Source organism: Micromys minutus (genome assembly GCF_963924665.1).
Source record: "Micromys minutus genome assembly, chromosome: X".
In the NCBI taxonomy this organism is placed as follows: domain Eukaryota; kingdom Metazoa; phylum Chordata; class Mammalia; order Rodentia; family Muridae; genus Micromys; species Micromys minutus.
The window spans coordinates 112,603,079-112,670,123 of NC_137970.1; the positions used below are offsets into that span (position 1 = coordinate 112,603,079).

The 67,045-nt window shown below is 39.0% G+C and overlaps 1 protein-coding gene across 1 annotated transcript; it reads left to right on the plus strand.

Annotated features, from left to right (window-relative positions):
* Positions 1-18,730: 18,730 nt before the first annotated feature.
* Positions 18,731-60,520, plus strand: LOC308415213 (transmembrane 9 superfamily member 2-like; the record flags this gene model as incomplete). Its single annotated transcript, XM_080910232.1, has 13 exons — positions 18,731-18,925; positions 24,075-24,142; positions 27,014-27,107; positions 28,635-28,762; positions 29,130-29,259; positions 33,270-33,397; positions 34,612-34,723; positions 43,172-43,251; positions 55,108-55,216; positions 56,087-56,219; positions 58,206-58,325; positions 58,526-58,583; positions 60,469-60,520. The coding sequence occupies 13 exons, from the start codon at positions 18,731-18,733 to the stop codon at positions 60,518-60,520; spliced, it is 1,407 nt and encodes a 468-aa protein (XP_080766358.1).
* Positions 60,521-67,045: the final 6,525 nt, after the last annotated feature.

Here is a 67,045-nt window from a genome sequence, read left to right on the forward strand (position 1 = left end):
ATATATATATATATATATATATATATATATATATATATATATATCATGGCTTCCACTTTATTTAGTGTTTTATAGGATTCCAGAGTGTGAGAACCAGTGAGCTTCTTCCTTGTGTCTTCTCTTGGGCTCTTTTTACTTCTCCTTGTTTCTTTTGATGGATCTTAATGTGTTAGTTTTTACTTTACCTTATTATATTTTATTATTAACCTTTAGAGTCTGATTTGCATTCTAATGAGAAGCAGAAGGGGTGGATCCAGATGAGAGAGGAGGGGGAGGAACTGGGAGTAATATAGGGAAAGAAAACCATAATCTGAATATTTTATGAGAAAATATCTATTTTCAATAAAAGGGAAAAAAGTAAACTAAGAAAGTAAAAACTACAAGTAGTATCTACTAAACTTCTTTCTTTCCTTCTCTTCATTTCTCTCTCCTTCTCTCTCTCTCTCTCTCTCTCTCTCTCTCTCTCTCTCTCTCTCTCTCTCTCTCTCTCTCTCTCAACAAGGTCTGAAGGGCCAAGCTGGCCTAGAAATCACAAAGATCCAGCTTTCTCTGTTTCTAGAGTGCTGGAGTTAGAGGCATATACCAGGCTCTACTAAATTCCCTGCTGTTCATTCTGGGAAAGTGTCTAACAGGTCAAGTGTGTAATACATAAAATATTTTTCATAGAATTTTTTTAGTGATCATAAAGAAAAAATACAATGTAAGTGACTATATATACAGCTAGGTATGGTGACTCACAGCTGTAATCCCAACACTTAAAAAGTGGATGATAATGAAGGGTGGTGATTCTCTAATTTCTTTCTCAGCCTGTTTATCCTTTGAGTAGAGGAAGGCTACTGATTTGTTTGAGTTAATTTTATATCCAGCCACTTTGCTGAAGTTGCTTATCAGCTGTAGAAGTTCTCTGGTGGAATTTGTGGGGTCACTTAAGTACACTATCATGTCATCTGCAAATAGTTATGTTTTTACTTCTTTGCGATTTGTATCCCTTTGAACTCCCTTTGTTGTCTAATTGCTCTGGCTAGGAATTATTGTACTATATTGAATAGGTAGGGAGAAAGTGGGCAGCCTTATCTAGTCTGATTTTAGTGGGATTGCTTCAAGTTTCTCTCCATTTAGTTTGATGTTAGTTACTGGTTTGCTATATACACTTTTTACTATGTTTAGGTATGGGCCTTGAATTCCTGATCTTTCTAAGACTTGTATCATGAAAGGGTGTTGAATTTTATCAAATGTTTTCTCAGCATCTAATGAGATGATCATGTGCTTTTATTCTTTGAGTTTGTTTATATAGTGGATTATGTTGATAGATTTCTATATATTGAACTATCTCTGCATCCCTGGAATGAAGCCTACTCGATCATGGAGAATGATTGTTTTGATGTGTTCTTGGATTTGATTTACAAGAATTGTATTGAGTATTTTTGCATCAATATTCATGAGGGAAATTGGTCTGAAGTTCTCTTTTTTTGTAGGATCTTTCTGTGTTTTAGGTATAAGCATAATTGTGGCCTTGAATAATGAAATGGGTAGTGTTCCTTCTGTTTCTGTTCTGGGGAATAGTTTGGAGAGTATTGGTATTAGATCTTCTATGAAAGTCTGATAGAATTCTGCACTAAACCCATCTGGACCTGGGCCTTTTCTGGTTGGGAGGCAATTGATGACTGCTTCTATTACTTTAGGGGTTATGGGACTGTTTTGATGGTTTATCTTATCCTGATTTAACTTTGGTATCTGATCTTTGTCTGTAAAATGGTCCATTTCCTCCAGATTTTCCAGTTTTGTTGAGTATAGGCTTCTGTAGTAGGATCTGATTATTTTTTTTTAATTTCCTCAGTTTCTATTGTTACTTCTTCCCTTTTCTTTCTGATTTTGTTAATTTGGATACTTTCTCTGTGCCCTCTAGTTAGTATGGTTAAGAGTTTACCAATCTTGCTGATTTTCTCAAAGAACAAGCTCTTGGTTTTGTTGATTCTTTGTATGGTTCTTTTTGTTTCTATTTGGTCTATTTTTGCCCTAAGTTTGATTATTTCTTGCCATCTACTCCTCTTGGGTGTATCTGCTTCCTTTTGTTCTAAAGCTTTTAGCTGTGCTGTCAAGTTGCTGATGCATGCTCTCTCCAGTTTCTTTTTGGAGGCACTCACAGGTATGAGTTTTTCTCAGCACTACTTTTATTGTATCCCATAAGTTTGGGCATATTGTGCCTTCATTTTCATTAAATTCCAGAAAGTCTTTAATTTCATCCTTTATTTCTTCCTTGACCAGGTTATCATTGAGTAGAGCATTGTTTAGCTTCCATGTGTATGTGGGCTTTCTGTTGTTTTTGTTGTTATTGAAGAAACGTCAGAGTCTATGGTGATCTGGTAGAATGCGTGGGATTATTCCAATCTTCTTGTATCAGTTGGAGCCACTTTTGTGACTGATTATATGGTCAATTTTGGAGAAGAGACCTCGGTGTAACCCTAACTAAGCAAGTGAAAGATCTACAGTGTACTCACATATATAAAATAAATAAATCTTTAAAAAAAGAATTGACACATGGGACCTCATAAAATTGGAAAGTTTCTGTAACACAAGGGACACTGTCAAAAAGACAAAACAGCAGCCAACAGATTGGGAAAAGAACTTTACTAACCCTACTTCCAATAGAGGGCTAATATCCAATATATACAAAGATCTCAAGAAGTTACACTTCAGAGAATCAAATATCCCTATTAAAAATGGGGTACAGAGCTAAACAAAGAGTTCTCAACTAAGGAATAACAAATGGCTGAGAAACACCTAAAGAAATGTTCAACATCCTTAGTTATCAGGGAAATGTAAAACCAAACAACCCTGAGATTCTACCTCACACCAGTCAGAATGGCTAAATTCAAAAATTCAGGTTACATCAGATGCTGGTGAGGATGTGGAGAAAGAACACTCTCCCATTGTTAGTGTAATTGTAAGCTGGTACAACCACTCTAGAAATCAGTCTGGCAGATCCTCAGAAACTTGGACTTATTGCTACCTGAGCACCCAGCTATACCACTCCTGGGCATATACCCTAAAGGTGCTTCAACATATATCAAGGACACATGCTCCACTATGTTCACAGCAGCCTTATTTATAATAGCCAAAAGCTGGAAAGAACCCAGATGTTCTTCATCAGAGGAATGGATACAGAAAATGTGTCATTTATACAATGGAGTACTACTTAGCTCTTAAGAACAATGACTACATGAAATTCTTAAGCCAATAAAGGAACTAAAAATATCATCCTGTGTGGGATAATCCAGTTACAAAAGAACACTCATGGTATATACTCACTGATAAGTGGATTTCATAGAAGCTTTATTTATAATAGCCAGAATCTAGAAAGAAGCCGGATGTCCTTCACCAGAGGAATAGATACAGAAAGTATGGTACATATACACTATGGAGTACTACTCAGCTATTAGAAACAATGTCTTTATAAAATTCCTAAACAAATGGATGGAACTAGAAACTATCATCCTGAGTGAGGTAACCCAGTCACAAAAGAACACACATGTTATGTACTCACTGATAAGTGGGAACTAGCTCAAGAGCTCAGAATACCCAAGATACAATCCACAGACCTTATAAAGCTCAAAAAGAATGAAGACCAAAATGGGGATGTCTCAGTCCTTCTCAGAAGGTAGAACAAAACACTTACAGGAGCAAATACGGGAACAAAGATTGGAGCAGGGACAGAAGAAAAAGTCATTCAGAGAGTGCCTCACCTGGGCATCCACCCCATATGCAGCCACCAAACCCAGACACTATTGCTGATGTTAAGAAGTGCTTGCTGACAGGAACCCAATACTGATGTCTCATGAGAGTCTCTGCCAGAACCTTACTAATATAGATGAGGATGCTTGCAGCTAACCATTGGACATGGCACAGGGCCCCCAATTGAGGAGCTAGAGAAAGGACAGAAGGAGCAAAAGGGGTTAGCAACCCCATAGGAAAAACAACAATATCAACCAACCAAAGTCCCCATAGCTCCCAGGGACTAAAACACCAACCAAAGAGTACACATGGAGGGACCCATGACTCCAGCTGCATATGTAGCAGAAGACGTCATTGTCTGGCATCAATGGGACGAGAAGCCCTTGGTCCTGTGAAGGCTCATTTCCTCAGTGTAGGGGAATGCCAGGTTGATGAGTTGGGAGTGTGTGGGTGGGAGGGGGAGCATCTTCAGGGAAACAAGGAGATGAGGCAGGGGTTGGGAGAGGGGAGAAAGGTGATAATATTTGACATTAAATTATTTATTAATAATTTATATATAATTAATAATAAAATATTTAATTTAAAAAGATTAAAAAAAGAAGTGGATGATCAGGCTGGAGAGATGGCTCAGTGTTTAAGAGCACTTCTAGAGGTCCTGAGTTCAGTTCCCAGCAACCACATGGTGGCCCACAACCATCTGTAATAATGTCCAATGCCCTCTTCTGATGTGCATAAAGACGGCTGCAGTGTGCTCATAAAATAAATAAACAAATCTTTAAAAAAAAAAAAAAAGAAATGGATGATCGGAAATGCAAGGCCATCCTTGGTTACACAGTAAGTTCAAGGCCAGCCTGAGGGACATGAGGACCTGTTTCAAAAAAGAAAAAAAGGGAGAAATAGTCATGTAAGGTAAGATACTTTTAAAAATTATGTATTTATTTACTATGTGCATTTATGTGTGCCTGCACGAGTTTATGTATACCGAATGCATGCAGGTGCCAACTGAGTTGCCCTGGAACTGAAAGTACAAGCAGTTTTGAGGGCCTGATATGTATTCTGGGAACTGAACTCATGTCCTCTGCAAGAGGAATAAGTGCTCCTGAGCACAACATCATCTCTTTTAGCCCATGATATTATGCTACTTTAATATCATATCTTAATCAATTAAGTAGTCCATTCTATGTCATGGTATTCCAAAAAAATAGCACAAGTGTATATACCACTGTGTATATATGTTTGTGTACAAATAAAAAAATCAGGAAAAACACACCAACCACATAACAAAGCTTATTTATGGAAGATGGGAGAGAAACTCAGCTTAACGGTAGTTATCAAAGGGAATTTTAGTCTTCTCAGTAATCATTTTGCTTTCTTTTGTTTTGAGACAGGGTTTCTTTATGCAGCCCTTGCTGTTGTGGAGTTGGGGCAATGCAGACCAGTGGTTAAAGGTGTGCACCAATGTCTATGATTTTTAAAGGGGTTATATAGTATTCTTGCACTTCTGTAACTTAAGAAGTAAGCAAATAAAATGAGCTATCTACATCAAGTAGCTCATTTTATCACCTCTCACTTAGCTCTAAACCCACATCTGGCTTTTATCTGATAATCCCCTCCAATAGCTAGCTTTCTCTTCCACTCTTCCTTCCTCCCTCTCTTTTTAAAGGAAGAAGAAGAATGCTTGTGCCTCTCTCTCTCTCTCTCTCTCTCTCTCTCTCTCTCTCTCTCTCTCTCTCTCTCTGTCTGTCTCTGTCTCTCTGTCTGTCTCTGTCTCTCTCTCTCTCTCTCTCTCTCTCTCTCTCTCTCTCTCTCTCTCTCTCTCTCTCTCTCTCTCTCCTCTTTCTTTCTTTTTGATAGAGTCTCATCCATCTCAATCTGGCCTTGAACTCCCTATGTAGCCGGGCAATCTCCCGCTCCTCTGTTCTGCACCTAGTGCTGGGATTGCTTGTGTGCTCCAGTGACCCAGAACCCAGAGGATTCTTTCTTTTTATTCATGATACCCATGTTACCAAACAAAAAAAAATTTTTTCTACTATTTGCTGCAGCCTTTGAGCCTCTGTCTGGTCCACTTTCTCCTTGTAACACTCTTCCCTAATAGCCAAATTCTCCTTTTATTAAGACATCACGTTCTTCAGGTTTTCAACACAGATCTCTTTCTGCTCCTTCACCAAATCGGCAGCACCAAATCTGAAAGTGCTGTCACTGAAATTTTCAAAGATGGGTCTTATATGATCTTCTTGTACTGCACTGTCTCTTCTCTCATTCCCAAACCATGAACTCCAACACAGAATCAACATTCTAGAGCCATGCATGTATCTGTAACTTTACTCTGCCCACTTGTGCTTCTCAGGGTATACCATGTTTAAATCCACACTTTCGATCTGAAACCAGTTCCTCCTTCCGTAAAATACCACACGAGCTGAAAAGCCTTAGTTGTTTGTTTGCTTGAAGACAGGGCCTTATACATCAAGTGCTGACGTGAAACATACTGTAGAGAGAAGGCTGGCCTTGAGCTCCTAATCTTCTTGCCTCTAACCCCCAGTGTTGGGATTGCAAACATGCTGCAACTTTACCTAGCTCAAACTCTCCTTTACGTTCTCTGTATAGCTAATTGCATTTACCTTTCTTCATATATCACATTTATTTACTTTTATATATGTATGTAGATGTACATATGCTATGTTGCATGGGTGGAGGTCAGAAAACAACTTCAAGGAATTAGTTTTCTTTTCCTTCCATGTAGAGGGGTCAAACTCAAGCTATCAGGCTTAACAGAAAGATCCACTACCCATAAGCTATCTTCCAACCCCATTGGTTTGTTTGTTTATTTGTTTGAAAGAGTTTGGTGTGTTTGGGGGCTTTGAGACAGGGTTTTTCTGTGTAGCCCTGGCTGTCCTGGAACTTGCTCTGTAGACCAGGCTGTCCTGAAATTTACAGAGATCTGCCTGTCTCTGCCTCTCAAGTGCTGGGTTTAAGGGTGTGAGTCACCATGCCTGGACAGAGAGGGTTTCTTTAGGTGGCTAGCCACAAGTTCCTGATCTCCTGCCTCTCAAGATCTAGGATTAAAGGTGTATGCCACTGTTCACGATGCTGTTTGGACACCTCTTTCTCTGTCCTTCCTCTCCTTTTTCTCCTTTCTCTCTTCCCTCTCCTTTCCTCTCCTCTCCTCCTCCCCACATCTCCTCTTCCCTCCTCTCCCCTCCCATCCCATCCCCCCCCCTTTTTCTGATTTTTGGGAGCATGGTTTCTATATGTACACCTGGTTATCTGTGGAACTTTCTCCCTAGACTCAGCTGGCCTCACTCACTCAGATATCTTCCTGCCTCTGTTTCCCCAAGTGCTGGAATTAAAGACATGCACCATCACTGCCCAGCTTGGCAGCCCCTTTCTTTGATTTTAATTAATTACATTTTATTTTAATTTCCTAATTTTATCTCACCAATTTACCAAGGGAAGCATTCATCACTATTCCTTACCCTTAGCCTCTCCATAACAGACCTGGAGCTCCTTTTTATACATCTCTTCTCTCTTCTTTCCCCTTTCTTTTTTCTCCCTAATCATTTATTCCTTTTGAAACAATGTCTCCTTCAGCCTAGTCTGGCCTCAGACTTGATACATAGCTGAGGATGACTGTGCTCACTAATTTTGTGTTCACTTGAGGAAAGCTAGAGTCACCTGAGAGGCGCATTGAGAAAATACCTCCATAAGATTGCTCTGTAGGCAAGCCTGTAGGGCATTTCTTAATTAGTGACTGATGGTGGAGGGCCCAGCCCATTGTGGTTGTCCTGGGATCTATGAGAAAGCAGGCTGAATAAGCCAGGGAAAGCAATCTAGTATAAAGCACCCCTCCATGGCCTCTTCATCAGCTCCTGCCTGCAGGTTCCTGCTCTGTTCAAGTTCCTGTCCTGACTTCCTTCAGAGATGATCAACAGAGTGGAAGTGCAAGCTGAATGAACCTTTCCCACTCTATCTTAACTGTTGGTTATAGCAATAGTATCCTAAACTAAGACAGTGTGATTGAACTTTGGACCCTCCTGATTCCTTAAAAAATACCTCACATTCCAGGAGACGTCCTCACACAGGTATATATATATATATATATATATATATATATATATGGAAAATACCAATGCACACAAAATAAAAGTAAATTCATTTTAAAAAGCTGGGTGGTGGGGGCACATGCCCTTTATCCTTGCACAGGTGGTGGGTGTGTAGGGTGTACAAACACAGACAGATCTCTGAGTGAGTTCAAGGTCAGCCTGGTCTGCAGAGTGATTTCCTGGACATTGAAACACATGATCATCTCTCTAGATTCTGAGAAAGCATTTGACAAAATTCAACACCCCTTTATGCTAAAAGTCTTGGACAGGTCAGGAATTCAAGGTTCATACCTAAACATAGTAAAAGCAATATACAGCAAATCAGTAGCAAACATCAAAATAACTGATAAGAAATTTGAAGCAATCCCACTAAAATCAGGGATAGACAAGGCTGTCCTCTCTCTCCCTACCTACTCAATATAGTACTGGAAGCAATAGCCAGAGCAATCAGACAGCAAAAAGAGGTCAAAGGGATACAAATTAGAAAGGAAGAAGTCAAAATATCACTATTTGCTTCAGTGACCCCACAAATTCCATGAGACCTTCTACAGATAATAAATAACTTCAGCAAAGTGGCTGGGTAAAAAATTAACTCAACCAAATCAGTAGCCTTCCTCTACTCAAAAAACAAACAGGCTGAGAAAGAAATTAGAGAACTGACACCCTTCACAATAGTCACAAAACATGTAAAATACCTTGGTGTGACCCTAACCAAGCAGTGAAGGATTTGTATGACAATAACTTCAAGTCTCTGAAAAAAGAAATTGAAGAAGACCTCATTGTAAAAATGGCCATCTTACCAAAAGAACAGAAAGTGGGGAAGAGCTTAGAACACTGGAACAGGAGAAAATTTCCAACTAGAACACCAATGGCTTATACTCTAAGATCAAGAATAGACAAATGGGACCTCATGAAATTGCATAGCTTCTGTAAGGCAAAGGACACTGTCAATAGGACAAAACAGCAACCAACAAATTGGGAAAAATATCTTTACCAATTCTACATCTATAGAGGGCTAATATCCAATATATAAAAAGAAAACAAGAAGTTAGACTCTAGAGAATCAAATAATCTTATTAAAGATGAGGTACAGAACTAAATAAAGAAATCTCAACTGACTGAGAAGTACCTAAATGCTCAACATCCCTAGTCATCAGGAAAATGCAAATCAAAACAACCCTAAAATTCCACTCCACACCAGTCAGAATGATTAAGATCAAAAACTCAGGTGACAGCAGATGCTGACAAGGATTTGGAGAAAGAAGCTGGAAAGAACCCAGATGTTCTTCCACAAAGAAATGAATACAGAAATTGTGGTACATTTACACAATGGAGTACTACTCAGCTATTAGAAACAATGAGTTCATGAAATTCCTAGGCAAATGGATGGAACTAGAAAATTTCAACCTGAGTGTGGTAACCCAGTCACAAAAGAACACTCATGGTATGTACTCAGTTATAAGTGGATACTAAAAAGCTCAGAATACCCAAGAAACAAGTCACAGACCTTAAGAAACTCAAAGAGAAGGAAGGCCAGAAAGTGGATGCCTCAGTCTTTCTTAAAAGGGAGAACAAAACGTTCATGGGAGAAAATAAAGGGACAAATAGAGGATCAGGGATTGCACAAAAGATCATTCAGAGACTGCCTCACCTGGTGATATGCCCCATGTGCACCCAATAAACCCAAGCCCTACTGCTGATACCAAGTTGTGCTTACTGGCAAGAGCTTGATATGACTGCCTCCTTAGAGGGTCTTCCAGGGCCATATTGATACAGAGGAGGATTCTTGCAGCTAACCATCAGACTGACCATGAGGACCCCAAAGAAGGAGCTAGAGAAAGGACTGAAGGAACTGAAAGGATCTGCAACCTAATCGGAAGAACAAAATTATCAACTAACCAAAGCCACCACAGCTCCCTGGGATTAAAACACCAACCAGTGAGTTCACATGGCAAAACCCATGGCCCCAGGTACATATGCAGCAGAGGATAACATTCTCTGGCATCAATGGAAGGAGAGGCCTTTGGTCTAGTGAAGGCTCATTTTCCCAGTGTAGGGGAATGCAAAGGCACTGAGGTGGGAGAGGGTGGTTGGGAAAGGGAGCACCTTCATAGAGCCATTGGGAGGAGGAGGGAAGATGGGATAGAGGGAAAGAGATATCATCTGAAATGTAAATGCAGAGTATATCCAATAAAAAAATTAAAAAGAAAGAAAGGAGAAATACAGTGCCATGTCCTGTAATCCCAACATTCTACAAGACCAAATCGCAAAGGTGGTAGGCTTTACCTTCATTTTGCTAAAATTACTGAAGAGAGCCACCATACCTGGTTCTATTTGCAAGATAGCTTTTGGTATGCAAACAAGACACAAATTGATAAAGCCAAAATTGTGTTCACAAATGACATATACTGCAAGGGTTCATGATTTGCCAAAGAATGTTATCCCTGACTCAAATAGTACGTAAACTCAAAGAGTGTTTTATTCTGCAGAAGTCTACCATGCTGAGGTCTACTATCTACAAAGCTGGAAAGACCCTGAAGCAGGCCCACAGGTCCAATTTAAAGCATATTAGGGGAAATGTAAACAAGGGTAGGTGACCTTTACCTTTATCTGTTGCCTCTATCTCTAGGGACATTCCAGAACCATTGCTGGGGCGTGGGGGTGGGGGATGCTGGAAACTGTTGCTGGAGAAGAGTGCAAACTGAACTGTCAATTTGAGCCCTGTAATGGAATCAGCCTAGCCTCCTGTTTCATACTGCATTTTACCCATCGTTATTTTTTTAAATACTCATGTTACTGTGTTTGTGTGTGTGTGTGTGTTTGTGTGTGTGTGTAGTGGCAAACCCACAGAGTCCACAAGAGTATATTGGTTTCCCTGGATCTGGAGTTACAAGCAGCTGCGAGCTACTCTGTAGGGATGCTGGGGTCTGAACACTGGTGAACCATTCTTCCAGGTCCTTATCTACAAAGTATTTATTTAACCCAAGTTTTCGAAGTGTTTCTCTGTGCTTTATTTTTATTGGTTCATTGTTTTAATTGTTTTAACTCTAAAACTTTGCTCTTTCTCTATTTTGAGTTAATTTGTATGTATACTATGAGATGTGCATTTTTTAGAAGTGTAATCTTGTATTATCTTTGCACTGGTAGATTACCTCAGTACACACCCAGAAACACACACACACACACACACACACACACACACACACACCCCAATGAATTAACTGAAAATATAAGAATGTATTTTTGGTGGCTGGAGAGTGGTTAAGAGTCCATACTGCACTCAGAAAAAAAAACTGAGCTTGGTTTTAGCACTCATGTCCGGAAGCTCTCAACTGCCTGAATCTCCAGCTCTAAGGATTTCAATACCTTTTCTGGCCTACACACACACATACATGCACACCATGCACACACATACATATACATATACACACACAACCTTTGAAAAAAGAATATCAACCAGATGTGATGGCATATAAACCTTTAATTCCAGCATTTGGAAGGCAGATGAAGGAGGATCTCTGAGTTTTTGGTTTGTCTAGTCTATAGAACTAGTGCCAGACAGCTGGACTACATGGAGAAACACTTTCTCAAACAAACAGAAAGAAATCAAGAAAGCAAGGAAGAGAGGAAGAAAGGAAGAAAGAAAGAAAGTTAGTTAGTTTTATTGGGGGGTGTTTTGGCAATAGTACTGGTTCTTACTTCTATTGTTTGCTGATTGTGTGCATATTTTTGTGTGTGTCTGTGAGAATGTTGCTGAAAGACCGAAGCATTTGTTTGACTTGATATATTTAATAAAGAAGATCAATCCGGATAGCTGCCATACAATCACTGAGGGCCAGAATTTAACAACAACAAAAAGAAATACAAAGAAAAATCCACTCCCTCTGCTTGAGATGGGTCGCTCACATTTGTCCTCTTGATTTTGGCACCTGATTTGTGGACTTTCAGACTCAGATTAAGACATATTATCAGCTTCCCAATTCGAAAGTCTTTGGGCTCTGATGGGATTCTTTCACTAGCTTTACTAGCTCAAACGATTGTGTAGAGCAGACAGTCTCCTAGGCTTTTACAATTGAGTAAACCAATTTTCTACAGTAAATCTCCCTCTCCGTCCATCTAACCATCTGTCTATCTATCTCCCCATTTATCTGTTTTGTTTCTCTGGAAAACACACAATGTTCTCTATCATTATAATAAAAATTCTATTTCAAGTATGTTTAATAGTCTTTATTCAATATAGACAGGCATTTTAAACAAATTATTATACCACTAAAAAATCTTTGGAGCTGTTTCACTCACTTCATGCTAATCATTTTTCTATGATTTTTTAAACCAATTGTTGATCTTTGTTTTGTTTGTTTGTTTTTCCTTTGGAGCCAGTGTCAAGACCATGGTGATAAAAACCACAAAACCCCTCGTTTTCGTGAATCCAAGAATGAAGTGATAAGCAGAAGGTGTCAGGGTCTCAGGAGCCCTTCTTAGGGCAGAGCTCTGCTTGCCTGACTTCCTTCTACTAAGAGCCAATGAATAATGATTATAGAATAACCCAGTGCTTTTCGGACCAAAGGCTGTTAGGTAGGCAGCTGCTAGCAGGCACCTAGGTACATCCTGGATTTATGGTCACACACAGGTGAGTTACACACAGGTCCAAAACCAGACACAAAGGGGCAGGCTAAATTTATATAGAATCATACAAAAGTGACACACTGCCAAAAAGTTATATAACATAACTTTATTATTTACTTTGGGGTCCGAGGACATCTGGTTCCAAGATACCTGACTCATGTTGAATATCCTTATTGGTGGCATGGTGTCTGAATATAATCTGGCCCTTCATACAATTGGTGCTTTATAATTGCAGGCCCAGGTCTTTGTTTAGTTTTCATCTGGTTTCTATACTGGCCACACGAGGGCAGTGTAGGGCTACGTGTTGCCCATATTATACTGATGTGCCGAGCAGGCAACAGGTTCTGGTGGACTCTGATCATCGCTCTCAATGTTAGCAGCCCCTGAGGAGGTATTCCCTTACCATAATTGTCACATTCTTCACTCAAAGTTAGAACTCCTGGGTGGTTGCTTTGAGTGGTTGCTGCCCCTAGGATATGTTCAGCTTCAAGAGAAGCATAAATTGTTTGTGGCTAGGAGTCAAATGACTGACACAAATCAATCACTGGATTTGGCTTGACCATATGACCACCATACCCGCCTATGTATGTAGCTAGCCAGGAAAAACAATATAGATTCCCATGGACTAAAGTACCACCAGTGCCAGTGTCAACAATAGCTAACACTCTGAGGATGACAAATGATTAATGAGCTAACATGCCTCTGGTCTTCCAGGATCTGCCTTAACCAGGCACCTTAGCTCCATCCCTAGGATATATTTATTCCCAGAGAGACACTCATTCTTCTTGAGTCTATGGGCTCATGATCTATGGGCACTGCCATAAAGAGAAGTGGGTAGTAATAGAGGCTAATTTCTTCATCTCCTTTCCTTTTGCCTCTGCACCCCTCCCTCTGGTCTCACAAAAGCAGAGGCCAGTGCACCCAGATTATGACTATACTACTTTCATTTTGATTATATATCTATATTTATATTTATACCTATACCTATCTATATTTGTATCTACACACACATTCACACATATATATGTCACTGGATTTGGCTTGATTATATGGCCACCATACCTGCCCATGTATGTATGTATGTATGTATGTATGTATAAAGAGCTCATCACAAAGGAGAGCAGAGCTTTAAGTTTCTCTCCTGGATACTAGCTTACACACTTTTTTTCCCAGCAGTCAAAATAGCCAGTTCTCTATTGCCTTCTACTTCTTCCATCTTCACTGACTCCTCTTGGCAATGTCAGCCAGTACCCGAGATTTCCCCAGAGATGCAGGGCTTCAGTCCATCTCCTCTCTCTTTTTTTTTTTTTTTGCCTTGAAGCAGTTGTATCCTGCCAGGTACACCAGGTCTGAGGTCCAGTACAGGAGAAGAGGAAGATCATGGGAGGATGGGAGGTTGAAGCTATTTCTTCGCTAGTGTCTTAGTTAGGATTTACTGCTGTGAACAGACACCATGACCAAGGCACCTCTTATAAGCACAACATTTAACTGGGGCTGGCTTACAGGTTCAGAGGTTCAGTCCATTATCATCAAGGAGGAAGCATGGCAGCATCCAGGCAGACACAGTGCATCTAAAGGCTGCTAGAAGAATACTCACTTCCAGGCAGCTAGGACTAGGGTATTAAAGCTGAAGCTCATGGTGACACACTTACTCCATCCAACAAGGCCACACCTGTTCTAACAAGGTCACACCTTCTAATAGTGCCACTACCTGGGCCAAGCATATCCAAACCACCACAGCTAGCTTTACCTCTGTTATGATGATGATGAAGATGATGATGATGGTGGTGACAATGATGGTGATGATAATGATTAGCAGCACAAAGAATCAAACAGGATTTACACATGCTAGCCAATCGTTCTATCACTGACCTCTCTTTGCAGCACCCTTTTATATTTTCTCCTTTTGATTACAGGGTCTCGGTGTCTAGGCTTCCTCAAACATGCTCTGTAACTAAGAAAAACCCTGATTTTTGCATCCTCCTGAATCAGTGTCTGGGTGTAGCTGTGCTTACAGGATGGCACCACAAGGCCTGGTCAGTAGATTGTTTTAAAGAGGAGTAAACCATAATAAGATATGTGTTATCAGTTTAGAAGAAATATAATTACATCTTGAAAAACTGGGAAGAAAAAAGCCAAGGTAGGAAGCCCCGGAGATAGTCTAGTCTGGCTCTATATGCATGCTACAAAAGATATAGTATGTCTTCTGGGGCTGGTAAGATTCCATGGCATCACAATATTTCTTTGTCCAAATATTTAAAATTGGTGTTTACACAATGAACTGTTGGATACATAGAATTTAATGTGGTGGTTAGAATAGGTGTGCCCCCCCCCCCCCGCTTGTGTTTGAATGTTTGGACCATATCTAATGGCAGTATTAGGAGGTGTGGCCTTGTTGAAAGAAGTGTAGCACTATAGGGGTCACTGGTGCTTAAGCTATACCCAGTGTGGAATTCCAGTCTCCTCCTACCTGCCTGCAGAAGACAGTCTCCTTCTGCTGCCTTCAGATCAAGATGCAGAACTCTCAGCTCCTTCTCTAGCACCATGTCTGCTTGATCACAGCCATGTTTATATCATGCTGATAATGGACAAAACTTTTGAAACCGTAAGCCACCCTCAATTGAATGTTCTCCTTTATAAGAGTTGGCCTGGTCATGGTATCTCTTCACATCAACAAAACCCTAACTAAGACACCTTACATTATTCTTACATGGTTAGAAACTTAGAAATTTAACTGTTTGAGATCTAGTTGGTACATTAATATATTAATTTATATTTATATTTATTTTCTTTAATATGACCAGAACACCCTTGTTTGCTATCACCACACATCACAAATATCATGTTTTAATCTCTTTTTTTTTTACGAGTATGGATGTTTTCTCTGCATGCATGTATGAGTACCACATGTGTGCATGATTCCTATGGAGGCTAGAAGAGGCACTAAATCTGGAAGTGGAGTTTGACAGATTGTGAACTGCTGAGAACGGAACCCGTGTACTCTGGAAGAGTATCCAATGCCCTTAACCATTGAGTCATCTCTACAGCTTCGTGTTTTAATTTCTTTAGGTATTGTCTCAGTTACCTCTCTATTGATATGGCAAAAAAAAAAAAAAAAAAAAAAAAACCCTGACCAAGGCAATGTGTAAAAATAAAACATCAATTGGAGCTCATGCTTCCAGAGGGTTAGAGTCCATGACCATCATGGTAATGAGCGCAACAGCAGGCAGGAATGAGGGATGGTACTGGAGCAGTAGCCAAGAGCTCACATCCGGAGACAGCAACTACAATTCAGAGAGAGCGGGGGTAGTAAGGAGAGAGAGCACTAACTGGGAATGGTGTGGGTTTTTACAGAGTTTGGGGCCCAGCCCCAGTGACACACCTTCCCCAACAAGGCCACATATTTGAATCCTTCCAAGCAATTTCTTCAAGCGTGGCTACATAAACACATGAACCTATGGAGATCATTCTCATTCAAATCACCACAAATATGGTCACAATCTCCTCCCTTGAGATTCTTATGTCCCAAATAACTTTTTGGGTTGTTTATTTTTGAACTATTTTTAATTGATGCAGACTGAATTTTAACAGATACATCCGGTTATTTTTGTACTGCTACACACTTAACTTTTTCTATGTTTCCTTTTTCTACTATTTAATTTGATAACTATACTAAGCATTAGACCTTCTTTCTAACCTCTTCTTTTTTCTTTTATTATTATTTGTGTTACTGTTAATTCCCCCTCCCCTTGATTGGTTCTGATATAGTCTCAGGTGGCCGGAGCTGGCCTAGTTTTAGCTGTGTAACCCAGGCTACCCTGATTTATGGTTCTCCTGCCTTCTGCTGGGATGAACAGCATGCACCATGACTGGCTAGCCTCACCCTTTTTATATAGTAGCTAGGTAGACTAGGATAATTTAAGTTTTCTTCTTCTGGTTTCAGTTACTTCACATAAGATGGAGTTATCAATAAGTTACTACCTTGTCATGGAAAAATGGACATTGGAGCATTCCCATGAGACAATGAAATTCTTTACTGTAGCATGTACATGAAGTAGTCCCTTCCTAAGTGCCTGTATTTTCAGAACTGAGGAGGTAAAGGCAGGAGGATCAAGGGGTAAAAGGATGAAAAATTATGTAAGTAACCAGGGCACATCTTTGTACTGCATATCTGGCTCCTGGCTCCCTTCCAGCCCTTCCTATTTCCTGGTTCATGTGAAGATAATAACTTTTTGTCAGGTACATCCTTTTGCCACGAAGTTCTGCCTCACTATGTGATCAGTCCTTAAATCTCTGAAAGCATGAGCCCCAGTAAATCTTCATTTTTTTGAGTTGTTTATCTTATGTCTTTTGTCATGGGAAAGGGAAGCAAACTTAACCTGTTAAAGAGCTCTGAAAAAATACAGAGTTGATATCAACAGTTACAGAAGACTGATTATCCCCTCTCATACACATACCGAAGACTATGGGAAGGAAGGTTGAGAAGCATCCTCTGCATTCTGGTCAGTATTCTAGTTCAATAGTCCAAGAAAAAGAAACACAAACATACAGATTCAAACGAAAATTAAGCTCAATACAGTGGTACCTACCTTTAATTCTTGCACTTTAATCCCAGTCATCCCAGGCAGACCACTGTTCCAGTCCAGAAAAGAACAGAAGGTAAAGAGCCCCCAATTTGTGTACAGCATACAGTATAAGCCAGGCCGGGTTACACAGACATAATTCGAGTTAGGAGGCTGAGGCAAGGGCATTGCATTTCAATGTCTACATAAACTACAGGGGTAAGTTTAAGGTCAATCTGAGCACATTAGTGAGTCCTTGTCTCAAAACTAAGGAGAAATAATTAGGGCTTCTGTTGAACCAGAGCAAATACCCTGGGAAGTATATGGTGGAGGTAGGAGCATTCACTGAATTTGATACAAGCTTGGTCAATATAGTAAGTTAATTAGGACTACATAGTGAAAGGGGGAGGGAGGGAGAAAAGGGAAGAGGAGATGAGAGGAAGAAAAAAAATTAAAGCAGGGGCACAATGGCCTCCAATAAGATCTCTGTGAGTTCAAGGTCAGCATAGTCTATGTAGCAAACAGGACAACAGAGTGAGACCCTGTCTAAAATAAAATAAATAAAATGAAATGAAAAATAAAACTTACCCCCAAATCAGTTAGCAAAATTTTAAAACAAATGGGCAAGCTAATTTTAATTAGAACAAAATAAAAATACTCTTATTTTGTTTTATTTAGTACCTCATTACAAAGACAGTTATTTAGAATCAAAGTTCTTGACTGATTATCCCTTCATATTTTAAAAACTTTGCTTATTTTATTATTAGTTTTATTTATTCGTTTAAATTCCCTTCCCTGCTTCCCTTCCAGTCACCTCCTCTCACAATCCTTCCCCCATCCCCTCCCTTTTCCTCTGAGCAGGTGGGGGCCTCATGTGTCAAAACTTGATGCATGCACCCTCCTTTTGAGACATGATTTCATTTGTGTAGTTCTGGATGGCCTGGAATTAGCTACCTAGTTGGCGTCAAATTTCCAGAGATCCAACCTGCTTTGGTCATCAGAATTCTGGGATTAAAGCTGTTCACTGATGCTTGGCCATAAAATCTTCATACCCACACGTACCCCTTCTCCCAATACATGTCACAAACTCTGCTGCCAGAAAAGGTGGCGGTGGGCTGATAAAGCGGTTAAGAGTATCTTCTTTTTACTTCTTAATTACATTTATTTATTTGATTTGGTGGGGGACATATGCCATGTTAAGACGAACTTGTGGAGGTCAGAGAACTTGTGTGTGTTGAGCGTAGTTCTCTTTTTTCCTGTGTTGGTTGCCCGCATCAAACTGGAGTTCTCAGACTTAACAGCAAACACCTTTACTCACTGAACCTCTCCCTACCCCCATGCCATAATTTTAGTCTTAGGGAAAAAAAAAACCCTCAAAAGTAAGACTTGATGAGGTTGAAATGAAGCCTCCCATCCCCCACCTCCTGTCGACGCCCCTGTGAGGCCGTTTGACGTGTGGCTAAAATGGCAGGAAAGTTGGGCCTGTTTCCGGGTGAGGTTCACGGGGTACACGAACTGCAGGCATGCGCACTTAGCCTGCCCAGTAACTTCCGCTGCCGGGTGTCCTAGCAACAGGGTCCTGAGCCACAGGCTAGCAAGAGCGTCTAACGGTTCTTCTGGAACGTTCTTATCCCTGCCCACTCGTCCACTCATTGTTTCACTTCCTGGTGGGTCGTTTGTACTTCGGTTTCCATTTTGTCTCTCTCTAGGATGCTTCTTCCGCAGACGGCCTTTAAGATGGGTCTTGGTGGTCACGGCGTGGATACCAAGCTCTGCCCTGGCCTCCACGGGCTGAAGTGGCAGCTGTTGCTGTGTTTCTTGGCCACTACCTGTGAAGCTTTCTTCTTCCCAGGACTGGTTCCTATCACCTACTGTGAGGAAGGCCATCCCAACTCCTACTGTAAGGTGAGGAGCAAGGGGAGAACCAGGCCCTAGAAGGCCGAGGTGCCAGACGCTGGGTGGTTCCAAACCCATCATCTTGGCATGGCGCCGTACTTCTTCCTGGGTTCTGTCCTCCCAGCATCTGTACCGCCTCCCAGCCCATCTTTTTCCCTCCCCTCGCCCTGCCCATTCCTGCTGGTGCCTTCAGGCTGTGGGTCTTAGCCCAGGCTCCTTCACTGTGTCCGGGCTCTGGCCCTGCGGCCTACTCCACTCTAGCCTCCTGAGGGGAATTCTCTTTCCTCCTCACCTCCTCCCGCTCTCAGTCCCACCTCCCTGCCCAAAGCCCACCCTCTTCCCTCAGCTTCTCCTCTGTACCCCCACCCCACTAGCTTTCCTTGCCTCAAGACTTCGTTCCCTCCTGCCATTTTTCCGCCGTTCTCACTCCGGGGATCTTTCCAGCTCTGATTCTTGATTGCTCCTTCTGGCTGCCCTGGTCCCCCAAAATGTATTACCACTCATTGTCCTGCCTGTTTCTAAAGGCAGGTGGTACAGAAAGGGGAGCATTTGCCACACGGGGCATTTCAAGAAATGAAACTGTGGTCTCTGTTGCCTTTGTTCTTTTCCTCCCCACCCCCACCGAGTGCTTTTTAAGTCAGGATTTTCATCTAGGCTAGACTTGAAGTCAGCATCTATTCAAGTTCAGATTCGAATGTGGGCTACCACACATTATTATCATCATCATCATCGTCATCATTATTATTAGTTTTGGAGACTTGGTCTCCTATAGCCTAGGCTGGTGATGCCAGCTGTCTTCCCGGTAATCACTGTATTTCAGCACATTTTGGTTTTGTAAGAAGGTCTCCCTGTGAGGTCTTGAATTGGCAGACGTCATGCTTTCTATTTCTGCTTGCCGGGATGAAAGGCAGAAAAGCATGCGCTGCGATGAGCATCCTTGAAAAAATGTTTTCTTTGCGATTTGGTTTTTTTTTTCCTTTTGTTTTAAATATCTTTATTTTTTAAATTAAATTTATTTTAAAAAACAGAGATAAATGTACAGATTTTAAAAGTATTTTTACATAAAACTATATGAATATATTTTGTGCTTTATATGTACTTTATGCTCATTGTAACTAGTAAGTTTCCAATGCGATTTGGTTTTCTTGATTAGCCTAGACTTATTTCCAAAGACAGCCTGCCACCCTTGTGTTTCAATCCTGTAGAATGCTGGGATTGCAGGGTATAGCATTGGATTTCTCGTTTCTTTCTCTTCTTTCTTTATCCTCATCCTTCTCCTGCTCTCTTTCTTGTTTATTTGTTTGTTTTTCAAGACAGGGTTACTCTGTACAACCCTGGATATCACTCTGCAGACCAGGCCGGCCTTGAACTCACTCAGAGATCCATGTGTGTTTGCATACACAACACACCCACCACCATTGCAGGGAGAAAGGGCATGTGCCACCACCACCCAGCTTTTGAAAATTAAATTATTGTTATTTTGTGTGCATTGGTGTTTACCCTACATGTATGCCTGTGTGAGGGTGTCAGGTCTCCTGGAATGGGAAGTCGTTTTTTAAAGAGAAGGTTGTCTTTGTGTAACACAGTCTAGTCTGGGGCTCAGCATCTGCTTTCCTGTGCCTCTGATGTGCTGGGATTCCAGGTTGCAGCATAGCACAGGACTCCTGCGTCTTCTCTATGTAGCTCTGTCTGTCTGTCCTAGAACTCACTCTGTAGACCGGCCTCTGCCTTCCAAGTGCTGGGCTAGAGGCCTGCACAGCCAAGCTCTGCTCTTCATTCTTTAAAGCAGCTGCCCCTGTCTCAACTCTGTGCACCTTTCTCATTTTAACAACAGAGCTTGAAGGTTATTTTACGTCATGGCACAGCTCTCCCACCTCTTCTATATTTTATCTTCTTTCATTTTTTTTAATCCCCTTCCTTTCTTTTTTCTTTGCACTATTTTCTTTTTTTCATTTTCTCTCTCCCGCCTGTCTGTGTCCTTTTTTGCCTTTGGTTTTACTCTTCTTTGTTGTCCTTCCCCTATTTTTGTTATTTCTGGTTCTTTTAGTCCTCCCTTTTCTTTCTCTTGAGGTTTCATTCACTTTCCCTTTCTGTTTCTTCTCTCCTCTTTCCTCTTCTTTCTTCCCATCGTCTCTCTTTCTACTGTCTTTAGTTTTATTCCTTTTGTGTTATCCTTTTACTTCCATGGCATTTCTGCACCTCATTCTGCCTTTTCCCTCTCCCTGTTGTTCGTTTCTCTGTCTATTTCTTCCACCTCATCCCCCGTCTTCTTTATCTGTCATGCTGGCTTGCATCTGTTTCACACTTTCTTCTTAATTCCTTTATTATTACTTTGGGGTTTTTTGCTTTTACCTTAGCCAATGCTTTTCTGTTTCCTATTCTGTCTTTGTGTCCCCCTTTCTCAGTCTTTCTTACTTTTTCCTTTTTTATTTTGTTCTTTGAAACTTTCACAACGTTGTGCTTAGGTCTCAGGTATTCCAGGCTGACTTGAAACTTGAGGTCTAGCCAAGGATGCTCTTGGACTCTGATCTCCTGTACCTACCTCCCAACTGGTGAGATTATAGGTGTGTGATGTCATTATTGGCCTCATGTCTTTCACTTTCTTCCCCCACTCCTGTTTCTATCCTTATTATTCCCTCTGCTTTTCTGTTTTCTTTCCCACTTTTTCTTTCCATTTGTTCTGATCTTTTTCTTTTTCTCTCTCATATTTATTTTCTTATTTTCTTCTTTTTTATTTCCCCTTTCTTATTTGTTTCTTTTCCTTTCACATCCACTCATTCTTTCTCTTTTTCTCATATTGTTTTGTCTTCTTTCATTCTGTCTTTCATTTCCTTCCTTCCCCTTCTACTTACGGCATTCTGTTTCTTTGCTTTGTCACCTTTCTCCCCTCCTCTTTCCCTCACCCTTGCCTTCCTTTTTTATTTTTTTTCAGTTTTCTTTCATCTCCCCCTTCTCACCATCTCTAACCTGTGTTCTCTCTCATCCTTTTCTTCTCTCCTTTTTTTCCCTTTCCCTCTCTGTGACTCCCCTCCCCACCTTTTCCTTTCCGTTTCCTGTCTTGCTTTGTAGCTGAGTCTGGCCTGATACTCACTATAAAGACCTGGCTGGCCTAGAACTCATGGGTGGTCCTCATGCCTCTGTCTCCATAGCCGCTACAGATATGTGTCACCCCTCCCAGATATCTGTCTTCTCTTTCTTTTTTCTCTTCTCCCTTCCCCCTTTCTTCCTCCTTTACTTTCCTGCTCCTTTTTTATTTCCTTCATCTTTTATTTCTGTGTTTACTACTTTCTCTATTTTCTCTTTTATTTTTCTCTGAGTTTGTTTCTGTCTTTTTAAACTTTCGTTCTCTGTCCTCTTTTTGCCTCCCTCTTTATCATTCTGTCCTTTTTGCTTTCTATACTTTATTTCTTTTTTGTTTTTTCCTCTTGTTAAACTCCCTCCTCCCCCTTTTAAAAATGGGTGCTAAGATCTGAACCCTGGCCTCATGATTGTACAGTAAATACTCTTAATTGCTGAACTATCCTTCCACTTTGAATTTGGGATCCTCTTTCCCTCCTTCTCCCTCCTTTACTCACTCTGTCTATTCTTGCCATCCTCTTTCCCCCAGTTTTGTTTCTTTTTTCTTTGTTTTCTTCCTCTGTTTCTTTCTTCTCCCTTCCTTTTTGTCCCTATCTTGCTCTCTTTCTCTAATTCTCACCCTCTTTAACTCCTCTCTTTCTTCACCTTCCTTTTTTTCTCTCTTTTTGAGACAGGGTCTTATGCTCTATCACTGATTTACTTAGAACTCACTATGTAATACAGCTGTACATTGAATACTGGCTTCCTCCATCTTCTCCTGAGTGCTGGACTTACAGTTGTAAGGTACTTTTGCCTGGCCTCGGTTTCTTCTTTTCCCTTCTTTCTTCATCTTTCCCCCTCCTTTATTTATTCCTGTGAAGGTTAGAGGACAGTCCTTTGGTATTCTCAGTTCTCCCACATTTTCTTGGGTTCCAGGGATGGATCTCAGTTTCACCTCCAGATCCCTTTCTTTTCACCTGTCCAGTTGCTAGGATTGCAGGTTTGCAGACTGACATCTTCCTAACTCACCGTCATCACAGCCAGTTAGGGCGTACTCTTAAGTCAGGAGAATAGTCTTGTCTAGAACATGTGGCAAATACATTTTTCATTGTAATCTGTTGTCTTTTAGGTTTACATGGTTCCTCTTTGCAATCTATACAATTTAATTTTTATTTCAATGTGTAACTTTAGTGACTTCTGAGTTTTGTGTACAATTCTAAAAGGTCTTTTATACTCCACACAAGTTTATAAAATAATTCTCGCATGTTTTCTTTAGAGCTTTATGCTTTATGTTCATATTTATGCAAGATCAACATATCTTTGTGTGATAAATGATATAAGGATCTGATTCACCTTTACCTCTAGCTTACTGACGAGTTTTCAAAGCAATTTACTGAATACTGCGTCTCATCTTTTCTATAATTTATATGAGAAACTATCATGGTTCTTTTGAACATAACACGTTTCCAAATACACATTTTAAACTATAGTTGGAATTTTATACTTCCCAGTACTACATTATGAAATTTTGTTCTCCTACTACCATCCAATAACTACAGTTTGGCCTCGTTGGGTGCCACATGTAGGTGGTGCACAGACATATAAGCAGGCAAAACAATAAAATAACAATAAAATTTAAAATGTTTTAAAAGCTGACTAGAGAATTTGAAGTGTATGCCCCGCCCACCCCCCAGGAGAGAAGCATTTGCTGCTTAAAAAAAACATTTTGAAAGGGTTTTATACTATTTTTTTTAAAAGTTAAGAATGGTCAAAGACAGGTTTAGCAGTTTAAGCCTTTAATCCTAGCCAACACTTGAAAGGCAGAGGCAGACTCTCTGTGAGTTCAAGGCCAGCTTGGTCTATATACAGAAATCCTGTTTCAAAAACAAACAAACAAACAAAAGAATGGTAGAGATACAAATTGTCTTCATCCAGGAAACCCAGTGTCTGCTGTGATAAAGTGCCATGGCTACAGTGATTTCAAGAAAAATTTAGCTGACGGTAACAGCAGGAGGCCAGGCTCCCTCTTAGCTGTTTTATTCAGTGTTTTGGAAACACCACTCATTGTATTATTAGTAAATGTTCTTTTTCTTTTCTTTAGTCCTCAATTCAGGTGTATGCTGATAAACTGTACTCGGTGGAAACTGTGATGTTCTATGATTATGATAGGTAAGTAGCATATGTGTTAGAAAAACACCTTCGGAGATGTAGTTTGATATTTTTTCTTACAACTTTATTTAAAAAAACAGATACATGTACAGATTTTTAAAAGCATTTTGGCATAAAACTATATGAATATATTTTTGTCAGTACTAGTTACAATGAGCATAAAGTACATGTAAAACAAAACGTAACATGGAAATAGTCAAAGTTTTCTTGGTGTGTAAAGATTAAACATAATGATTTTTAAATACCAAAAATTGCCACTAGGCTATTTTCTTAGCTCCTGAGTTATTAATGATTTAAGGTCTAGGTGTACCCCCTCTGAGAGGGTGCTATACACTTACTGTTAATTTTTTTTCTAAGAAGAACTGAGGCTTCTACTTTTTGGCCTTTCTTTTTTTGAGCTTCATATGGTCTGTGAGTTGTTTCTTGGTATTCAGAGCTTTCTGGGGCTAGTATCCAGTTAGTGACTGCATATTATGTCTGTTCTTTTGTGACTGGGTTACCTCACTCAGGATGATATTCTCTAGATGCATCCATTTTCTTAGGAATTTCATAAAGCCATTGTTTCTGGTAGCTGAGTAGTACTCCATTGTATAAATATACCACAATTTTTGTATCCATTCATCTACTGAAGGACATCTGGGTTCTTTCCAGCTTCTGGCTATTATAAATAAGGCTGCTATGAACATGGTGGAGCATATTTCCTTATTGTATGTTGGAGCACCTTTGGCGTATATGCCAAGAAGTGGAATGACTTGATCTTCAAGTAGTACTATGTCCAATTTTCTGAGAAACCACCAGACTGATTTCCAGAGTGGTTGTACCAGTTTACAACCCCACCAACAGTGGAGGACTGTTCCTCTTTCTCGGCATCCTTACCAGCATCTGCTGTCATCTGAGTTTTGATCTTAGCCGTTCTGACTGGTGTGAGGTGGAATCTTAGGGTTGTTTTGATTTGCATTTCCCTGATGACTAGGGATGTTGAACATTTCCGTAGGTTTTTGTCAGCCATTTGATATTCCTCAATTGAGTATTCTTTGTTAGCTCTGTACCCTATTTTTAATGGATTTTTTGATTCTCTGGAGTCTAACTTCTTGAGTTCTTTGTATATATTGGATATTAGACCTCTATCTGATGTGGGATTGGTAAAGATCTTTTCCCAATTTGTTGGCTGCCATTTTGTTTTCTTGACAGTGTCCTTAGCCTTACAGAAACTTTGCAATTTCATTAAGTCCTATTTATCGATTCTTGATCTTAAAGCATAAGTCATTGGTGGATGTAGTTTGATTTTAAAACACTAAACCATGACAAAGGTTCATGTGGAAGTTTTTAGTGATTGATAATGCTGTGTGTTTAGTAGTGTTCTGTTTATGGCATGATCAGTGTAGTATAGCTTAACAACTAGAAAAAGAAGAATATTATATTATAGAAAAAGACTAAGATGTCCTTTGATATTACTTTATTTCTTCTTCTAAAATCAGGTCTGCCTTTCATTATAATGTAAGGCTTAAATATAGGGCAGCATGAATACTTACAGTATATGAAATGACTTTAAAATTTTTCCCATTTATTTATTTATTCACTGTACATCTTCCGTCCTCTCCTCCCAGGCCCACCCTCACACCCCTCCTCCCATTCCCACTTTCCCTTCTCCACTGAGAAGGGAAGACAAACCCCATTTGTACCAACCCACCCTGGCACATCAAGTTACAGTAGGACTAGGTGCATCCTCTCCCACAGAAACTAGACAAGGCAGTCCAGCTAGGGGAAGGGGATCCAAAGGAAGGTAACAGTCAGAATCAGCCCATGCTCCAGTTGTTAGGGGATCCACATGGAGACCATGCTGCACATCTGCTACATATATGTAGGGGCCCTAGGTCTAGCCTCTGCTGCATGGGTTGGATCTTAAGTTGGGCAGTCATGGTTGTCCACTCCCTTAATCTGTTTTCATCTTTGTCCCTGCACATCTTGTAGGCAGAGCAAATTTTGGATCAAAGATTTTGTTCGGTGGGTTGGTATCCACCCCTTTTCCATTGGAAATCCCACCCAGCTACAGAAGGTAGCCTCCTCAGCCTCTGTATACCTTGCTGCTAGGAGTCTCAGCTAGGTTCACACCCAGAGATTCCAGGGAGCCTCCTCTGTCCCTGGCTGTACAAATCTTTTGCCATTTAAAATATATACAAGATTTCTATGTATTTCATTTTCTACTTAAGTCACCTTACATTCATAATAATTGAAAGAAAATTCTAATTTGTTTTATTTACTAATTTTTGAGACTATGGGGATATGTTTAGGAACAACATTGTTCTTTAAATTTGCTTTGACTAGAACTAATAATTAGGGTTTCTGAATATATTTAGTCAGAATTATGTTGTTTACATTTTTGTGTACTTTAACAGTTAACCCCCCAAATATTATGAGGTAGTTTCTTTTCTTTTTTTCTTTTTCTTTTCCAAGACAGGGTTTTTCTGTTTATCCATGACTGTCCTGGAACTCAATTTGTAAACCCAGATGGCCTCTAACTCACAGAGATTCACTTGCCTCTGATTTGGGAGTGCTGGGATTAAAGGTGTGCACCACCTCTGCCAGGCCTGTGAGGTTTTTTTTGTTTTTTTTTTTTTTTGTTTGTTTTTTTTTTTTTTTTATCATTACCTCTGTTAAGAAATTTCAATACAATAACGAGACTTTATGTAATGCATTTAGTAATTACACATACTAAAGAGAAATGTATAATGAGGCACATAGTTCATAATTGGACATAATCTAGGTCATAAGTTTCATTTGCAGTCTTGTTAACAATAGAGACATCAGATAAATTATAATAATTGATTTCTTGCCGAGTTTTAAAATATGGTACTTGAACTTCTTTCTTAGTTTTGACTTCTGTCAAGATTCTTTGAAGAAAACACCCTCTGAGACTCTTGGACAAATCCTATCTGGAGAACAAATAACATCATGTCCCTACAAGGTTATTCAGCTGATCTTACTAGTGTATCTTATTCTTGAAGGAATTTTCTCAAAAGTTTATAACACCGAATCTCTGTTTTAAAGGAAGTAAAGAGAAAAAAAGAATCTCTTGCTGATAGAGGAGTCTGCTAAAATATCTGTATTAGCTGGGTCCGCGTGTGTGGGGGGGGTGGGGGTAGAGACTGATAGAAAGTGTGTGAGATAATGTTACTGAGGTACAGGCTCTTGAGCATCACAGAAGCTAAGCAGGTGCTCTATTATTGAACTTTGGTCCCAGGCTTTTTTATTTTGAGACAAATTCTATTGTGTAGCCCAAGTTGGCCTTGGAGTATTGAATGTATTCCAGGTTGTCATAGAATTTGGGAGCTGAGATTATAAATGTAGCCATCAGGTCCAACCTTTTTCCTGTTTTTTCTTTTTTCCTTTTTCCCCAATGAGAGTATTACACGTATAGTCCAGATTGTCCTGAAATCCATGCCAATCCTACTTAACATCATAAGTTCTGTTATTGCAAACATGAGCCATAATTTCTGGCTCACATAAGGTTTAACTCAAGGTATTTGGGTTTTTGTTTTGCTTTTACTTTATAAAGAAAAGCTGTGAATGTATCGTGTTGTTTATATTTTGGGCTGGGTAATATAAGGTGATAAAACTGGATGCTGAATATGTATTCATTTTACTTTCAATATCTTAATGAGTTGGCGCATAAGACTATCTCAAAATATAAACAACTAAAAACAAATAAAACACTAGAAACAGGGGGAAGATGTAGCTTAGTTAGTAAACTGCTTGCCACCAAGCCTAACAATGTGATTTGTTGGAACCTAGGTAAAATATTAAGGCCTAGACAAAATGTTAAGGCCTAGGTAACAGTGACCTGGTTAACTTGCCATGATAAGGAAACTTTCTCATGTGTTTTAACTGTTACTAGGAAATTTTCTAACACCAGGATTGATTACATGGTCCGTTATGTACTGTGCCCTTGAAAACCAGTTACAATAGAAGTCAGTAGAAATGTTTTGTATAGATACTCACAATAAACTAGGACCGGAATCAACCACTCAACAGTACTTCCTACACCCATGTATAAGTTTTATGGTGTAAGCTGCCCCTGAGATGAACCCCAAAAGCATTCGATTACGAAGACCTAATAGCTCAATCTAATCAGTTTCGAAGTAGCTCAAATCAAAACACTGTGATCAGAGTAAATGTTTTACCTCTGCCAATTTCACTACTATATGACTTCAGGAATTAAAGTTAATGATAAAGAATGATGCTATTTTAGTTTTTGGGCACAAATCATAGTCAGACCGTACAATATAATATGGGAAGACAAACCCTTCCCTTCAGTTTAAAAGCATGTTGTATGCTCAACTAGAGTAATAACACTTAGAAACTGAAAGTAGACAGAGTTGAGAATGATGATATACTTACACCATTGAAGGGGAAATGTAAGATAAATTGTTTATTTGGTGACATTTGATTTATCACATTTAGCCAAATTTCTTAATATTTTCACTTTTTATAGTTTTCTTTTAACAAAGAAGAAACATGTAGAAAAGTCTGTGTAAAATCTTATGCTCCAGACAATGAAGAAGAAATGAACAAGTTGGCCCTTTTGAAGAGAGGGATAAAACAGGATTACCACCAGCACTGGTATGTTTGTTATTTACAAGTGATCTTTTTATTCCTTTTTAAAGTAATTCATTTTTTAAAGTTTTATGTGTATCATCGTTTTGCCTACATATATACCTGTGTGAGAGTGTCAGATCTTTCTCTGTAAGTTGTGAGCTGACATGTAGGTGCTGGGATTTGAACCTGAGTTCCCTCAAAGAGTAGTCAGTGCTTTTAACCACTGAGCAATCTCTCCAGCCCCTAAGAGTATTTAATTGACATATAATTCATATTCTATTTTGTGATTTGAAGTTGATTATAATTGAAGTTAAATATGTGTAAGATAACATTTATGTTGCTCAATATGAAATGTTTGTCAAACTTTTTATTTAAAAATATTTTTATTTAGGGTTATTGATAACACACGAGCAATATGGTGTTATGACACGGAAGATGGAGAACACCATTGCGTATCAGGATTTCCGATAGGATGTTTTAATGCTCCAAGTGATGAAGTGAAAGGTTCTTGCTTGATTAATGTGAGTATTGCCAACTTACAACAGTACGAGAATGTTGCTTCACCTAAGTTTTACCTCCTACTTTACTCATAAATAGAAAATATTAGTGGGACATCTTCCATCTAGGCTGTATGCTATGTGTTTGGGGATACAAGAACAAATAATGTACTTTGTCTCTGTCCTATATGGTCTCTCTGTCCTTTTAAATTTATAGTCTTAAGTCAAGAAAACAAGGAAATAGTCTTAAAAAAGAAATCAATGCAACAGTATGTCTGGTTGTGTGTCTATGTATTTTTACCATCTGCTGCAGGATGAAGCTTTTCTGATTATGACTAATCAAGCCACTAATCTGTGAGTATAGAAAAATATCATTAAGAGTAATTCTATTTATACTATATTTTTTACACTAGTAGTGCTTGGTTTTGCCATAGGTGTCTGGGATATCTACTCTCTGGTTATTGGTCACTCAAGCAGTGTTGGGCATGGGTTCTGTCTTATGGAGTGCACATTAAGTTAAATCAGAAATTGGTTAGTTATTTCTATCATTGCCCTCACAGACATTACAGGCAGGACATATTTTTGTAGTTGGGTTGGTATTACGTTTCTTTTTTGGTAGCCTGTAGAGTTCTGAGGTCCTAATTATGCTCTTTTGGATGGGCCTTATCTCACCCAAACTATTCTTTCTCCCTCCTTTAATCCCTCTTTTCTGGCTTCTCTCCCTCTCCCTCTCTCTTCCTTCGCTCCCTGTCTTTCTTTCTTTTTTCTTTCTCTCTGTCCCTCCTTCCTTCCTTCCTTCCTTCCTTCCTTCCTTCCTTCCTTCCTTCCTTTCTTCCTTCCTTCCTTCCTTCGACAGAGTATCTCATGTAGCCTAAGTTCTTGCTTCTACTTCCATAATAATGGAATTACACACACCACCACATGTGGCAACTTTTAATATATGTGTTGAAACTGAACAATGGTTAGGGATAAAGAGCAAGGGTAAAGACAAGCATAGAATAACACCTAAGTTTCTGCCTTGATATATCTAGCTGCTAGCACTCTTGTTTCTTTTTGGTATGAAGGGTAGTTTATAGAAAAGGTCAGTCATTTTTGTACTACTCTTCAGACTTTGATGTAACACTTGTATTGTTTGCCTAGTTTTTATTTATTTTTTGTTTGTTTTGTGAAACAGGTTGAATTGGAACCTTCTATGTAGCCTAAGCTAGTCTTGAGCTCATGGGGAGTCTCCTGTCTCAGCCTTTCAAGTGCTAGGATTTCTGATGTGTGCCAAATGTTTGACTTTTGTTTGCTTTTTAAAAATTCACGTATCTTCTTCATCTTAAGAGGTATCCTAAAAGCAGCAGAGTAGCAAGCTAGAAAGAGACCTAGGTACTCATGGGAATATAGATTTATTATAATGACAATATACTCAAAGAAAAGTTTGATAAATGATATTTGTACAAAAAAAGGCTTGGAAAAATTCTTCAGGGGGTCAACATCAAAGTCCTTATACTGAGATGAAAGTCAAGTGAACATTACTTGAATGCTTGTTTGTTTGAGCCTTTAACTCCACGATTTCAAACTTCTCATTTCCTGTCTTCTCTCGAAAAGGTGGGATTACAGATGTGCACCACTGCATCAGGCTTGTGTAGTGTTTGGGGTCAAACCAGACACTTTGTGCCTACTATGCAAGTGCTCTACAACGGAGCTATATCCATAAGTCAGGGATTGTAATATTGAAAGCGCCGGCATGACCTGGTATTTTCACAGAGCTTCTGTGGAATGTGCACACACTCTGCCCAGTTCCTCATACACAAAATGTATAAAAATGTAAAAAAATTAAATCATAATAGCTTAATTATAGAAAACAAAGGTTTTCTTTTCCTACGACCATTCTTCTGCATGGAAGTAGTAAAATGGTCTATCTTTGGATTATACCGTGTTAGAATGTTTGATTAAAAAATTTATTATTTGAGGGTCTAGAGAGGTGACTCACTAGAATACTTGCCTAGCATCCACAGAACCCTGGGCTTAATTGCCACCGCACATTAACTTGGTATTGTGACATAGACCTGTAATTCCAGCACATGCTGTCTAGAGGTAGGAGAATCAGGATGTTGCTTTGCTATGTAGCAAGTGGGAATCCAGTCTGGGCTACACAAGACCCTGAATTAAAAAAAAAATGTGTGCTTTGAGTTGCTGACTTAAGTTTCATAAACAAAACAAAACAAAAAGAAATCCTAGTACAGGGATTTTTGCTTAGAATTAGTGTGGGATTGTCCACAGTTTCTGAAACAGCATTTAACTGATGTATAACATTTCATACTACACATTTATGTGTGACATCCTAAGTGTTGATTGTAAAATCAAAATATTACTGAATGCTGGAAAACAGTGAAGATACTATTTTCTGAAGTGATAATACTGAGCCAAGTTTTTAATTCTCTGTGTAAAAATAATTGAGTACATCTATTTTGTTACTTTTAAAAATTGCTCTTCAATGCATACTAAAATTACATGGTACCAAGTAATTAATTTATTTATGACTTATCAGTAAAGCATTGGGACAAGATTTCATGCAGCTTGGCCTAATCCCAACTTGCTATATAGCTGAGGTGACTTTGAACTCTTTTGCCTTTGTCTCCTCTTCTTCCCCCCCCCTTCCATTTTGTTGAACCTGGGTTTTTCTTATACAGTTTCCCTCCCCTTTGCTCCTCCCCATTCTTCTCCACTTTTTTTTCTCATACAGAGCCACTCTCTTTTTGTCTCTTATTAGAAAAGCCCAGACTTCTAACAGGTAACAAAACATAGTAGAATAAAATACAAACAAATAAAACAAAAACCATCCCATAGAAATTGGACAAGACAAAGAAATGTAAGGAAATGAACCCAAGAGAAGGCACAAGAATTAGAGACCCACACTCATTTACATTCAGGAATCCAATAAAAGCACTAAACTGGAAGCTGTAGTCCATGCACAAAAGACCTGGTGCAGACCTGCACAGGCCCTGTGCTTGCTGCTTTAGTCTCTGTGAGTTCATAGGAGCTTTACTCATGTTAATTCAGAGAGCGTTATTCTCCTAGTGTTCTCCATCCCCTCTGGCTCTTCCACTCTCTCTGCCTCCTCTTCTATGGGGTTCATGGGGTTCTTTAAGCTCTGGGATAGGGACTGGATGGAAACATTACATTTATAAATGAGTGTTCCAGGGTCTCTCTGCATAATATCTGGCTGTGGGTCTCTGTATTTGTTCTCATTTGCTGTGGAAGTTTCTCTGATGACTGAAGGCCAAACTCATGCTTAAACTTTATGCACTGCTTACTTTTTTTTTACTTTTTTTTTTTTTTTTTTTTTTTTTTTTAAGAAAGGCTCTCATTTTAGCCAGGCCAATCTAGAACTGGAGTCAGTTCTTTTGCCTTAGCCTCTAATGTGTCGGGTTTTATGGTCACATTTAACTATGCCCAGATCTATTGATATTTTACTAGTTAATTTTATTACTCTGTATTCTTGTGTGCTAAAAACGTAAAAAATGACATATAGCTATGAATATTACAGTTTTATAATATTGCTCCTTTAACAACTATTCACCACAGAGTTGACTAATACTTTAATTATTAGGCCACATATTCATGGTTGTGGTTTTTAACTTATAGAAACATAGTTTCTCTTCATATGCTTAAGAAATTTACATGTATTTGCATTTGCTTATGTATATGTACGTGTGTGTGTGTGTGTGTGTGTGTGTGTGTGTGTGTGTATGTGTGTGTGTGTGTGTGCGCTATATGTATGTATGATGCTTGTAAAGGTCAGAAAAGGACATCAGGACCCCTGGAACTGGAGTTACAGCAGGTTCTTAAATGCCATGTGGATGCTGGGGAGTAAACGTAGGTCCTCTGCAAGACCAAGTGCTCCTAACTGGTGAGCTATCTCTCCATGTCTGTGGCATATTTTTAAAAAGTATTAGTGTATCCAATTTTTATTCCATCATCAGGGTTTGTATTTTGTATTTTCCAGGAAAAATGGAAAGTTTCAAATTTCTTTTATCTTTTTACAGTCTGAATTCAACAAAAATAATAGTCTGTACCTCTTCAACCACGTTGACATCACCATCACATATCACACGGAAAGTGACACAGGCATCAAGATTGCAAAGCTGATTACTTCCAGAGTTGATCCCAAAAGGTAAGGACAGAGTCTCCTTTTAAGTAGTTCTAATGATATAAAAACAGGGTTTAAATGTCCACATTCCTAACTTGATACATTTTACTTTTAGGATACCTATGTGATAGTATATTACATAATATACTTTGTAATCTGTGTAATCTGTATGCTAAGTATCTGAGTATCACACAATATGAGGAAGAATTAACAATAAGAAGAGAGAATGCCAAGGCACTGAGGTGGAGAGGGTGGTTGGGAGAGGGAACACTTTCATGGAGGCAATGGGAGAGGGGAGTGGGGGATAGGGGGATAATATTTGAAATGTAAATACTGAGAGTATTCAATAAAAAATAAAAGAAATAAGAATAGACTTAGAGTGTTCTACCTCTTCCTTTAATTGCTCTTTTAGTGTAAAGGGGTTAATATAAGTCTGTTTTGATTTGTTTTTCTCAAAAGGGCAGCTTTAGTACTAATAGATTCTGTTAGAAAAGTATCAGCTAATAATCAGAGCTCTTCACAGCTGAATAAGTAGCCTCAAGCATTATTGAGCACATTATCCCCGGGACATATGTAGGAAGAGCATGGAGACCTATTTTTAAAGAGACTGAACAATTAGAGATCTACCACTGGACCTTGAGCCCTAGTCAATGCCTAACAAATTGTTCATTCATCTCCAGTTGATACATCCAGAAATCAGGTGAATCATATAGGAACCTCGGTTCACTTTTCCATAGTGGCTAAACCAATTTACACGTCCATTAGTAGTATATATTAGCAATATTTTTCACTTCTATGTTTGGTAGTTTGTAGGCTCTTACATATCTGGGTGCTTACGAATATGAATTCTTCTTTATATCAGTTGAAGTTACAAGATACTGTATTGAAGAACTGTGAGGCAAAAGATGAAAAAATTCTTTGGTAAAATTTATTTTCTTTCTATCTATGAGCAAAAGGAATGTTCTTAAATATAAAGTTTTAGGTAGTATATAGAGTTCCATTTGAGTGCTGGTAACATTTAGAAACAAGGTCATTTTAAATAATGAAGAACTGTAGATGGATATGGTATTCAGTCATGTAATCCAAACACTTGAAGTCAGAAGGTGGAGGTAGAAAGATAGAACACAAGAAAAAGCTCAGTTTTTCTAGACTGCTATTATGTGTATGGATAACCATGAATTGACAATCTTATATCAGTTTCATGTACAAAATCCTGCCCAATCTTTCTCTTTTATTAGCTATAAACATTCAGATGAAGACCACTTAACTTGCAATGAGCCCCCTTTGGAAATACCTGAAGAAGATACAGATAATTTAAACGTGATCTATACATATTCTGTGAAATTTGAGGCAAGTATGCCATGCTCTCACCTTAATGTTTTTTCCAAATCAGACACATAAGCACCATTTATTTAATATTAAAGCTGAACTTTTCATCGCCTTCAAAGTGTAGCAATGACATTGGAGCATGCATATGCCCTGGTTCCTTCTTTAATCGATCTGTCTCTATATGTTTGTCTCTCTTACTGTCCCTTCCCTTCATGTCCCCTTATACCCACTTGCCCCACTTCGGTCCTTGTCCCTCCAGGGTCTGCTGTACCCCATCTGCCCTTGAGTTTCTGATTCTCTTGCCATTGTCTCCTAAGTGGTGGGATTACAGCTGCGCACCACCATGCCCAGTTTCCATCTCATGTCATTCCAGTCTTTTCAGAAAATGCAAAGGAGCAGATCATTTGCTCTGGGGTTCCAAATGACTGGAGCGAGGCTATCTTAAAAGCTGTTGCCTGTACATGGGATATGCTCTTCTACCTGAGCTGCCTTGTCTGGCTTCAGTGGGAAACACCTAGCCACTCAGAGACCTGAGGTGCCAGGGTGGGGGTGTATTTATGGGAGGGGCTCTCACCTCCTCAGAGGAGAAAGGGATAGGGGGTGGGGGAAGGATTGTGGGAGGGGATGACTGGAAGGGGGGCAGTGAGTGGGATGTAAAGTGAACAAATAAAAAATAAAATTTAAATTTAAAAAATATTAAATATAATTATGATGTATGATATATAAGTATAATAAATTATATTTAAATGTAAACAATTTGTCATTATAAATATATACTTATAATATATACTATATCAAATTAATATATATATATTTTTATTAATAATTTTATTACTGATATCCTCCTTCCCGGTTTTCCCTCCATAAACTTCCCTTTCCATCTCTCCATTGCCCCCTCTCCAAGTGCCTCTATAAGGGTGATCCTCCACCCACTCCCTTACTCCCACCTCATCTCTCTCCCATCCCCCTATGCTGGGGCATCAAGCCTTCACAGGACCAAGGGCCGCCCCTGCCATTGATGCCAGATAAGGCCATCATCTGCTACATATCTATCGGGAGCCATGGATCCCTCCATGTGTGCTCTTTGATTGGTAGTTTAGTGTCTGGGAGCTCTGGGGGAGGGGCGGTTGGTTAGTTGATATTGTTCTTCCTATGGGGATGCAATCCCCTTCAGCTCCTTTAGTCCTTCTAGCTCTTCCACTTGGTTCCTGGGCTCAGTGCAATGGTTGGCTGTGAGCATCTGCATCTGTATTGGTCTGGTGCTGTAGAACCTCTCAGGGAGCAGCCATTACAGGCTCTTGTCAGAAAGCACTTTGTGGTATCAGCAATAGTGTCAGGGTTTGGTGTCTGCAGGTGGAATGGATCCCTAGGTGGGGCAGTCTCAGGATGGCCTTTCCTGAAGTCTCTGCTCCATATTTTTTGTCTCTGTCTTTCCTCTGGACAGGAACGATTCTGGGTTAAAAAATTTGAGATGGGTAGGTGGCCCCATCCCTCAACTGGGGGCCCTATCTATAAAAAGTGCTCTCTACAGATTCTATCTCCCCTTTGTTGGATATTTTGGCTACTGTCATCCCCATTGGATCCTGGGAGACTCTTTCTTCTGGCAACCTGACTTTATAGTGCCTACCCCCAGTTCCCCATCCCCCACTGCTACATATTTGTATTCAATTTCTTGACCCTATGTACTTTGTTCTCCTTTTTTCCCCCTTACCTTCCTCTCTCCTTCCCAGGTTCACTCTCCCTCTACTTCCTGTGATTATTTTGTTCCTCCTTCTATGTAGGATGAAACATCCACACTTTGGTCTTTCTTCTTCATAAGCTCCATATAGTTTGTGGGTTGAATCATTGGTATTCTGAACTTTTGCGCTAATGTCCACTTATCAGTGAGTGCATACCTTGTGTGTTCTTTTTTGACTGGGTTACCCCACTCAGGATGAAATTTTCTAGTTCCATTCATTTGCCTAATATTTACTTGAAGTCATTTTCTTAATAGCTAAGTAGTACTCCACTGTGTAGAAGTACTACATTTTCTGTATCCATTCCTCTGTTGAAGGACATCTGGGTTCTTTCCGGCTATTATAAATAAGGCTGCTGTGAACATGGTAGAACATGTGTCCTTGTTAAATGTTGAAGCATCTTTTGAGCCCGGGAGTGGTATAGCTGGGTCCTCAGGTAGTACTATGTTCAATTTTCTGAAGAAATTCCAGACTGATTTCCAAAGTGTATCAGTTTACAATTCTACCAACAGTAGAGGGAGTGTTCTTTCTCCACTTCCTCACCAGCATCTGCTGTCATTTGAATTTTTGATCTTAGCCATTCTGATTGGTGTGAGGTGGAATCTTAGGGTTGTTTTTATTTGCATTTTCCTGATGTCTAGGGATGTTGAACATTTCTTTAGGTGCTTCTCAGCCATTTGATATCCCACAGTTGAGAATTCTTTGTTTAGTTATGTACCCTATTTTTAATAGGATTATTTGATTCTCTAGAGTCTAACTTCTTGAGTTCTTTGTATATATTGGATACTAGCCCTCTATTAGATGTAGGATTGTAAAGATCTTTTCACAATTTGTTGGTTGCTGTTTTATCCTACTGACAGTGTCCTTTGCCTTACAGAAGCTCTTCAATTTCATGAGATTTCATTTGTTGATTCTTGATCTTAGAGCATAAGCCATTGATTTGTGTTCTGTTCAGGAAAATTTCCCCTGTGCCTATGTGTTCTAAGCTCTTCCCCACTCTGTTCTATTAGTTTCAGTGTACATGTTTATATGTAGACATCTTTGATCCACTTGGACTTGAGCGTTGTACAAGAAGATAAGAATGGATCAATTTGCATTCTTCTACACATTGACTACCAGTTGAACCAGCATCATTTGTTGAAAATGGTGTCTTTTTTCCACTGGATAGTTTTGACTTCTTGTCCAAGATCAAGTGACTATAGGTGGGTTCATTTCTGGATCTTCAGTTCTATTCCATTGATCGATCTGTCTGTTTCTATAATAATAAAACCGTGCGGTTTTTATCACTATTGCTCTGTAGTAGAGCTTGAGGTCAGGGATGGTGATTCCCTCGGAAGTTATTTATTGGTGAGAATTGTTTTTGCTCTTATAGGCTTTTTGTTTTCACCATATGAAATTGAGAATTTCTCTTTCCATGTCTGTAAAGAGTTGTGTTGGAATTTTGATGGGGATTTCATTGAATCTGTAGATTGCTTTTGGTAGGATGGCCATTTTTACTATGTTAATCCTGTCGATCCATGAGCATGGGAGGTCTTTCCATCTCCTGTGGTCTTCTTTGATTTCTTTCTTTAGGGATTTGAAGTTCTTGTCATTCATATTTTTCACTTGCTTGGCTAGAGTCACACCAAGATATTTTATGTTATTTGTGACTATTTTGAAGGGTGTTGTTTCCCTAATTTTTTTCTCAGCCTGTTTGTCCTGTGTGTAGAAGAAGGCTATTTATTTGTTTGAGTTAAGTTTATATCTAGCCACTTTGCTGAAGTTGTTTATCAGCTGTCGGAATTCTCTGGTGGAAATTTTGAGGTTGCTTATATATACTATCATATCATCTGCGAATAATGGTACCTTGACTTCTTCTTTGACATTTTCTGTCCCTTTGATCTCCTTTTGTTGTCTTATTGCTCTAGATAGAACTTGGAATACTATATTGACTAGATATAGGGAGAATGGGCAGCCTTGTCTAGTCACTGATTTTAGTGTGATTGTTCACGTTTCTCCCCATTTAGTTTGATGTTGAATAGGCTATTCGTTTGCTCTATATTGCTTTTATTATGTTTATGTATGAGCCATGAAAGTCTTTCCAAGACTTTTAACAATAGGGGGTATAGTATTTTGTCAAAAGCTTTCTCAGAATCTAATGAGATGAACATATAATAAATGATGTATAATATATAATATAGAATAAATATAATTATAAATTATATGTAAGTATAAATAATTATAAATATATAATTAGAATATATACTATATAATTAATATATTATATATTTTATATAATCTTCTTACTAAATATTCTGTCTGAAGCTCCTGTTTTCTCAAGTAGTTTTAGTAAACTGCTTGATTTTTGCATTGCTTTGTTTATTTTAGCTTGATATTTTTTTGGGCAAAAATTATATTATTTTTTATTATATAAACTGTTTTAAATGTAGTGTGCATTAATACTTTAGGCTCATCTCAAGCTTCAGGTGCCACATGTGACTAGTACCTGTTCCCTTGGTGAAGGTATGGACCTCCACATGTGCAGTTCTTGTCTCTGTCTTCAACATGTTTTTCCATGCTTCTCCTAATATAGAAAATTTCATCACAGCCCAGGACATGGATTGATTTTATACCCTATAACTGGGTGAACCACAGTGTATCATCCTGCTTTGGACCATGGGAAGTCTTACATGTGTCTCTGGTATACAGACATTCAGGAAATGGGATGGGGGCACAGGTGTAATGGTGGCATGAGGATTGCAAATGGACAGAAACTGGAATCCAAATTCTGTACATATGTTGAACTGCTTAATGGGGGTCAGTGCCGTGTAGCAGGTGCATTCCTCTAACTACCTGAATTACAGTATCTGTGCACTCAGGACTTCTCCTGCTACATTAAGGCAGCCAGCCATCTGCAAATTGCTGTCTAGACTCAACTGTTTATGACCTTTGGGTGAGATTGGGAGTTTGAACCCCTGATCAGGCAGATATCAGCCACAGAGAAGTCCAGATATAGTATAACAATCTTTAATTTTTCAGGTTTTGTTTTGCCTATGTTTTGGAGATAGATGGGAGAAGTGTTGAGAGAGTTTCACACTGTAGGATGGGCTGGTCTGGAGCTAACTCTGCAGCACAATCTGACCTCAGATTTGTGGTGATTCCAGCTTTAGCCTCCTAAGTGTCGGTAATTATTAGTATGAGTCATCATGCCTTGATCTTACTTTGCCTTTAACTTAAGAATCTTTGTAAATGTACTTCAGTGTCTTCAGAGAATGATAAATGGTCTCAAATAATACAAAACAGTTTATAATACATTTATTCCAAAGGAAAAATGGATCATTTATTTTACTGTTTGATATAACACTATTTTTATGACAAATATTTGAATTATTATGAAGTCATTGTCTTTATTACTTACTATTATGAATCAATGAATGATGGTCTAAAATGTATGTGTTCATAATACTTTTATTTTATAAACTGTTTTATAGCTTTGTAAAGCCTGTGGCAGGACTATTTAAACATAAAAAACAAATGCCACACTTCATTTTAACACAGTGTCCATTTATTAAGAGAAAGTAAATAATGAAGTTTGGAGTGAAAGGTGGTGGGGAATCTGGTAAGAGAGGAGAGGGGATGAGGGGATGAATTTATTTAATAAATATTGTGTGCTTGTATTAACTCCCCAAACAGTAAAAATCCAAACTGAATAAAAATAACCCTTACTTTAAAAATTCATTGAAAATAGATTCTTCTCTTATACAATATATCATGTTGAGAGTTTCCCCTTCCTTCACTCCTCCCAGCTCCTTCCCTACCCTGCATCCCCTTTCCCCCAAATCTACCTCTCCTCCTTTTTCTCTTTAGAAAGGAATAGGCCTCCAAGAGACAACAATCAAACACCACAAAACAAGGTACAATAAGGCAGTACAAAAGCCCTGATATTGAGGCTGAACAAGGCAACCCCATAGGAAGAAAAGTATGCCAAGAACAGACAAAAGAGTGAGGGTCAGAGACAAAAGAGTCCAGCTCCCACTGTATGAGTCCCACAAAAACACCAAGCTAACAGCCATAACATATATGCTGAGGGGATGTTGTAGATCCCCGTAGTCCCTGTGCCTGCCGCTTCAGTTTGTGAGCACATGTGTGCCTTACTGTCTTCATACTACCAAACAGAGATATGTTTGTTTCATTCCAGTGATATAATTTTTGTTGTATATTCTAGTTAAATAAGCTTTGCTAATGAACTAGCCTGAGACTCTACCTATATTCACAGCACCGCCTGTTTTGTTTGTTTTGCAGTGTGGAGTATGGAACTCAGGGCTTTGCATGTGCTGGGCATGCTTTGTAACACTGAGTGATACCTGTTAGCCTTAGGACACTGTGTTGTTGGAAAGCACAGTTTTAACATTCAGACAATATAGGCCAATAGCTGATGAAGAATCAGAAGATTTGTGTTCTGGACTGCCTTAAACTAATATTGTGACTCCCAGCAAGCTCATTCTTCCCTTTTCCCGAGACCCCGGTTTCCTGAAGGAGCTCGTCTGGGTCAGATTGATGTCCCTTAATAACAAATGTTCTGCAACTCTCCCTATGCTATTCTACTAGAATACTGAGAGTTAATAGAACACAGAACTTGTCTATGCATTTAATTTTAACTAGCATCAGTGTAACATCATATTAACACTAAGGAGAAATACTAGTAACTATGGAATAATATACCCTTTATGTATTTTATCCATTTTATATGTTTGAATCTGTGTGTATTGTCATTGTCAGTATGATAGTGGGCAGATAAGAATATTGCAAATGTCCCAAATACTGCTATTTTTCCAATGCTATGACTTCTTGAAATGTCAGCCAATTTTGCTAACATTCCAAGACAAGTATAGTACTATTTTTCTCCTACTTTACATAAGACAGTGCCTTCTTGGATGGGGATATTAAATGTGTATTGAAATCATATACAATATTTTATAAAGCAGAATTACAAGCAAAGAGTAAGAAATCATAAGCAATTTCTCATTTATGTGAATTTTGGATGGGACATTTGAAAGGTGTGGGGCACAACACAGTTCTTCTCACTTCTCTGTAGGGTGTGCTGCTCTTCCTGTTGAAAACCAAATCGAGTCTCTGTATTATTTCTAGTGACTATAACATATCACGGGGTACTATACTATGTAGAAAGAAGTCTTTGTCTCCATCTTGTTGCTGTGTAACTGGTGCCGTCTTGCCAGCTAGAAAAATATAATTTTGCTGTATGCACATCTCACGTTTCTAAAGTCAGTTCTGTCTCTTAGACATATTAGAAGAATTGCTAGCTCACAAAAAGGTTCTGATGCCTTGGGATAAAGACCAAAATTAATTCATTAAGTTAAGCCGATCAACAACTAGGTTCTCTGTTATTTTGTTATCATTTTATATTTGTCATTTTGTTCTTATGTGCTTTATATTTGTAAAATAGTTTATTTTCTTTGGGATGATTAATTCATGTTATGACATAGTATTTCCAGAAGATGGCAGTATTTGGTGCAAAAATTATGCTTTAACACTGCTAATATTTTGGCTGAAAAGAAATTTCCAGTTTTTTATTTTCTTTTGTTTTTGTTTGTTTGAGATAGATGTTTCTGTAGCACAGGCTGCCTTGAACTCAACTACATAGCTGGGAATGACCATGAAATTGTAAACAGCAAAGTAGTTGAGTTGTAGTAAACAAATTGTCTTTTATTTGAACTTAATATTGATGATGACCTTATATTTGTAGATAGCATATATAGAGTAACTGTAAGAAAATTCTCTACCTTTATTCTCTTATCCTTAATGTCTCTTTATGAAAGCATAACATTAATGTTTTTATAATTTATCCTTCCAGAAAAATGTTTACATCTATAATATAGGTATATGACTTTCTTGTGGGGAGTAAGATTTATGCATGTGTGTGTGTGTGTGTGTGTGTGTGTGCGTGTGCACGCACGCGCATGTGTGTAGCTTAGAGGAAATGTGTGTAGGTCAAAATACCGTTTTGTGGAGTCTCTTCTTTACCTGTCAGTGGGTTCTGGGAATCACGTTTGCTGTGTTTATGCACCAAGCACTGCTGGGTCTTCTTGTCAGTTGGAAAAATATAATTTTGCTATATGAGTGTCTGACTTTGCTAAAGTCAGTTCTGTCTTATTGACAGGCTTCTTCAAGTGCATTTCATTCTTTTTAATATTAGTGCATATCACCATTGTCTGTTTTAATCACAAAGAACATTTTTTGGTGTGGGTATTTAATTTTACAAATATTATGGTGGCTCATTATATAATATTGTATGTACTTCTGCAAGTACCATAAGAAGTTACAGTCTAAATGGAAATATGTCAGGATAAAAGGGAAAAGGGAAGTGTCTGATGGGTTTGGGACTACATAAAATGTAATAGAAAGATGCTGTTTTTGTTGGGTAGCAACACATTTCTTTCTAGTTCTTTCTTTTACCTTTTCATATTTTGGTTTTGAGACAGAGTATAGTCCTGGCTGCCCTGGAACGTGCTGTATAGACCAGGCTGACATTGAAGCAGAGATAAATCTGCTTTTGCTTTCTATTTCTTTCATGTAATGAGGTCAAACATTACTGGCTGAAAGCAAGCTTTTTATGTAAAGGTAGATATCATGATTCCATGAAGCTGGAAGTGGCAAAACTCCATGCAGAATAGGCTTCTTTATGCTTAAGTAGCAAAGGTCAGGTAAAATCGTTCGGTTTCCTGTTTCCTTTTAGGAAAGTAAAGCTACAGAGTGGTCCTTGGAAGGGGATTATGATTTGGAGACTACAACTGAGACCAACCTTCAGTGGATTAGGTAAGCACTTCAGGAAATAACATTCAAAGTACCTTGGGGATTGAAAACATACGATAATTTTCTCTGATTTTTAGCTTTGGGTGGGGCACACTGGAGATTGAGCCGGTGATCTTGTATACACAAGGCAGGGCTTTATTATTTGGTTGTCTCCTCCTCCTATAGATACGCTTTAGTTATTGTTGTTTCAAGACAGTCTCATGGATCTCAGTTTTGCCTTGAAGTTGCTGTATAGCCAAGGGTAGTTTTAAGTTCTGGATCCTCTTGCATGTTTTTCTCAAGGGTTAAGATATTTGTTTTTAAGTTAATGTAATTTGTCACTAGTGATGATACAGAGTGATATTTCTTTTGGGCCAGTTTCCCCTTTCATTCTGTTCTTCTGCCTCTGAACATATCTGGTGAAAGGAAAGTATGTTTTACATATACTAACATTTATGCTGAAGGGAAAGGAACCTGTGAAGTCATACATACTGTCTTCCTGTGGACAACATAATGGAGACAGCATGCTGGTGATGGGCAAAATATGACAGTGGAAGTAAGAATTGTGCAATGGATGAAAAGCAGAGCTGGGCATGGTGACACACATGAGTAATCCCAGCAGTTGGAGGACACTAGCAGGAGATAGGCCAGCCTAACAATACTGTGTGGAAAGTAGAATGTAGGCAGGAGGAAGAAACAGATAGCAAACAAAATACAACGTACTGTCTTTGAGCTCAGATGGTCTGAGCAAATCCAAGAGTAAGAAAAAGTTGTAGTTAGCTAGGTAGAGGGAGGTTGGGATGCCATGAAAAACTGGAAAGAGATTGTTGAAAGGCTTAATATGATGAGCCAACAGCTTTTTAAAAGAGAATATCTTTTGTTTATTCTTTGACAGTTTTACACGTGTCAGCAATGGACCTGATGATGCACATTCTCAACCCTCATCTCTCCCCTTAGGCACCATAACATGTCCCCTCTTCTTTTTTTTTTTTTTTTTTTGTGTGTGTTCATAACATACTGAGTAGAATTAGTGAAAATTGTTAGACAGTTGACTGGTTTATCTTGTTGACTTGATCTTGTGCACTTAATCATACCTACAGCAAGGTTTTTGGTACATGAATGTGCTATGTCCCAAAACCAGCTTTTCACAGTACTTGTCCCTATCTTGTGGATCTCATATTCTTTCCATTTCTCTTTGTGATGCTCCCTTAGTGGTAAGGGTTGATATAGATGTCCCATTTAAGGCTTGGCACTCTTAGCATTTTGACTAGTTATGAGCCTCTGGATTAACTGCTGACCACTGTGGACAGAAGCTTCTTCGATCATGTTTGAGGGCAGAACTAATCTGGACATAAACAAATATTTATAAGGCAGTTTAACAGCTACCATTTAAATTCCCCTTCTTCCATGGCCTGTGACCTCTCTAGTCATAATGGGCTTTAGACCATCTGTATAGCACCAGCCCTAAATTCCTTTCTGTGGAGAAGGCCTCAAATCTAATTCAAAAGCAGTCGATTGCCACTATCTTGCCAGTGGGCACATAATGCTTGGAAGGTCAGTATTGGAACATGCAGGTTGGCTGCAGGTATATCTTTGAAACTTTTTTCCCTAGAAGCTTGCTTGCTTAGTGTCTTCTGGCATAATGAAAGCTAGTCAGTAGGGAAGTTTTCAAATCAGTTCAAACTTGACAAACAGCTCTCAAATTGACCATCAAGGCAGGTAATATATCTGAGAGGATTGTAAGGAAATTGTATGGCAGAGAGAGCCCATTTATTTGACAGGATGTTCTTTTAGTTCCAGTTATCCTGAGTACCAGTAGAGTCTCCACATGGCTAATGAAGTAGAAAGGCCTCTGCTTAAGTTATGCTTCCATTGAAATATCTTCCAAGTAAAAGATCTTGAATGTTTAGGAACCCTCAAAAGGATCAAACCACATAATTGGAAATCTAACCATGGAAGGAGCCATTTCAGTGTGTAATTGAGGGATGGATGAATGGAGTCCACAATGATTGGGGTTGTTAGAAAGAGCTGACAATGAGAGAGGAAACGTTGACAGCTTAGGAGATCATGTAGAGAAGAAGTATATATTTAATACTTGTTTCATCACTTCCATTTTCTATAGTACTATATACTGAGGTAGAAGAAAGTTGTAAAGTAAACTGAAAGTAAGGAGGGTGTGATACTGTCATCCATACAGCCTTTGCAAGGTGGTGACTCTCTTATGTCCCATTGCCTTTAAAACAAGACTAGCCTCTGACCCAAGTGGTGGTACACACTGGGATCCTAGCACTGGGGGAGCTGGATCATAATTTTTAGGCAAGACTGACAAACCAAGACCCTCCCTGCCACAGGGGAAAGGGACTGAGGGAGAAAGGAAATGAACATGGTTTTCTCTATATTTTTCACCTTCTACCATATAGTAAATTTCTAGAGAAGTCTTCTGTTTAGAAAGTACCTCATATTGATCAAGCCACACAGACCCAGAAGTATCTTTGGAAAAAGATTTTTTATTTTATTTTTTAACACACATACACACACACACACACAGGGTGGGGGCTCTAGAGACAGACAGAGACAGAGACAAAGAGAAACAGAGACAAAGATAGAGACACACAGAGATTTTATACTTTTTTTTCAAAAGACAGCATTTCTTTTTTTCAACATTTTTATTGGAAATTCTCTGCATTTACATTTCAGATGTTCTCTCTTTCCCACAATCCTATCCCCCTTCCCCCTCCCATGGCCTCCATGAAGGTGCTCCCTCTCCCAACCACCCTCTCCCACCTCAGCACCTTGGCATTCCCCTGCACTGGGAAAATGAGCCTTCACTGGACCAAAGGCCAGTGACCCACCATTGATGTCAGACAATGCTATCCTCTGCTGCATATGTACCTGGGGCAATGGGTAAAGAGAACATTTCTTAAACTAGGTCATCCTTGAACTTGTAATCTTGTTTCAACCTTCAAATGCTTGAGGTACAGGTCTGTATCTCCATGCCTATCCTATTTTGAAATAGTCTAGTCTCTCTATACCATGAGCTGGTCATGAAAATTGCTACCCTCTTACATACTGGGATCGTAGGTATACATCACTGTTCTGTGTTATATATTTTTATTTTAAATCTACAGATATTAATTTTACTTCATTATAGGGGACAGGGTGACATAGAACTTTAGAAGTTATTTTTTTGGTATCAATAAGATAGTACAAATCTTGTTATTAACTGGTATTTTTTTAAAATCGTGTAGATTGAGCTGGCCGAATGTATTAGTTTTCATTTTAGAATATAAAAAATGTTTTGATTTTAGAGAGTAATAGTTAATACTTGGAGTTTTTGCTCTGACTCTCATAAACATAAAAACCTTAGATTATTGACTAAGAAGAAGCCAGTAAGCCGGTGACCCCAAACTTTTGCTCTCATTTCCATGCTTTATTTTTACTGGATATTCTATGTATTTACGTTTCAAATGTTATCCCCTTTAACAGCTCCCATCCCCCCTCCACCCTCCTTTGCTTCCATGAAGGTGCTCCCTCTCCCAACCACCCTCTCCCACCTCAGCACCTTGTCGTTCCTCTACACTGGGAAAATGAGCCTTCACTGGACCAAAGGCCTCTCCTTCCATTGATGCCAGACACTGCTATCCTCTGCTACATATGCAGCTAGAGTCATGGGTCCCTCCATGTGTACTCATTGGTTAGTGTTTTAGTCCCTGGGAGCCCTTGGGGTTTGGTTGGTTGATATTGTTCTTCCCATGAGGTTGCAAGCCCTTTCAGCTCCTTCAGTCCTTTCTCTGGCTCCTTCATTGGGGTCCCCATGCTCAGTCCAATGGTTAGCTGCAAGCATTCTCATCTGTATCTGTATGACTCTGTCAGAGCCTCTGAAGAGACAACAATATCAGGTTCCTGCCAGTAAGCACTTTTTGGCATCAGCATTAGTGTGTGGGTTTAGTGGCTGCATATGGGATGGATCCCCAGGTGAGGCAAACTCTAGATGATCTTTTCTCCAATCTCTGCTCCTCTATTTGTCCCTGTATTTCCTCCTGTGATTATTTTGTTTCCTCTTCTAATAAGGACTAAGGCACCCACATTTCTGTCTTCCTTCTCTTTGAGCTTCATAAGGTCTGTGAATTTTTTCTTGGGTATGCCAAGCTTTTGGGCAAGTATCCACTTATCAGTGAATGTATGCCATGTGTGTTGTTTTGTGATTGGGTTACCTCACTCAGGATGTTAGTTTCTAGTTCCATCCATTTGCTTAGGAATTTCATGAAGTCATAGTTTTTAATATCTGAGTAGTACTCCATTGTGTATATGTACCACAATTTCTGTATCCATTCCTCTGTTGAAGGACATCTGGGTTCTTTCCAGCTTCTGGGTATTATAAATAAGGCTGCTATGAACATGGTGGAGCTTGTTGTGTCTTTGTTATATGTTGAAGCATCTTTTGAGCCCAGGAGTGGTATAGCTGGATCCTCAGGTGTTTTCTGAGGAATCTCTAGATTGATTTTTCCAGTGGATATACCAGCTTGCAATTCCACTAACAATGGAGGAGTGGTCCTCTTTCTCCACATCTACACCAGCATCTATTGTTGCCTGAGTTTTTGGTCTTAGGCATTCTGACCTTTAGTACTGTAAAGATTATAACCTTAATTTTGTATCAGTTAGAAGGATTCTTACCAATGAAGATATATATGACTTCAGCTTAGTTACCAAAATAGGATTACGACTGTCTAATCATATCTGGCTAATTTTTCCTTGTATGATTATGGCCATTTCTAAATTCTTTATAAAAACAACCTTACAGTACCCACTTTCACCACCCCACACAAAGTCCAGGGAATCAGGTGATGACTCATCTTAAGTTTCTTCAAGCTGAATATATGGGCGTTGAGAATTTAGAAGTGGGGAGGGGAACGAAGAAGCCAGACAGGCCTCAGGAGGAAAAGCCACACTGATGTCTGCTGTAGTCTCTGATGTCTGGAATCAGGCCAGTTCAGCATTCTGATGACAAGCTGTATCATAGTTGTACATTCTGAAACATATATAAAACTCAACAGAAAACATTTTAGAATCAAAAGATATTTTGCTTTATCTTTTTAAATTCAGTTTTTCAGATGGTCTACCTCTATCAAATCTAATCCAAATAACTGTGGAAGGCATATAGAGCCGAATTACCCTTTTAAAAGACACAAAGACAAAACCTTTCTCCCAAATTAGCCTGTCCTTAAGTTGGCAACTAGAGTATTTTGTATCTTGTGTTCTCTCTCACAGGAATAATATAAATACAAAACTCAACATAATCTATTTTGAAACAGTATAAACAATTAAGATAATTATAAATCCTTACCAGAGCCATGTGGCCTTAGCGGGATAATTCACAAAACAAACTACTATCACTTACAAATCAATAAGTAAGCGATATGTAAAACCAAGACTTTGGCTTATGTACTTTGATCTATGTAGCTCTCAATCTGGAGTAACAGATCTTTAATTATTAATAACTTCCCTAACATATTTCTGTATATACTCTCTGTGACACAGATCTCTATCAGTGAGAAACTTTTAACCTGCAAAAATCACGACTCTCGGAGTCAGTGACTAATTTTCTTTAATTCTGAACCAAACTTTTTATACATTTACTAAACAATTCTGTAAATCTAGGACCTTAGCCCAAAGTATTTCGATCTGTCTTTTTCTCAGTCTGGAGAATCAGATCTTCATTATTAATACCTAACTTAATATCCGTCTGAATTCACTCTTCTGGTGCACAGAGTCATCTTAGTTCCGAACCGATGGTGAAAATTTCCATGTGATTCGGGTAAATTCTAGCTCTCTTTATTTCCCTTCTGTCTCTCTTTCTTTCTCTCATTCTCTATCTCTTTTTGTTTACATGGATCGTAAGCTTTTTTGCTACAGGAAACCACAGCCAGTCAGCAAAGGCTGTCTCTTTAAGGTTCCCCGCGCTGAGACTCCAGGTGACTCAAAATGGTGCTGGGCCTCTCCTACTCAGAAAATTAACACCTTTTAACTAATTTAGGATGACAGCCTAAACCTTTTAGTGAATTCTTGCCTAACATGCTGGTGCGCCACCTGTTGCAGTAAATGTTTAAAAATAGATCTGGTTTAACTCTTTACCGGCCCTGAGCTCTCACTCAGGCCCGGTTTTAGTTGGGAGTCCTGAGCTCCTCTGGTGCTTGGTCCGAGCTGCCAACATGGCCCAAATTGTCCAGGCAACTCCCTTCCCTTGGCGGTTTTTTACAGCCTGTTTTCCGCCTCTGTCCTGGGGTATTTCTGTACCTCCAAATCCCGCACACAGTTCTACAGCCTGATAGCTTTTCATACAGGTTTATTTGTTCAACTCTCAATCCACAAACCCCTTTCACAACAAGATTACATTAAATAGACAAAGATACAAACTGCCCTTAATATAAGATGCTAGACCTATGAAATCCTTAATGTTATAAACACCAACAAATATCACCTAGATCTAGGTGGTCCTTTGGAAGCTCCAGGTTGCTAAGATCTTTCTCTCTGACATCTGACCTCCTCTGCCCTCCTACTTCCCTTGCCCTACCCAGTCACTGGCTTTCCTTTATTTTACTAATTAAAATGGGAAGGGTCAGTTGGAGTCACCAGCCAGCCCTTCCTTGGGAAGTAGAATTAACGTTAAAATACTAATAGCTTCAGGACAACCTGCGTCTAATAATTTTTTGAATTTTCTCAGTTTCTGTTGTTATGTTTTCGCTTTCATTTCTGATTTTGTTAATTTGGATACTCTGTGCCCTCTGGTTAGGCTAGCTACGGGTTTATCTATCTTGTTGATTTTCTTAAAGAACCAACTCCTGTATAGTTCTTTTTGTTTCTGCTTGGTTGATTTCAGCTCTGAATTTGATTATTTTCTGCCATCTACTCCTCTTGGGTGTATCTGCTTCATTTTGTTCTAGAGTTTTCAGGTGTGCTGTTAAGCTGTTTATGTATTCTCTTCCTCTTACCATTGCTTTGTGCCTTTATTTTTTTTTTAAATCGTGAACAATCTTTAATTTCTTTATTTCTTCTTAGACCAAGTTGTGATTGAGTAGAGCATTGTTCAGCTTCCATATATATGTGGCCTTCCTGTTTTTGTTGTTATTGAAGAGCAGCCTTGCTCCATGGTGATCTGATAGGATGCATGGAATAATTTCAATCTTCTTGTGTCTGTTGAGGCCTGTTTTGTGACCGATTATATGTTCAGTTTTGGAGACAGTACTGTGAGGCACTGAGAAGGTATGTTACAAACACACACACACACACACACACACAAATGTTAAATCCATTTTGTTCATAAATTCTGTTAGTTTCACCATGTCTCTGTTCCATTTCTGCTTACATGATTTGTACATTGATGAGAGTGGTGTGTTGAAGTCTTGCACTACTATTGTGTGTGGTACAATATATGCTTTGAGCTTTAGTAAAGTTTCTTTTATGCATATGGGTCTCCTTGCATTTGGAGCCTAGATGTTCAGGATTGAGAGTTCATCTTTATAGATTTTTCTTTTGATGAATAAAAAGTGTCCATCCTTATCTTTTTTGATAACTTTTGGTTGAAAGTCAATTTTATTTGATATTAGAATGGCTACTTTAGCTTGCTTCTTGAGACCATTTGCCTTGAAAACTTCTTCCCAGGCTTTTACTCTGATGTAGTGTCTGTCTTTTTCACTGAGATTTGTTTTCTGTATGAATTAATATGCTGGGTCCTGTTTATGTATCCATCCTGTTAATCTATGTCTTTTGGTGGGAAATTGAGTCTATTGATGGTTAAGAGATATTAAGGAACAGTGATCGTTGCTTCCTATTATTTTGTTGTTAGAGGAAGAATTATGTTTGTGTGCTTTTCTTCTTTTGAGTTAGGTGAAAGAAGATTACTTTCCTGCTTTTTATAGGGTATAATTTTCCATCTCATGTTAGAGTTTTCTATCTGTTATCCTTCGTAGAGCTGGATTTGTGTAAAGATGGTGTGTAAATTTGTTTTTGTCATGAAACATCTTGGTTTTTCCATTTATGGTAAATGAGAGTTTTGCTGGAATAAGTAACTTGGGCTGGCACTTGTGCTGTCTTAGGGTCTGTATGACATCTGTCCAGGATCTTCTAGCTTTCACAGTTTCTGTTGAGAAGTCTGGTGCGATTCTGATAGGTCTGCCTTTATATGTTACATGACCTTTTTCCCTTACTGCTTTTTAATAGTCTTTCTTTGTTTAGTAATTTACATGTTACTTGACCTTTTCCCCTTACTGCTTTTTAATAGTCTTTCTTTGTTTAGTACATTTGGTGTTTTGACTATTATGTGACAGGAGGAATTACTTTTCTGGTCCAATCTATTTGAAGTTCTGTAGGCTTCTTGTATGTTTATGGACATCTCTTTCTTTATGTTAGGGAAGTTTTCCTCTATAATTTTGTTGAAGATATTTACTAGTCCTTTAAGTTGGGAATCTTTGCTCTCTTTTATACCCATTATCCTTAGATTTGGTTTTCTCATTGTGTCCTGGATTTCCTGTATGTTTTGGGTTAGGAGCCTTTTGCTTTTTGCATTTTTTGACTATTGTGTCAATATTTTCTATGTTATCTTCTGCACCTGAGATTCTCTCTTCTATCTTATTCTGTTGGCAATACTTGCATCTGTGACTCCTGATTTCATTCCTTGGTTTTCTATCTCCAGGGTTTTGTCTTTTTGTGATTTATTTATTGTTTCTATTTTCATTTTTAGATCCTGGATGCTTTTGTTCAATTCCTTCACTGTTTGTGCTTTCCTGTAGCTTTTAAAGGAATTTTTGTGTTTCCTCTTTAAGGGGCTTCTACTTGTTTATCTGTGTTCTCCTGTATTTCTTTAAGTGAGTTATTCATGTACTTCTTAAAGTCCTCTAAAGTGAGGTATAATTTTAATCCAAATCTTTTTTTTTTTTTTTTTTTTTTTTTTTTTTTTTTGGTGTGTTGGGATATCCACTACTTGCTGTGGTGGGAGATCTGGGTTCTGATGTTGCCAGGTTGTCTTGGTTTTCATTGCTTAGGTTTGTTTGCTTGCCTCTTGCCATCTTGTTATCTGTGATGTTAGTTGGTTTTGCTGTCTCTGACTGGAGCTTGTCCCTCCTGTGCTCCTGTGAACTTGTGGGCTTAGGAGTGAGAGTACTTCTGTGAGATCAGCTCTCTGTGGGCAGGTTTTGGGTCCCGATAGCGGTGGGACTGCCCTAGCTCTGGGTGCAGATGGAGACTGGAACAGTCCAGTACCAGGCAGCCCCTTGATTTCTGTGCTCTGTGAGTTCCTCTTGGGTTCTCTCTTTGGATAGTCAGTGGAGAGAAAGTGGGTTCTCATCCCTGGGCTTAGAAGTGAGAATGCTCCTGGGAGATCAGCTCCCATTTTGTGTCATGATGGCAGTGGGACTGCCCTAGGTCTGGGCCCAGATGGAGACCGGGTGTGTCTAGTCACAGGCAGCCAGGAGAGTGCTCCTGGGAGATTAGCTCTCTGCAGGCAGGTTTTCTGTCCTGATGGAAGTGGGACAGTCCTAGCTCTCTTCAAAATTAATTTTATGTTCCTGAGTTACTTCTTATTTTTCTTTTAGGATAGATTATTAAAAATTATTTATTTATGTTTATCACAATTCCTGTAGGAAATAAAGCCAGTCAAAACCCTAACATGAATAAGGGAGACTTTTAGAAGTCCTACCTCTTGCTAAGGAGCTATTGGTAATTGGTGGCTGCAGGGGGAAGCAGAGTCAGTTTTCTTCAGGGATGTGTTACCTGAGGGGCTGCCCATGCTCCAGTAGATGCACATACAGGCAACACCAAGTGGATGTAGTGAGATGAAAGAAAAAGAGCACATAAAGCTGGGAAGGAATAGTGATGCGGGAGTTAGGGGAGGAATTAGATGGTGGGGAATGGGCAAGGATCTGATCAAAACACACATAAATAATATTCTTTTTTATAGTGTGCATGCTACTGGAGCATGGTAGTGTACATATTTTTTAATGATTTATTTAATGTATTATATATGAGTACACTGTGGCTGACTTCAGACACACCGGAAGAGGGCATCAGATTCCATTACAGATGGTTGTGAGCCACCATGTGGTTGATGGGATTTGAACTCAGGACCTCTGGAAGAGCAGTCAGTGCTCTTAACCACTGAGCCATCTCTCCAGCCCCAAAATAATATTCTTAAGCATGAAAAAGCCCTCATTCATTTATTTTGCATGCATGCATATATCCTGTACAATTTGTGAGAATAAGGTCTTTGTTTCATCATGTGGGTTATAAGGCTCTAAATCAGGTCTTCAGGTTTCACAGCAAGGTGTGGTGACTTCAGGAGCATTCCCAGGCTGGCTTCAAACCTGTGATTCTTCTATTTCAGGCTCCCAAGTGTTAGAGGTGCAGGAGTGCACAAATATCCCTGTCCTGAATGTGTTTAGTCTTTGGTCTAAATTTAACTTTAGAAAAATGGATAGATGGAGTGATAATAGTGAATGTCTTTTTTTTTTTTTTTTAACAGCTCACATATTTTCTATTTAGTGTTTAATTAAACAGTTTGAAATCAGCTGTGATTACTGATACCAGTCCTTGAAACATCTGGCTCAGTCAACATCCTGTCACAGACAGGGAAGCTCTCAAGAGTGAGCCTTCCCCAATGATCTATAAGGAAATGATAATAGTTCACGAATCCCATCCTTCCCTGAGTATCTATAGGCAGTTAGTGGTTGCCGGAGAGGGAGAGACATTTTCTTCTGTGGAGTAGCCAGTGGTAAGGAGACCATACTTCCAGGTCCCTTTATCTTGCATCTATAATCCTATAAGCAATCTTAATTAAATTCACAGATGAATGAATGAATGGATAAGTAAAGCTAGAAAAGAAACTAGGTTAGAAGAGGAGAGGGTGAGTAGAAGCAAAACATACGAGTGTATGTATGAAATAAATTTAAAATTCAACTCAAAATGCACAAAACAAGAAGTATAAACAGAAATTTAGCATTTTTTCTTTGAAAACGATTTTATTTATCTTTGTTGCTCTTCTATTGCTGTGAGGAGACACCATGACCAAGGCAACTTATAAAGAAAACATTTAATTGGAAGCTTGCTTCCAGTTTTAGAGGGTTAGCTTATAACTATCATGGTGAGGAGCCTGGCATCAGGCATACAGCCATGGTGCTGAAGCAGCTTCCTACAGCTTAGACCTTTCCAGTAACTTGGAGGCAGATAGGGAGACACTGGGCATAGCATGGGCTTTTAAAACCTCAAAGCCTGTCTGGGTGGTGGCAGCAGTGGTGGCACACAACTTTAATCCCAGCACTTGGGAGGGAGAGGCAGGTGAATTTATGTGAGTTCAAGGCCAGCCTGGTTTAAAGAGCAAGTTCCAGGATAACCAAGGGTATATAAAGAAATCCTGTCTTGGAAGGAAAATAGCAAAGCAAAACTCAAAGCCCACTTCTAGTAACACACCTCCTGTAACAAGATAACATCTTCTAATTCTTCTATCAACTAAAAACTAAACATTCAAATACATGGGGCTTTCAGGGCCATTCTTTTTGGAACCACCACACGTATTTCTATTTAGTTGTCAGAGTGTGTATGTGCAGGTGTGTGCTTGTACTTCTATGCATGAGCCTGTGTGTGTGTGTGTGTGTGTGTGTGTGTGTGTGTGTGTGTGTAGAAACAGATACAAACAAAGAGAGAGACAAAGGGGAACAGAGGGGGAGGGAGAAAGTGAAAGAGAGAGAAAACAACTTGAAGGAGTCAGTTCCTCCCTTAAACCATATGAGTCTCAGTGGTCAAACCCAGGCTGTCAGTCTTGGTAGCAGGCACATTTATCTTCTGAGTCACCTTGCCAACCCTAACTTCTTATTTCTTTCTGAAAATTTCTAGACTTGTAAACTCCTTTTTTGTGGTTCTTTCCTTGTGTGGACTGGTGATTATCCTCATCTTAAGAAGTATTTGTAGAGACATTGCCAAATACAATCGTGTAAAAATTTCTGTAAGTAAAAACTGCACATTTTGATTCAACTTGGTAGTTGTTCTCCTTAGTTAAAAGATATTGAATTTCTACTTAGACTATAGCGCCTTGACTATAGCACATTTCTGCTGTGTAGAGTTTTATATATTATATCACTGATTCACAACCTCTGTAATGCTGTGACCCTTTCATATAGTTCTTCATGTTGTGGTGACCTCCAACCATAAAACTATTTTTGTTACTACTTCATAACTGTAACTTTGCTGCTGTTATAAATCATAATGTAAACATTTGTGTTTCCCAATGGCCTTAGGTGACCCTTGTGAAATGGCATTTGACTGAAAGGGGTCATATTGCACATGTTTAGAACCACCGTATTATATAATCATAAAGAATAGAGTTGTATAGATTTGTTTAGAAATACGTTTATTTAATGAATTGTTTGCCATTAACTCTGGTTATATCTTGTGTGTTTCTCATGACTATGAATATCACTTTTAAGAAACTCTTAATTGACTTGAAACATGAGATAGATATAGTGAACAATGCAATGCAGTGTAATTTATGTTGTACTATATTTACAGTTTTGTTTTTTGTAAACATTTGCATATTGATGAATTTTAAGTTTTTATGAATCTGTTGAGTTCCTTAGGTTAACTCATTTTGCTTCTTTTCTGACAATACTGCATATTGCGTGCTTTAGATTATTAACACACCCAAAACATAAATTAAGAGAGTAATTTATTCTTTTACCAGGTTCATATAGTGTCTAGAAACCTATTAAATCTAGAGCCATTACTTTCCAGTTAGTTTGTCTTAAGTGGAAAATTTCATTCCATATAACTTATCATGTGAACATAAATGTTTATTAAAAGACTTTCTCACATACAGGTATATGACCGGAGGCAGTTTGGCTGGAGATTGATTCATGGCAGTGTATTCCGGCTCCCAGAGCATGGAATGTTGCTGTCCATCCTTCTCGGTCAAGGAACACAAGTGTTCGTAATGACATTTCTGTCTTTATGTGAGTACATTTGGTATAGCTTAAACATCTGTAGTGAACTTGTCATATATATTAGGGTTTGATTCATAAATACAAAATGAAAATGTATGAATTAAGAAAATTCATGGTTTTTATATTTGCATTTCTTCTTTTCAAATTCCAGACTTGAGTTTAAGAATGTTCCTATATCAGAAACCTTCCATAGCTTCTTCAGTTCTAAATAATTTGTTTAGACACTCCAGCATAGTTAGGCATAGTGGTACACACATTTAATACCAGCACTTGGGAGGCAGAGAAAGGCAGATCTCTATGAATTTTAGGGTAGCCTGGTCTACATAGTGAGTTCTAGGACTGACTGAACTCCATAGTCAGACCCTGACTCAAAAACACAACAAAACAAAAACAAAAAAATTAACCCTCCAAACCAAACCAAATAAAACCCCCAAACTGCAGCACATGCTTCTTACCTTGTAAGATAGATGCATTTTTGAAAATTGGTACATGAATAGAATCATATTTTCAGTACCTGGGGGAACACCCAAAACAAAGGCTAACCTTTTAAAAATCTCATGGTAAGCTTAAATGCAGGCTTTTGAGGTTTTGATTTTTCTGGTTTTTGTTTTGTTTCGTTTTTGCTAAGAGTTCTCCCTGGCTTGGAACTTATCAAGTAAACTAGGCGGGCTAACCTCTAAGAGAGCCATCTGTCTGCTTCCCTAGAGCTTTGACTAGAAATATACCACTATGTCCAGATATTTTTAGCACAGGTTCTTGATATTGAACTTGGGTCTTTGTACTTGCAAGGTAAGCACTTTGCAGAATGAACTATAGCCTTAGCCCACAGGTACAGATGGAGTGGTATTCTTTGTTTTATTTTTTACATCTTGCTTTTAATATTTACTTATCTAGAGTTTTATGTCACTGAGGATGAAATTGAGCCTCTAATTGTCTTTCCTTCTTCTCTCACATAAATAGACACTTTTCACCACAACTAGCTCATGAAGCCCTGGGGATTAAACCTCAGGACTTAGTGCCTTCTAGGCAAGCACTCTACAAATCAAACCTTATCTCCAGGCTTCTATTTTATTTTTTTTTTGAGACAGGATCTATGTAGCATGTATTGGTCTAGATCTTTTTATGTAGCCAAGGCTAGCCTTCTTCTCCTGATCCCCTTGCCTTCACTTCCCAAATTCTGGGATAACAGGCATGTGCCACCATGGAACTACATGTTTAGTAGTCATTTTAACAATGACCTTTGGATATGTGCTGCCCTAATTTATAAGCTAAAGATGGAGCTTGGCATTGTTTTTTTTTAATGACTTATTTATTTATTATATATAAGTACACTGTAGCTGTTTTCAGACACACCAGAAGAGGGCATCAGATCTCATTACAGATGGTTGTGAGCCACCATGTGGTTGCTGGGATTTGAATTCAGGACCTTTGGAAGAACAGTCAGTGCTCTTAGCTGCTGAGCCATCTCTCCAGCCCCTTGGCACTGATATATAGCTAGAGTAATGCTTTTGTAAGTAAAGTTGAAGTTGCTGCAGAAAGTGGCTCATTGGATATTTTGGGGGACAATGATAATTTCAAATGTCCAATTTGAAGGCACTTTCTCCCCTGAAACTAAATCTTCAACTTTTTTATTTCTCACTTTGACAAAATACAGAAAGATGAAATTTCTGAGGGAAAAATAATTTGCTGTTCTTAAGATTACTGTTGGAATAGGGGTAGGGAGATAGTATATGATTTTGATCTAGTGAAATTAAAAACTAATTCAAGTATAAAACTTCCATATTCCTTAGACTGAAAACCAAATCCTTTCACTTAAGGACTTGTCAGGGAAGTAGATAAGCAAATATTGTTTGATTGAAACATGATTTAAGTGCTACCCTTAGAACATTTCCTTGCATATTGTTTTACGTAATGCTTCAAAAGGGGGAGTACTTACATTCTTAGACAGTCTTCAGCTATTCTCCTGCAATGTGTATTTTCTTTTTCTGCCTTTAGTTCTGGCTGGCCTTGGTTTCCTTACTCCTGCTGATCAAACTGCTTTAGTGAACTATGGTGTTGTGCTGTGGCTCGCATTGGAAATCCCTGCTGGATATGTGTCTGCCAAAATGTACAAGAGTAAGCATTGCTACTGTTATCCCAGAAAATTGTGTTAAATGTAGGAATTAAAAGGCCTTAAATAAAAAAAAATCAGAAAAATTACAAGGAATTTTAGCCAACATACTCAGTTGTAATTATATTCTGATTAAGCTACTATGTTGGTAAAATGATATAACTCAAGACTTTTCATTAACTGTTCTGTTTTTTTACTTTCTTAGCATTTAAAGGTGCAAACTGGAAGATGCATTTTTTGCTGACAACATTGTTATTTCCTGGGTTAGTATCTCATATTCTTTTATCTCTGTACAATTATGGTTTTTTTTTTTGTAGGTTTCATCTTAGGGAAAAAACATATTGTATGCTATAATGAAGAGCAGGAAGGAGTCGAATGATTACAGTGTTTCTGTAGCTGCAGTATTCTCTTACTTTTATGTCTGCACTATTTCTGTCTTCTACATTTTAACTGTAGCACAGAGAGATGGCAATCACACATGCTCCATTTTGATCTTTGTTTTTGAAGCAGATTCTCAAAATACTTATCATAGGTAAGTGTCTTGCATTACACATCATATTGTGGTGACAATTTATATGTAGCATTTTGTTAGTCTCCTTGTTGCTGTCTTCAGTGATTATTTTTTCCTGTCTCTCCTTGTCACCCCAGTATCATTAGTGACAGTTGTAGGTTTGTTTATAGTCAATATGGAGGTAGGGCTGCTGCTGTGCAGTTACTATGAGAGTAGTTCATTCAGTCCTTTAATGACCTCTCTACACTGTGTGTGTGTGTGTGTGTGTGTGTGTGTCTGTCTGTCTGTGATTGCAAGTGTTTAATACTGAATTTGGCCTTATGTAGTGTTGGAGATCAAAAGGGACTTCACGCTTGGAAGGCAAGCACTGTAATGATCGAGATTATATGCTCAGTCCTACTTGATTTCCTTCTTGTCACATTTTGAGAGGTTTTAAAAATGTGTATAAGCCATTTCTCTGAAAGTTATTTCTTGCAATGCTGTGTCTTTGGTATAGCAAACGATGTGAACATGGATGTGTTCTGTTTATCACCGTTTTCTTTAATAGATGTGCTTTTTGTTTTATATGAATTATATCACTTTTATTTTTTGCAGCACTGGGGATTAAAATGAAAGCTTTGCACATGCAAGGCAGGTGCTTTTCTGTTGGGCTCTTTCCCAAGGCTGATTTGAATTTTGCTTTGTTTTGTTCTGTTTTGTTTTGTTAGAGACAGGGTCATACTGTGTGGCCCTGGTTGGCCTAGAACTTGCTTTGTATTTCAGATTGGCTTCTTGTTTGTAGCAATTCCTGCTTTTGTCTCACAAGTATGAAGATTTGGGGCACCACATTCAGCTTTTATTCCACTTTCTAGATTTTGAATTTTTCTGCTTCCTTTGCATTATCACCATTGAGTTTTTAATTTGTTCATTTTGTTTGTTTGTTTTTTGAGACAAGGTCTTGCTATGTAACCCTGGCCAGGCTCAAACTTGAGTCAGTTTTCTGTTTCTTAAGTACTGAGATTCCTCGTGTGCATTGCCATGTTTGGCTTCTCTTTTACTGTTCCTATGAAACATAGCTTGCCAGGGACAGAGGGGTGTTTTACTGAAACAGCAGTTGCTTAGGATGTATAGTCTGTTACTTTTTTGTTGCTGTGATAGATAAAATACCATAACCAAGGCAACTGATATAAAGGACAAGGTTTTGTTTTGGCTTTATGGTCCCACAGTGAGTCCACTGTGTTGGGGAGGGATGGAGGCCAGTGCCTGGAGCAGGAAGCTGAGAAATCACCCCAAGCATAAAGGCAGAAGGAGAACAAACTGGAATTGAAATTCTCCAAACCCCAAATCCTTCCCCAGTGACAAGCATCTTCTAGCAGAGCCATACATTCTAATGGTGCTATAACATCCCTATGTGTCATCACTAACTGGGGACTAAGTGTTGGAGCACCTCAGCCTATAGGGTACATTTCTTTAACAGACACACACCAAAACATCTTGTCTGTGTCTTAAGGCTGCAACACCACCTCATTCTCTTAATATATTAATGAACTAAATGTATATTTTTGATGGATAGTGTCATTTCTTTCAAGTTCATTTTCTCATTTTGAAAATTATTTTGAAAATTGTTTTACTCTCTGTTTTTCATGTCTTCTTCCAAGGTCTGACAATGTTGCTGTAGACATATGTGTGCGCATGTGTGCAAATACTTAACAGTAGGGGAATGTGCAGGCATAGTGAAACGTGCTGCAGTCCAGCACCTGACAGGCAAAAGCAGAAAGACCAAGTTTAAGGCTGGCATGCTCTATATATGTTTATGACCAGGCTGGGCTACAAAGGAATACCCTGTAAAGTAGGTGGGGGTGATAATAAACACTATCAATATGTAGACATGCGTGGAAAACGAGCTTTACTGGAGGTTTGTCCAAACATTTCAGTTTTTGTTTTGGCTAAATTACTCTGTGTGTGTATGTGCATCGGGGTGGCAGTAGTGGTGTGCATTTATGTGTGTGGAGAGACCAGAGGAGGACAATGAGTATCTTGCTTCTGATACTCCCCACGTTATTGCTTTCTTTTTCTGGAAACCTCTTAGGACATTTGTTATCTTTAGGGTTTAAATATTTGGTCACTTTTCTAAGAGAACTATTTTTCAGTCTCCTGTTTGAGGAGTTACTATCTGATGGTCAGCTTTCTAAGAGTTATATGGTGTGTGTGTGTGTGTGTGTGTATGTGTGTGTGTGTGTGTGTATGTATGTGTGTGTGTGTATGTGTCTATCTGTCTGTCTGTATATGCATGCAGATTTAGTGTGCATTTGGATATTTAAATATTTTTTGAGTGTAGTAGTCAGTTTCTTTGCTGTGCCTGGTATTCTCCAGCCCAGAGGAAAAGCCTCTATATATCTGCTGTGAGAGAGGGAGGTGATAGAAGTATCTACTTCTCAAAAAGCCTCATAAAATTCTCTTTCTTTAGTCACTTCCCACCTCTTCTGTTTCCTCCTAGAATGCCTGCTGCTATCATTTTCTGGCCCTTTTATGGATTCAGTAGTGTGAATTGTTGTTTTCTCACATTCCTCGCTGCCTGCATGGTTGACAGCTTATTGATTTTCCAGTACCTGTTTTCCTGTTCTCTCTAGTGTAGATTCTAAAAACAAATATATCTGTAAAATTTTGTTTTATGTGTGTGTGTGTGTGTGTGTGTGTGTGCTTCTGTGTTAGTGTTCACATGTGCATTCTGGCAACTGCACCAGCCAGAAGAGGGCATCAAATCTCCTGAAGCTGGACTTACAAGCACTTGTGAACTTCCAGGTGGATGTGGGTGATGAGAACCAAACTTGGGTCCTCTGAAGAGCACACGTCACTCCTTTTCCTATTCTTTTCATACATTTTATCTTCTATTTCTTTAAATTTTCTATTATTTGTGTGTATGTGCATGCATGTATATGCATGTAAGCACACACACACATGGACCTATGTAAATGATGGTGATTATGGTGCAGGTGTGTGTGTGTGTGTGTGTGTGTGTGTGTGTGTGTGTGTGTGTGTGTGTGTGTGAGGAAGTGTGGGTATACTTTGTGCCACAGCAAAAGTGTGGTCAGAGGAAAACACTTGGGAATCAGTTCTCTCCTTCCAGTGTGGAACCCAGGGATTGAACGTGGCTCATCAGGTTTGTGCAGCAGCCAATTTACTAGAGGAGTTAGCTCATTGATCCTTTAGTTTCTTTTCTGAGACAAGGTCTTACTGTTGGAAGCCCATACTGGCCTAGTACTCATTCTGTACAAACTACTTTGTTTGGAGTTTATTACTGTTGGTGAGATAGTGTCTCACTATATAACCCTGGCTGGTCCTGAACTAGCTATGTAAGCCTGTTAATTGTAAATATCTTTTTGCCTCTGCCTACTAAGTGGTAGACTTACAGGTGTGCTATACTACATCTAGCTCAGGAAGCACTCTATTTTATTGTTTATTCAGTTACTTATTAATTAGTTAATAGTGTTGTATTCCAAATGTTGCATCCTGTCCTGGACCCCCTTGAAGAGTTCTTTCTCCTACCCCACCCTGTTAGCTTCTGAGGAGGTGCTCCCCCCCCCCTGTATCCCTCTACTCCGGGACATCAATTCTTTATAGCATTAGGCCCAGCCTCTCCCACTGGGACCAGGTGAGACAGCCCTCTGCCACCTATGTGCCAGGGTCCACAGTCCAGCCCATGTATGTTCATTGGTTGATGGCTTACACTCTGAGAAATCTGAGGGGTCTGGGTTAGTTGATAATGTTGGTATTCCTATGGTGTTGCCATCTCCTTCAGTTCCTTCAGTCCTTTCTCTAACTCTTTCATAGGAGTCCCTCACTTAGTCCAAAGGTTGGCTATAAGTATCTGCACCTGTCTCAATCAGACACTGATAGAACCTCTCAGAGGACAGCCATACCAGGCTCTTGTCTACAGCACAACAAAGCATCAGTAATAGTGTCAGGCTTTGTTACCTGTGCATGGGATGGATCCCAAGGTGGGGGGTCACTGGATGGCCTTTTCTTCAGTCTGTGCTCAGTTTTTATCCCTGCATTTCTTGTAGACAGGAACAATGTTGGGTCGAAAGTTTTTGTAGGTGGGTTGGTGTCCCCTGGAGGTCCTGCATGACTACTAGAGGTGGTCTCTTCAGGTTCTATCTTCTCAACTGTTGAGCATTTTGGCAAAGGTCAGCCATATTGAGTCCTGAAAGCTTATCTTGTCCCAAGTGTTTGGGACTTTCTAGAGGTCCTACTCACCCCATAACCTCTGCAGCTACATATTTTCATTCATTTTTCTGGTCCTCTGGCTCTCGTTCCTGTCTCCCCTATACCTGATCCTGCCGCCCTTTTCCTCTCCCACTCATATCTCTCTCTCCTCCCTCTGCCTCCCATGATTATTTTGTTCCCCCTTCTACATGGGATTGGAGGATCCTCACTTGGTCATTCCTTGTTTAACTTCTTAAAGTCTGTGTGGTGTATCCACTTATCAGTGGGTACATGCCATCTATGTCCTTTTCGGTCTGCATTACCTCACTCTTTTGCCTGCAAATTCATGATATCCTCATTTGTAATAGTTGAACAGTAGTATCCATTCCTCTGTTGAGGACATCTGGGTTCTTTCCAGCTTCTGTCTATTATAAATATGGCTGCTGTGATCATAGTGGAGCATGTGTCTTTGTGCTATAGTGGAGCATCTTTTTGTTATATGCCCCGAAATGGTATAGATGGGTCTTCAGGTAGAAATGTTTTCAATTTTCCGAGAAACTGCCAGATTTATTTTCAGAGTGGTTGTACCAGTTTGAAATCCCACTAGCAAAAACGAGTGTTTCCCTTTCTCTACATCCTCACCAGCATGCCCTGTGTTTAATCTTAGCCATTCTGGTCGGTGAATGATAGATTGTCAGGGTCCTTTTGATTTGCCTTTCCTTGATAACTAAGGATGTTGAACATTTCTTTAATTTGAGAGTCCAGTCTTGAGAATTCTCAGTTTATCTCTGTACCCCTATATTTGAATTTTACTCACTCACTTTACATCTTGCTCACTTCTCCTTCCCAGTCACCCCCTCCCACAATCTATGCCCTGTCCCCCATCCCCTTTTCCTCTGAGAGGGTGGAGCCCCCCTGGATATCCTCTAACCCTGGCACTTCAAGTCCCTGTGGGGCTAGGTGCATCCTCTCCCACTGAGGCCAGACAAGGCAGCCCAGCTAGAACATATCCCACAGACAGGCAACAGCTTTTGGGACAGCCCCTGTACAATTTGTTCAGGACCCATATGACACCCAATCTACACATCTGCTACATATGTGTGTGGGGCCTAGGTCCAGACCATGTATTTTTGGTTGGTGGTTCAGAGTTTGAGAGTCCCAAGGGTCCAGGTTAGTTGACTCTGTTGGTCTTCCTGTGGAGCTCCTATTCCCATCAGGGCCTGCAATCCTTCCTCATATTATTCTTCCATAAGAGTTTCCAATTTTTATCTATCCACTGGCTATGGGTGTCTGTATCATCTGAGTCAGCTGCATGTCTCAGAGGCTAACATGCTGCCGTCTGCAAGCATGACAGAGTATCATTAATAGTGTCATGGATTACTGCTTGTCCATGGGATGGGTCTTGAGTTGGGCTGATTATTGTTTGGCCATTCTCTCAGTCTCTTCTCCACTTCTCATCCCTGCATTTCTTGTAGACAGAGTAAATTTTGTGTTGAAAATTTTGTGGATGGGTTGGTGTCTCTATTGCTCCACTGTGGTTCTTGTATGGGTGCAGGAAGCAGCCTCTTCAGGTTCCATATCCCCACTGCTGTGAGTCAAAGCTAAAGATCACACCTATTGATTTTTCTGTGCCTCTCTTATCCCAGGTCTTTGAATTCTTCTGGAAATGCACACCCCCCTCCCATGCCACCTCTTTATCCCTGTCAGTTGCAGATTCCCATTCATTCTCATGGCCATCTGGCCCTCTCTCCTGTCTCTCCCCATACCTGATCCTTACCTCCTTATCTCCATCCCCCTTTTCTCCCAGTTCCCTCCCTACATCTGCCTCTTAAGAATATTTCACTCATCTTCCCTGCTCCCTGAGCTCTCTGGGCCAAGCCAACCTCTGAGCAGCCTGGTATCCCAGAGGGGACCTCTCTTTTTCTGTCACCTCTACTCCCACCTTCATCAGACCTGCACCCCATTTTTAAATTGGGTTATTTGTTTCTTTTTTTTGTTGTTGTTTTTTGGAGTCTAACTTCTTGAGTTCTTTATATATTTTGGATATTAATCCTCTGTTAGATCTTTTTCCTAATCTGTAGGCGGAAGTTGTCCTATTAACAGTGTTCTTTGCCTTACAGCTTTTCAGGTTCAAGTGGCCCTATTTTTCAGTTGTTGATCTTAGAGCTTAAGCCACTGGCATTTTGTTCAGTGCATTTTCTCCTGTGCCAATGTGTTAGAGTCTAGTTCCCACTTTCTCTTCTATTAGAAGTTTATCTGGCTTTATGTTGAGGTCTTTGACCCATTTGGGTTTGAGTTTTGTGCAGGGTGATAAATATGGATTAATTTACATTCTTCTATATGCAAACCATCAGTTAGTCCATTACCATTTGTTGAAGGTGTTTTATTTTTTCTACTGTATGGTTTGCTTGGGTTTTGTTTTTGGTTTTGGTCAATTATCAAGTGTCTGTAGTTGTGTGCATTTATTTCTGGTTCTTTGATTCTATTCTATTGATCAGCATCTATCTATGTATCAATTTCATGCAGCTTTTATCACTATTATTCTGTAATAGAGCTTGAGATCAGGGATGGTTATTCCTCCAGAAGTTCTTTTATTGTTTAGAATTGTTTTGGCTGTCCTAGGTTTTTTGTTCATTTGTTTTTCCACATATAGTTGAGAGTTGCTCTTTCAATATCTGTAAAAAAAAATTGTTGGAATTTTGATGGGAATTGCGGTGGAACATTCTTAATTGCTTAGTACTTCTGCATCCCCCCAACAAATAATTACAATTTTTATCTTATTTAGCTATTAATATTTTGATGCCTAGATGCAATGTGTTTTGGTTATATCCTTAACTTTCCTTCTTCCAACTTCTTCCAGATGTTCTGCATCACCCTCCCAAGGTCATATCTTCTCTCTTTATATCCCATTCATTACAGTTAGTGTTAAATGTATGTGTGTGGATATAGGGCCATCCACAGATGCATGGGTGGAATTCAGGCCCAAGTAGTATTGCTCAAAAGTCTATATATCAAATAGGGCTACATTTTACATATGTGATCATTAAATTGTCCCAGATTTTATATTAATTATGAATTATGTTTTACCAAATAACATTTTATGTTAGGTTTTTAGTTTATTTTTTAAAAAATATGTTTGAACTCTCCATTGTTCTTTTCTTTCCCCACCTATGTTCCTACCTAACTTAACCTCCCTTCCCAAGCATTTTTGTGACCTTATCTAAGAGGGCAGTTAATATCTGGTCACCCCATTCTTCACAGATTTTGAATTATCTCCCTCTATAATTTACTATAGAAGCTTCAGAGTTTTGTTTCTGTTTTTGTATGAGTTGAGAAATAAAGATAAGAGTTTCTATTTTCAATACAACACTGGAAAACAGGATGCAGTTCTTAAATTTAGAAACCAGATGTGGTTTATGGGCTATCTTATACCAGGGCTGGAGAGATGGCTAGTTGTTAAGAGCACTATCTGCTCTTACATAGGGCTCAGGTTAATTCCCAGAATCAGCATGACAGCCCACAACTGCCTGTAACTCCAGCTCCAAGAGATCAGACAGCTTCACACAGGCATGCATATATCAATACACATAAAAAATTCTAAGTTGAAAGAATTTCTCAGTTTGTAAATGGATATGGATTTGCATTCATATGTAATAAGACTGTGTGTGTGTGTGTGTGTGTGTGTGTGTGTGTGTGTGTGTGTGTGTGTGTGTGTATTCAGTATTGACATTCATTATTGGTTGTGTGACTTTGGTTAAGTCCCATAGCTTCTCTGAATGCCCATTTTTTCGCCCGTAGTGCCTATGTGGCAGAGTTGTTTAGAGACATACGTGAACTGATTGATTGTGAAACTGTTTTTTATGAGCTATGAAATGTTCTGTTCTTCAAGTTTCTTCGTGTGCTCTGCTCATTATTCTGCTCTAGTATCTCCAAAGTTGCATTGTAACTTATTTTTTTTAAACAACTTTATTTTACAAAACAAAGACAAATGTACAGATTTTAAACGTTTTTTGGTTAAAATTATACATT